Source organism: Archocentrus centrarchus, chromosome 21 (genome assembly GCF_007364275.1).
Source record: "Archocentrus centrarchus isolate MPI-CPG fArcCen1 chromosome 21, fArcCen1, whole genome shotgun sequence".
NCBI classification, from domain to species: Eukaryota; Metazoa; Chordata; class Actinopteri; order Cichliformes; family Cichlidae; genus Archocentrus; species Archocentrus centrarchus.
The window spans coordinates 9,780,092-9,833,279 of record NC_044366.1 but is presented as its reverse complement, the minus strand read 5'-3'; the positions used below and the strand labels follow the sequence as shown (position 1 = coordinate 9,833,279).

Sequence of the window (53,188 nt, the reverse complement as noted above, 5' to 3'; positions counted from 1 at the left end):
TGTAGTATAAAACAATAGGAGCAAAGTAACCCACTTCAGAATTATGCAATCAAATATTTCTCCCCATACTTCATCCTTCTAAACTGAGATCAAGTTGTTGACACAATCAGAAACATTTAAACTGTCTTTTGTTACAAATGATGATAAATCATTTTTCATCTGTCATCTTTTGTCTTTTTCTTTTTTTTTTTTGCCAGCCTTTGAAAATTGTTGTCGTCATGCTGAGTGTGAGAGTGAGTGCTGTTGGAAATTGACTCCTGCCTACTGCTAAGAACTGGGCAACTTCTTCATGAGCCAATAATAGTGTGCCCTGCAGGGGAACAGAAGCCAGGGAAAAAGTGAAATAGAAGTCTCCAGTTTTTTTTTTCCAGAATTTCATGCTGTTCCTGAGTTGCAGCTAAAAGTTGGTTTGACAGCTGAGAGGAGGTTATGTCTTCATAAAAAAAATCAGTTTTTGTGAAATGTCTGCCCCTTCCTTTTCTGGCTGTCCAGCAGTTGTTTCCAATCATATATTAGTCCTCTGATCCCCGGTTTCAGATGAACTTGCCACATCTGTGTCTGTGAACTGTGAAACAGAAAAATATTGTTTTGATGTTTTGAGTGTCAGATAATTTCTTTCATTTTTGGGCTGTTTCTGATTGCCACCCACAACATTTCATTCATTCCAAATGATGTCTAAAGCATCAGAGTGCATTATAACTCCTGTCATATTTTAATATGGTGCAAACCAGGATTTGTTCTGACTATTCAAAAAGACATGTCTGTACTACCAGTGAACAATACACGGCCTCATGTATTGGTCTTGTGTGGGTAGTCTGTCACAACAACAGACATTAGGTTTTTGGTGCAGCAAAGCCCTGAATGTATCCTAGGCCCCTCTTTTATCTCTAGCCCTATAGCATTGGGATTACTCTCCCAAAGGAGAATGGACTGAAAACTGCCAGCCACAGCACTGTCTTTGTCGTAGTGCACTCCAGCCCAGATTCTTTGCCAGCCCTAAATATTATATTGCAACAAACAAACAGTATGGGGGGGGGATCTATAGTGTAGTTTACTCTTTCTATAGGACTTGTAAGAAACCCTGAAACCGAAGCAGACACCCAAGTCAAGGGTAAAGTTCCTTAGTTATGTAAGTTTCTATGGGACATTCTTGCCATGGGGGGAAAAAGACTGAATAGCCAATCAAAGGCCGTGCTCCGCCTCTGGAGGCAAACTCTTGCTTTACACACACGTGTACCCCTGCCCCTAGTTTGTTTACATTGGCTAAGTTTAGGACTGTTTGTTTTCTAATCAGAGGATGCCTCTTAAGAGTTTGCTAGAAACCTCATACATAATGGACAAGAAGACAAAATAAGGGTCTAATAGATGTAATGGAGATGCAATGCTAAAGTGCATTGTAACCCAGTGTTTGTTACCAAAATGCCTTTTATGTATCCTTAAGTGCATTTTCTTACATATAAAACATGCAGTTCTGGTTTTTACACAGTACTATACTACAATACAAAGAATGGAGTTGCTGTGCTTCATGCACAGTATAAACAGCACAGGGGACCACTGTGACTACTCCATAGGCTTACCTTTTTTCTAAATTCGAAAGTGTGTAACATATGTGTTTGCTTTCTTATATCTGTGCAGGGGGGGACAACTGCAGCCAAGATGGAGGTGAAGACGTCACTTCTAGACAATATGATTGGGGTTGGTGACATGGTCCTCCTAGAGCCCCTCTCTGAAGACTCCTTTCTTGACAATCTAAAGAAGCGCTTTGACCACAGTGAGATCTATGTAAGTCTGCTGATTTTTATTCAGTGCATTAACAAAGCTTAATGATGGCTTTAGATAACTTAAAGATAAAGGCAACCTCAGTAGCAGAGTAACAATACTGCATTGTGTTTCACTCTTCTGTTTAACACTGCCTCCAAAGACTACAGAAGGCAGAAGGCGTCTCTTAGGAAATGCACAGATACTTTCATAACTCTATTGTTCCTCCTATCCCTCACTTATTTCAGTATTTCAGTCTTGGCCATAGAAGTAGTACAGAAACAGAGACCACAGTAAGAAACCAATCAATAAATCAAATCACGGAGGAATGTAGTTGGTGCCCTGAAATGAGGCATGAAATCCAGAGCTTAGAAGGAAAGAAGGACTGGCAGTTTAGCTGGCTACTTATCTCTAGAAGAAGGGGATGGCTGAAGTATCCTCCCTGTATCACACAATTGGTTCTGGGCCTTATGCTGTGCCACTGATTCTCCTGCTTTGTTGGATGCTCTATTAAATGTAGGTATTCTCAGTTTTTTTTTTTTTTTTTTTGGGGGGGGGGGGGGGGGGGGGGGGGTGTATGTTTATTTCGCTCAGTAATGAATATTTGGAAGGGGCGTGAATCCTTGAATTTTTTTCCACATTCTTTCCCCTACTTGGAGTTTGAATTAAAAAAAACAACAACAACAAAAAAACACTATTACTTAACACAGAACTGTGACAATTTCCTGGGAAAATACATTGTACTACTTCACTTGGGTATTTCAATTCAATTTATTTGTATAGCACCAAATCGCAACAAACTGTCACCTGTGCTTTGTATTGTAGGTAAAGACCCTACAATAATACAGAGAAACCCAACAGTCCAGCAGAACCAGGCTCAGGGAGGGGCAGTCATCTGCTGTGACCAGTTGAGGCTGAGGGGAGAGAGACAGGACAAAAGACATGCTGTGGAAGAGAGCCAGAGATTAATAATAACTAATGATTAAATGCAGAGTGGGGTATAAAGAGAGTGAAAAGAGGTAAATGAAAAGAAACACTCAGTGCATCATGGGAACTCCCTAGCAGCCTAGGCCTATTGCAGGATAACTAAGGGATGGTTCAGGGTCACCTGATCCAGCACTAACTATAAGCTTTATCATAAAGGAGAGTTTTAAGCCTAATCTTAAAAATAGAGATGGTGTCTGTCTCCCGAATTCAAATTGGGAGCTGGTTCGACAGAAGAGGGGAACCACAAGTAAGCCAGAATTTTGAGAGCAAAGTGCTCTATTGGGGTGGTATGGTACTATAAGTTTTTTAAGGTAAGATGGGGCCTGTTTATTCAAGACCTTGTATGTGAGGAGAAGGATTTTAAATTCTATTCTAGATTTAATGGGGAGCGAATGAAGAGAAGCCAATATGGGAGAAATCTGCTCTCTCTTTCTAGTCCCTGTCAGTACTCTAGCTGCAGCATTTTGGATCAGCTGAAGGCTTTTCAGGGAGCTTTTAGGACAGCCTGATAATAATGAATTACAATAGTCCAGCCTAGAAGTAATAAATGCATGAATTTGCTTTTCAGCATCACTCCGAGAAAGAAACTGCAAAAAAGCGGTCCTACATATTTGTTTAATATGTGCATTGAAGGACATATCCTGGTCAAAAATGACTTCAGGATTTCTCACAGTGTTACTGTAGGCCAAGGTAATGCCATCCAGAGTAAGATAAGATAAGATAGTGTTTATTTGTCACGTGTGCAGTTATACACAGTACAATGCACAGTGAAATGTATTTTGTACCTGCAACCATATATACACACACATATAAATAAGAAGAATACAAATAAAAGTAAGTATCTGGTTTGACACCATGTTTCTAAGATTTGTGGGGCTGAGCACAAGAACTTGAGTTTTATCTGAGTTTAGAAGCAGGAAATTAGAGGTCATCCAGGTCTTTAAGACATTCCTGCAGTTTAACTAATTGATGTGTGTCATCTGGCTTCATGGATAGATAAAGTGAGATTGGTTCAGCTGTGACACCATGAGTGCAGTTGGTTGACTGGTTGATGGTGAGCCCTCTGTTAACACAGATGTGTGTGTGCATGTGCACGCTGATCTTTCACTCATTGTCAAATTAAAGAGCTTTAAAGAACCTCAAACTGAGATAAATGAGGACATTCATGAGGAAAGTAATGACTGGCCATCCTATTTAAGCATCAGCAGCCCACATCTTACTGAAGAATGGAAACTATTTTTTTTCTATGTGGTGCTTACCTAAGTGGTGTGGATATAGTAGTTAAACCCACATTATATGTGCAATATTAGCATAGATTGGAAATAAAAAATAGTCTGTTTCATGGAAAGGTAAATCACATAGCTCTAAATCTGCTAAAGCTGCACCTCAAGAGTGATGACCAGGAAAAGCACTAAAACCTATACTTATCCAATAAATCTGCGGTGTACAATCCTTGCTTGCGAATGTATTTTCCCTCATGTGGCATCATTCCTTACAAATGGGCCCATCCCCCATACCAAACTATCATATGACAGCTCACAGCCAAAGAAACATGGCTTTGTCTTCCAGAGGGACAGCGCATCATGTATCCAGTAACACTGCAGAAAATCAAAGAAACCAAAATCACCCTGTTAAACTTTGACTTGCTTCTTGTGTGTGGCTTAGAGGGACCATTAAGAATGTCATTGTTTGTCTAGTTTCAAATATAACCACTAACTCTACATCATGAGTTTACTGGATATAATATTTTCATTTTCTTGCCCATGGATTTATTGATATACAAATTCATACAGTGTCTTCTCTTGTGCACAAATCACATACTTTTTCATTTCTTTCCTGTAGTTGCTCTTGCTATGTGTCATCCAAGCTCCTGTGATTTTTAGTGGCTGAGCAGATGGAGTTTTATAACAACCAGCATTTCATCTTATGAAGAACAGAAAACAAAGTCTGTATATAAAAAAATAAAATAAAATAATGCAGGACCAAAAAAAGAATATCAATGCAAAAAGAAAAGTAGAAACCTTGTGATCATTAAAAGAAAATTGAGTACACCTGCCATTTCAAATTTGCCTAATGGCTCGAATGTGGTTACAAAATGACCTGTGAACACCAGGCCTGTGTCGTTCTGCATTTCTACATCATAGCTCTGCTTTGAAAGAGTTGCCAGAGACTTCAAAAGGCTGAAAAGCATACAGGACCAACTAAAAATCATTATGGGCTCAGGTATGGCAGCAATCAAGACGTATAGAAACAAACCATAGTCTTGTTAATCAGAGCTGCATTTTTCATCCTTCTGAAATGGCGTTACAGATGGTGAGCTACCCACGCAATCTAGCTCTGAAAAATAGACAAGCCAGTGCCTCAGACTTGTCACAGGCGTTATCAAAGGAAATCAGCTTCTATGACAGCTCAGACAGTGTGAAGGACATTACGTAACGTAAGAGTCAAACCTTGCTTGATCTTGGCACAAAAATGCAAGATAAAACTCTACCAAAAGAATAACATTTAAAGAAGCCTGATGAATATTGGCTGTGCAGTGGTTTATCAGATGAGACGAAGATCTAGGTCCAGCATGTTTTCCAACCTAACCAGGAGGCCAATACTCCCACCTCTAGCCACGTTGGGAGTACTGTGATAAGAGGCTGTATGAGTGCAGAGGTTGTTGGGGACATGGCATAAAAGGCACCATGAGTGCCAGTAGATATACCAAAATACTGGCTGACAAGATGACAACCAGTCTCCAGAAGACTGACAAAAAAAAGAGTATTTCAGTATCATGATGCATGAAGCAAACTGCCAAGATGTTATTGCTTGACTTTTTTTTTGTTGCCTGAAAGGTAAAGGAACACACCATCTCAAGCAAAAAAGCAAGTGAGGAGGAGAAAAAAGAAGTTGATTTTGGCAAATGGCAGAACATCTCACCAGAAATCTGAAAAATATCCTTCATGGTGAGGACTGAGTCTGTCATCCAAAATTAAAGTGGATGAACAAAATACTGAAAAAGTTAAAAAAAAAAAAAAAATTGAACTGTTTATAATGAAACATGCACTCCTGTTCAGCCTAGGAGAAAGAAAATCAGTGCGGGGTGATCTTATTCATAGCTGTTTCACAACTAGACAAATCTTGTGATCTGTGAGCTGAACTATGAATAATTGTGAAGTCGCTTTCAAGTTGCGATTTATTTAATGACTTGAATAGGCTGAGTTGAAAGAGAAAAATTTCTTATTTTTAATGCTTCCTTTTTTGCGCTTTCTACTTTTGGTCAAAACACGTGACATTTTGTTTACATCTGCACACACTCTGTGCCTGTGTACCCATCCTCTGCACTTGAAAAGACCTCATTCTGCCTCTGGTGTGTTATTGAACGAGAGGCTGTGGGAGGTTGTGGTGTTGCCACAGGGAAGGCCATGCTCCACTCTTGTCAGAGTGGCTTATGCAACAGCCATTACCATCGAGAGCAAAGAAAATGTTTCAGGTTGATGCTTGAAAGGGCTATCTGGGTTCTGTTTTCCATGTAGGAGGATGATGAAGATGATAGCTGGTTACATTCACTTTGAGAAATATCTGACAAGTGTGATTTGTTGGACAGAACTTGTTTGAATGTTACATAAATTTGTTCCAATTTATATAATGCAGTGATAGTCTAGTCATTTTTTAATAAATAAAAGAAACATTCTTGCATTTTAATTTCATATTATGTAACTCGCTGGATTTTTTTTTTTTTTTTTTAATGGGAAATTCCTAAACTGAGTGGACAGTTTAATTCTTATCTTGCGTTTTATTTTTATGTCACAAGCAGTTGTTAATATTAAACCTTTCCTTCAGCACTGTGATTCATTTGTGAAATGTTTCTGCTCAGCCCCACAGTTCCATAAACTTGTCCTTGTTTTTACATGTCTTCAGTTTTACTTCAGACATTGCATGGCTCCATTAGGAATACCCGTCTGGGAAAAGCTGACAGTCGCTGAATTCCTGCCACTTTAATTCACTGAACGTCCAAATGGACAGAGGTGTTAAATGGTGTAAAACCAAGAAAATAACCAGTGGATTGATACTAATGGTTTGCATTTCTTCTTCTCCCTTCAGACGTACATTGGCAGTGTGGTGATCTCCATGAACCCTTACAGGTCCCTGCCCATCTACACACCAGACAAAGTAGAGGAATATCGCAACAGGAACTTCTATGAACTAAGTCCACACATGTGAGTCCACCTCTAAGGTCCTCTTCAAAACCAAGTAGTGTATATATAGAAATTAATTATTCGCTCAAGCAGTTTGACAGTGAAGATAAATTGTTTTTTTTTTTTTTATTTGCTATGACAAAGAACCACAGAGGATGCCATTTCACAATGTTTGGGGGGCTTTGTTAGTCTTAATATGATGAGAGGAAACTGTCATCTGTCTGTTGAAGATAGTGTATTGTAAACCTTTCTATGGATTATCAGTTTGGACCCAATGACTAATGCAGTGGGATGGACGGAGGCGGTGGGGAGGCTAAGATCAGAGGGACACTAAGTAGTGTATGGAGAGTCAGCCTGGTGCTCGTGTTGGCCATTCAGTACCGTGGCATGCCATCTGTCCATTGGCAACATTAAGTCAGCATTGCTGCAAGTCTGCCAAGACAAAACAAAGCCCAGCACTCGTCAATTAGCCTGCTGCGTCTCTAGGCTGCAGCAAAACCCCTCAGAGACACAGACTGGAAGAGCGAGAGTGCTCTCGTCCCAGAACAGACATACTCCCTGCAGACAAAAGCAAACTCTTTGGCTTTACTTTACAGCCAGAGCTGACATGACACAGTTTCAAGCTGTTTTGTGCTTTTTTTTTTTTTCTTTCCCTCTTCTATTTGTTGATCAGTGCCTGCTACTTCTTTCTCTTCTCACCACACAGAAAGATGCTAAAGAAATCCTGCCTTTAACATTTCCTTCATGGAATTCCAGTTCGAGTGCCCACAAACCCTTTTGTTTGCCACATTGCTAAACTTCCCTCTGTATTTCCTAATAACTCATTTTGGTGCTCCATTTTGAATTATGATGTTTAAAGATACAAATAATAATGCAGACCTGTAAGGATTCACAGTCAAGCTAAGAAAACAGCCAAAAAATGTAAAGGGCTAGAAAGATGACCACAGGATGGAAAGTATTAGGGCATAAAAAAACAAACCATTACTTTTTGGCAGTAGACGAGTATTTTTTGAAAATGGTCTCTGCTCTTAACTGCATTTCCACTAGATAATTTATGTAGTCACATAAGGCTAAAGGTTAAATGGCAGACCATTTGTGAAAGCCTTGTCAAGATAATTTTTTTTTTACCATGCTGATAAATTGAGGTTTTATTGCCTTCAAAGCCAGCCATGCAAAGTGTTGGGAAAGAAAAATGGTTGAAATGCATTGACAAAGAAACTACGTGTATGTTTTAGGAAAATAGGTTTGTGTCATTTGCATGAGAATCCTGTGTGGTTTCAAATGATCTATCAGAAACTTTGAAAACTGGGGGCAACAGCTGTAAGCCTGTGACTCCAGACAGCTGATATTTAGCAGGCAGTGGGGCCAGGTGGATAAGTGTAGGTCTGCAACATGCTTTTCTGCTTGTACTCTGCTCAAAAACATCAACGTTTGCATCTCCAGAGATGGATGAAGAATAAGACAATGTATCGACTAAAATGTACATGCGCTAAACATAACCTCACCACTAGTTTTTGCATCAAGATCATGCCCTGTTTAATAGGACAGACTCTTGTAGAAGAGCCCAAATGCCAGTCAAAGGCAGATTCTGTCAACATGCTTCATAAATGATGTTAATCCTCAGGTCAGACCATCTGGGCTAAGCTTTGTAGCAAAGCATTGATCATCCTCCAGTAATATTAAACCCTTAGTGTGGTCAAATGCATCAGCCCAGATATTTTCAAGTCATAGTTTTTTGTTGTTGTTGTCGCTATTAAGTGATTTTATTCATTTACTTACTGTTGAAGAACATCTAATATTTAAAAAAAATGTATGCAAATTTACTAATACCTGCGGAGGTTAATTTAATCCCTTGGTCATGTGACATGTGTAGCATCATTTACTCCAATCTCATTGTACATCCTGTATAATGACAATAAAGGCATTCTATTCTATTCTATTCTTTTTAACCCTTTCAGAAACAAAAAATAACTACATGCAGCTGGATAGCTGTGGTTTAGAAAGACATTTAAATGTTATTTGAATGCATTTGACTTGACTGGTATTCAAAGCAGAGCAGTGTTTCACAAACACAAAGCAAATCATTTTAGAGAGTCAGAGCAGGCAGTTTTTGTTTTTAAAGAGTTGATGTGATTAAGCCTCGATATACTTATATGCTCTGAATACTTAGCATTACCAGAGCAACAAAAGATTAAACAAATATGAATGTGCATCAAGATGTGATTTTTAGCTTTTGTTTAGTTTTAGTCTTCTTGAATGTAAATAGGAACCACTAAAAATGTATCAACACAATGTTTATAAACTCTCTGAAGAATCTAGTGTCCAGTTAATATTTTTAGATTAAAGATGACTCTCAGTTCTCCACAGTGTTTCCAATTTTAAAACAGAAGTTCCTGTTTTTCATAACTGTTATTTTTGCATGGTTGAGCCTCAACTGGATGGGGGGAAATATTACCACAGTGACCAGTCAGCTCTGAAGAAGATCAGTATTAAGCTTTAATTAAGGTAACAACAGGGGGTTCTATAATCTTCCTCTTCTCATTTCTGATCCTCATTAGACACTTGAAACAGTATAAAATTGGAAGCTCAGAACAAGTTGCAGCAGACAAGGTCATAGTACTTTGGAGCCACTTAAGATCCAGGGACATGACTTGCATCATGGAAAATTTTAAACCTTCTCTTGTGCTCAAATGGCAGAAAATGGATGGTGTCATCATTCACCAAAGCATATGTTTTGTGATGCAGTTTTATGATAATTAAAAGGTAGAACTTTTTTATGGAAAAAAAAATATTTGACGTTTTATTGACAAGTAACTGATAATGGCTCAGCCCTTTAGCCCTCCTTCCCACCACCACAGACCCTCCCACAGTGTTAATAACACTAGTGTGTTGATCAACAGCATTCATGTGGAGTTTAGATTTTAAGATCTGTATGTGAATAACACAATTTCACAAACCTGTTTTTCCAACCTCCTGGAGGAATATTCACAACTATTCTATGATTTTTAAAAACCCTTTTAAATTGTAGTAAAACGTGATGGGTGGGTACTGAATCAGACAGCTATAGCCTCGGCATCCCTTCACCAAACTGGACTTCGCAACCATGTTTGTGGTGTTGGTGCTGATTGATTCTGATTATCTGACAAATTTCTTCTCCTTTTGTGGTAACATGGCCTGAATGCTAAAGATGAGGTTTCACAAACTAACAGTTGACGTCAGAGTGGCTGTGTCAGTCTTTAATATGCAGTCTGAATCAGCTCTTCCCAAAGCAGCTGCTGCTGCTGTTCTTGCCCTCACATGTGAATTTACTGCCCAGCTTGATGCTTTCTCCAGTGGTGAATAGTGTGTTTGGATAAGATGAAAGATTGTGACTTCATATTATTCGGGACATAATAATAGTGGATTTATTTTGTAAAGCATGTTGCTTTTGGTTAATGCTGTTTTGCTGTGTTATGTTGTGTTACCTCATTCTGTGTAAATGAGGTGTAAGTGTGCCAGCACTTTGTGTGTTTGCTATGAGAATAGGTTGCATTGATTGTGTGCAGGTGGAAAAACATTTCACACCTGCTCCTTTTGGTCCCCAGACAAATTGTGATGTGTGTGCATCAGCTGGAGGGAGAACTGCAGCTGGTCCCCTGTCTGTAAAGTTGTAAGTAGGCTAATTGACTGTTGAGCTTCCATCTTAATTATAATTATTACGAATAAAGAGTGGCTGATGCCAGGCCTGAGACCCGTGCAGTACATATTGATATCTGATTCATGACTTGCATATTGCTCTGGAAGAGCTTACAATATCCAGAGATAGTTTTGACTATATATGCCAGTACATTTTACCCATAATGGATCATAACATACTGAAAATTTTTAAAAGACTAATCTATTTTTTTTTTTTGCTTCTATCACTGTTCATAAAAGTACCTGAATGTAAACTCAGATGGAGAGAACATTCATGGTTCTATAGAACTGCACTGCCACACCCAACTGCATTAATCTGTCCACTGTTCTGTCTACCATCCAGTTTGGTAAAATGCCAAATTGCCCAGATGAGGCACCTAATAATTAACTGGCAGGTGTTTTCCTTGTTTCAAAACATAGGCAGACCATTAGAGATGAACTAATCAGTGGCCTTTCTTCATGCACAGCAGCATGCAGATGGCCATTTTTGTATGTCCCTTGCCACCCAACCAGACACAGATTGAGGTGTGCGTGCATGTGTGTGTGTGCATATGCATGCATATTTTTGCTACCTCTATGGAAATGCTAAACAAACTCTGACCTTGTCACGGCCAGAAATATACATGTGAGCACCAAGGCCCAGGTCTAATGAGGTGAAACCTTCTGGATAGGGTTAGTCAATTAGTAGTTTTGTTTAAGGTTAGTCAAGTTTATTTCTATAACACATTTAAAAAAAGCTGTTGACCAAAGTGCTGTACGTCTAAGATAATTAAATAATAAAACATAAAATAAAAATGACAGTTAAGAAAGGAAACATAAAAATAAGAAAACCTGAGTTAAAAAAAAAAAAACAAAACACAAATAACAGACTCAGAACTCAGTCTAATTTAAAAGCTAGAGAATAGAAGTGGGTTTTCAAACTGGTTTTAAAAGTGTCTAATGTTGGAGAAGTCCTGAAGGGGCAGTTTGTTCCATAGTTTCGGAGGAACAACTGCAAAAGCCCCATCTTCTCTGTGTTTGAATCTGGACCTCAGGACAGCTAGGAGCGTTTGCTCAGCAGACCTCAGTGATCTAGTGGGAATGTGCAAACTTAAAAGATCAGAGAGATAAGAAGGCACTAACCCATGCAATGCCTTAAAAACAAATGATAAAACCTTGAAGTCAATTTGAAAACTGACTGGCAGCCAGTGTAAGGAAGCTAATATTGGGGATATGTGGTCTTGTTTATGAGTACAGGTTAATAACCATGCTGCAATATTTTTGACAAGTTGACAGACACCTGAATAAAGACTAATTACAGTAGTCAGGTTGAGATGAAATGAAGGCATGAATGGCCCTCTCAAAGTCTCTGAAACAGAGGAATGGCTTCACTTTTACTATCAAAGATCACTCCCAAGTTCCTTGCAAAGGGTTTTTTAAAGGGCTGAGATTGTAGTGGTCAGGAGCACCAAACACAATAACCTCTGTTTTCGGTTCATTTAAGTTAAGAAAATTTGAAGCCATCCATATCTTAACATCTTCCAAACAGTCCAATAAAGTCTTACATTTCAGTGGTAGGTAAATCTGCGAGTCACCTGTGTAACAATGAAACGAGCCTTTGTTTGGTTTTTTAAATTGAGCCCAAGAGAAGCATATAAATTGAAAAAAGAACTTGGCCAAGAGTGGACCCCTGGGGGACCCCACATGAGAGCTGGCATTTTGAGGAAGAGCACTGAGGCAGCACTGAGGTCTAATAGTACTAAAATTGCAGAATCTCCAGTAATTAAGTGGCCATTTAAAACTTTTAAAGAGCAGTTTCAGTACTGTGATGTGCTTTTAAATCCAGACTGAATTACTTCAGTAATACCATTTTGATCTAAAAAGGTCTGAAGGACAACTTTCTCCAAGACTTTAGAAAGAAACCACAATATAGAAATTGGTCTGAAGTTGGACAAGACTGTTGGATCATGGTTTTTGTTTTTGTAAGAACAGGCTCCACGACAGCATATTTAAAATCAGCAGGGACACACCCAGAATTAAGACTGCTATTAATAGACGGCACACTCATTCCCACAGTGTGAAAAACATCCTTCAGTAGGTGAGAAGGGATAATATCCAGAGGACATTTCGTGGGTTTCAAGTGACCTACTACTTCATTCAGCAGTGAAAACACATGGGCTCAAAGTGGTCAAAAGCAACAAAGGTTTATGTGTGAGAAGATGGGTCAGTGACCAGAGGGATGAGACCTGATATTAGCAATCTTATGAACAAACAATTTCACTGAGTTCTCACACATTGCTTTAGATGCTACAAGAGGATGGGCACTAGGAGGATTAAGAACAGAGTTTATGATGCTGAATAAAATATGAGGTCTGTGACAGCTGTTAGACACAATGTCAGAAAAATACTTTGTTTTAGCTGTTCTTACAGCCTTCTGATAATTTAACAGAGATTATTTAAATACATCAAAAGACACCTGAAGTTGATCCTTTTTCCATTTTTGTTCAGCTCTTCTGCACACCTGTCTGAGTTCTTTGAATCTTGGTTGAATAGTGCCACCAGTTTTAGGGTTTAGACTCCTAGTTGTGAGAGGAGCAATGGAGTCAAAGCTTTCTGAGCAGGTGGAATTAAACAGAGAAAGTAAGTGTTCAAATAGATGGATCTGTCAAAAAGTAACATGATTACTGTTTTGATACTAACAAGTAAAGTTACTCTGCAGTAACTGAGGTAACCAGGCGAGATGCAGGCACATCAGGTTTGACAGACTGTGATGAAAGAGGAATCTCAAATGTTACAGGCATGTGATCTGAAACATTACCATCACAGATTTCAGTGTTGCAGAGAAGCAGGCCACTAGATTGCAGATCCAAAGTATGCCCACGTTGTGTGTTGGGCCTTTTAACCGACTGAACAAGATTAAAAGAGTAAATAAGATTTAAAAAGTCATTAGTCAGCGGCGTATTTAAGCAGCAGACGTGATTTATTAGTCTCCAACTGTCATATCTCGGCATGATTCCTGTCAAGAATTCAGAGAAGTCTTGGATAAAATCCTTGCTGTATTTTGGTGGTCAGTAAACCAGTGCGCGCAGCACTGGAGTGGACAGCTAAACATCAGCTGCTAGGGGACGAAGATTCCCGGTGATACACTCCACCTCTGCGAAGACTGGGCGAGGGATGCCGTGGCAACTGGACAGTGAGTTGGAGCCACAGGTACAATCCATTGATAGTTCCAGTGACCGCCAGGACATGGTCCACTTGAGGTCCAGGGCAAGTCCGTTCAGAAGAACGCAGGGGTCAACCATCGGAGAAGCCGCAAGGTAGTTTTTAAACTTTACTGACACACACCACCTTGTTTCCCACGTATTCAGTGGCCCTTCTTGCTGGAAGGAAAGCAAGGTGGGCCCCAGCGAAGGCGCAGAGGTGCTCCAGCACAGGCAGAATATGAAATTCCTGTTTGTTCTGGAACCAGTTGGGACTGCTCTTCAATAATTGCTTGGATATTTAGGAGGAATTGGTGAGACATTATTGACAAAAACGGATGTAAACAGAGCGACCATTAGCAAAAACAGGTGACCGCTGACAGCAAGCCACTCACCGGCACCATCTGAGTGGAAGTAAGTAGGTATTGTGCCAGTGTAAATTAACAGGAAACATTAAAGTAAATGTAATATACTCAGAAGTCATGGGTACTGTGTGTTGACAGTCAGCTAGGCCCATGACAGATCATATTTTTCTCATTTTTAATGAGATTTTGAGACCCTCAGTGCAGTCATCAGTCAGTACTTGATGGCACTAGAGCATTGGCTACAGAGGCACGTCGTGAATGGCTATTTTTTGGCTGGTCCACTTATAATAAACACGACATGGAGAAAACTGCAGCATATGTGTGTCCCCCAGTTAACAACTTGAAGCACTGGTTATGTAAAGTCATTCTGTTATTACAATTTTCATGGAAAGACCTGAGCTCTCCACATTACAGTAAAAATGTGACATAACACGTGTAAGCTAATTGTACTGATTGCCTGCTTGATATGAAATCACATCTGTGTTATCATATCTATGTATGTCCCTCAATGTGATACTATGTGATTTGTATGTACACTACACATTACTTGTTAATCATTTCTCAACAAGTTTAGGTTTTAAGATCTGTGTCCAACTCTGATATGGATTTGTTTCAGCATTTTCATAGACTTGAGTTTTCTTTCATTTTCCCTGGTCCTGATGTGCAAATCGATGAAGCCGAAATTCCCAGCTGCTCATTTGTGTTGGGTTTATTTTGAATATGATAAGACTTGAAAAGATGTTTACTTACAGGATGTGGACTTTGGAGTCATTTACTGCATCATGGTATCGCACCTGCATTTGCTTTTCCAGTGTTGTAGAACACTAAGCAACAGGCAATATATAGAAGTTGTAAATTTTTTTATTTTATATAAATTGTACAGTAAATATTATCTTATATTTGCACTTTTCCCCTTTTTCAGTCCTGTACAGCGCCAGTTGTTGGGTAACAAACAAGTCACATGGACTGTTTTGGTATTATAATGCTGTTTTCAAGGAGGCCTTCGCAACTTGCACCTCAGAACCTGTATGTAGGTGGATTTAAGTGGGCACTTGTTGAAATGGCATTTTGACTCAGGTGGGCAGCATGAGTCCTCTCCAGCATGTGTGTTGGCGTAATGGTGAGCTCTGTGAAACTAGAGAGACGATAGGAAAAAGTGTAAGAGTGTGTGTGTTCCTTTTTCCACCCACCTCAACCCAAGAATAAAATGCAAATGTGTTCAACTGGATAATGCGACCATTTATAATCAATTGCTACATCCGTGCATGCAGGCAGTACTCTTAACCTGCCTATTCCATTAGAAAAATACAGTACAGTGTATACACACTTATCCAGAGCCTATAGATCCCAAGCAGCTCACAGTGTTAAATTTGAAAATATAACAGATGCAGCTTAAACTATTTTTCAGATGTTATGTTGGTAATAACATCCCCTTGCCACTAAAGAGAGCTGCCCCTTACACCCTGTAGCAATGACAGTGCCTCTTGCTCAAGTTTGGCCCAAGGCTGACCATATTGCTTTTCACTGCACTTGCAAGGTGTGAGATAAAATAAATGAAATGGTGCATGTGTATATGTTATGATTGTGCTGGCTATGAATTTTGTCATTCCCACCTAATTCTATATTAGTGGTTGTCATGTTTTTTCTAAAATATAGTGTTATTTTTGATACTATGTGACTAAAAATCACTAACCCCGCTGTCAGTGTTAATGTAGAAAGCTTTGGAATTTCCTGTGTCTTCAAAGACAATGCATTTACCTGCCAATAGTTTAACACAATACAGATTAAACATTGCCTGGGATGGTATTATTGCTTCTGTGAGCATTTTTTTTTTTTTTATGGATTTCCTTTGTGTGTCACTGTCCAGAATCCATTGTAAACTCTGTCTATTCATAGTCAGAACAATGGGAACTGAGCTTTTATCTGTGTACACAGCTTGCATAACAAAATGTGTGAGGCATACCAAATGAAGGCAAACAGATAAAGACTCATATGAGCTGTGTAGAATATTGTTCCACTGGGGAACCTTATATCTCTGACAATAATAAGATTTATTTAGATTTATTTGTGTTGAGAGAAACACAATGGAACAAACATGAACGCTTTAATTAATTTTTTTCAGGTGCTCAGCAAGTATAATCTGCTCAAGCAACACACACGCACACACAAAAGTAAAACAAACACACACACACACACACACACACACACACTGCTGTCTTATTAATTGCCAAACATAATACTCTTGCTAAAATAGAGAAGATGATATTAAACTATTTTATCTGTTACGTTGGAGCAGATAATGCATTTTATTGGCATTTTAACATCCATGCGTATTTTTTTGTGTGTGCACGTGTAAAGCAATCAATTGTAAAAGTGATGGAGTGCAGCTGTTGTGTGACTATAATACTGTATCTAGCGTACAGCAATATAAGGCAATTATGCATTGGTAATTTACTGGCCAAACAAAGTATCGTGTAAATTTGGAAACGATTTGTAGTTTGTGACGCTGGCAGCACCTGAGCCCTCAGAATAAATAAAGGTGATGGAACACAGTCATTTGGTGATGATGGTATTACCTCAGCCTATATATTGTACATCGATGGACGATTTATCATTGTATATCAATAGTACTTCACCCTTTACCACTGGAGCTCTGAGCAGGTGTCCCCAGTATGGAGCTGGTGTGTGACCAACAGGCTGTTGGCCAGACTCGCAGTAGTAACTGTGTTGGTTGGCTCAGTGGGTCACATGGTCACCTTGAAGCATGAGGCTGTCATGCCAATTGATGTTCTTAATTGGACACGACAGTTTATTTCTACGCTGCATTTGTATGTAAGTGTATGCAAGAGGAGAAGGAACTTCTGGTTTGCTGCCAGCTCACAGTGGAGCATCCGAGATGGCGTGGTATTAGTGACTTGCACATATACTGAATTATAAACACGTTTTGCATATGCTGCCATCCAGATAATGTTGCTTTCTGAGCAACTTTGCTTATCTTAGCATCTTTGTGCTAAACTTGGCAACCCGCAGTCCTAGTTTGTCACCCACTGAAACAAGAATGGGGGGGGGGGAATAAACGAACAACTTTAATGTGGTACGCGTCGGTCGGTGCACGTTTATCTCAATACCAGCAGCCGTGTGTACTTCAGTACTGAGATATGTTTTGCATTTCAAGGCCTCTTTGAGCCTGAAGTGAAGAGAGGAAGTCCTCAAACCTGACTGGACTGGTGCTTTCTGAGTTATAAAAAGATGTCTTACTAGTCTGTTTCCATCATCCTGTCTGTGGCTGTGCACATGTGGCCATATTTTTTTTTCTTCAAGTTTGCTTTTTTTTTTTATATATATATATATATATCTTTTACACAAATTTTGCTTTCAAGGTTCGATTCCTCACCTTTATTTATCATTGAATGAATTTTCATGACTCAGGCTATTGGTCAAATCATTTTGCCATTTCAACCAACATTTTATTATATATTTTTATATGTGTGTATATAAATGTGAATTTAAAGCACACAAATTCACAAAAGAGGTTCATAAAATTCTTCACTTTGAATACTGCTTTGAGGATGTTTTGCTACCTTGCGCAGCGTGCTGATTTCCTGCTTTTTCAGTGATCACACAAACAGCTCAGGCTGGTGTTTTCTCCTGCTGTGGAACATTAAATTGCTGTGTAGTAAAGTAAATTAAGGAGGTAGACCCCCTCAAAGTTTGATGTATGGGTGGATGGTATCAATGAGTAATTTAGTCAAGGTCTTAGACAACCTAGTATTGGATAAATTAGAGAGCTGTGGCAGCTGTATTTAGCTATGAACTTTCAATTTAGTAAGTTATAGGTATTTTCTTATTGCACCTTGGAGACTGCACATTTAGAATCCTCTTTTGATTATAAGACGGTAATCATAATCTTGTGACTTTATTTGTTAGAGCCTTGTCCTGTGTGCTGATCTGTTCTTTACCACCTGTTTTACAGAACAGCATTGTTTCACTTAGTGTGCAGATGGTGCACATCTGTTAGGATCAGGATCTTTTGTGTGCATGTGTGTATCCGCTCTCTTGCCCACCCACACCAGAAGGTTAAACTCAGAATGTGAATTTGTGTGTGCAGTGTTTTTCTTAAACAGTCACCCACTCTTCCACCTGGTCGTGCAGCATCAGGAAAGAGTTGTTTCCTTGGCTTCTTCTTAGAGCCTGGCGGATTTCCTGAGTCCTGTAGAGGAGCCAGGTCACACTGAGATCACAGACTACTGTATTGCCCCCTCCCATGCATGGAAACGAGTAACACAACAGAATCTACAGTAGGGCAAGAGATATAACTTTTTGAAAAAGTGACTTTGCAAATGTACAATATGTCAGCAAGATGACATAGCCAAGAGCCTCTGAGAAAATAATCATTAATTGCAGACAGCCTTTTATCTTTCAGTAGCTGGGTGGGCTGAACTCCAGCCCATACATTATAGCTTCATAACCATCTACAAATCCTGACATTAAAGTACGTTCAATCTTTCCTTAAAGTACTCCACCCTTTAAAATTCAGGTCACAAACTGCAGGCCCATCATCTCTTCTTGTGCCCCACTTACCAGAGGTTGGTGGTAAAAGAACTGACTACACTATTTTCTACTACTTACCTCATGCCAGTGTGGCTTTGTGTTCACCACTGCCACGTGCATGTCCAAATTACAGCCTGCAGGCAGATGCCTAGGGGAGGTGCCAAGCAGCACTTATGGTCCAAGGCCTTATCCCAGCCTAACCCCCATCTCTACACACTGATCATGGAGGCTTCTGGGGTTTTTATACTTTACTCTGTGCCTTTCTCTCTTTCATGGTGGGCTTGGTGCTTCATCACGTCACTGCTCGAGTTGTTGTTTAGACTAATTTCATGGCTTTATGTTGCTCTGTTTTTTTTTGTTGTTTTTTTTTCTCTAAATCAGCATTGTTTTACCTGTTTCATTGTCCACCTAATAATATTGATTAGTTCATTGTCACAATCTATTAGATGAGACAAGTCACTGCTGGTTTAACTTTTATTTTATTTTTTTAATTTTAATGTCTTTGGAAGTTTTGGGTGTGGCTTATTTCTAATGACCTCTATTCATATTATAATTATCTGATTGCTATTCTTATTCATATGACGAGCTTAGTGTGAATGTGTGTGTGCATTTGTGTGTGTCACTGGGACAAGTTTGTGGCAAAAGACCTCCCACTCTCCTATTTTACTCCCCCTGCCCTCTCCTGGTACACTCACCCCTTCCCCCTGGCCCACAGGCATCCTCCGGGGACGAGATAATTGTGTGATGGTTTGCTCATTGTCAGGATCAGGTCAGGCAACAGGAGTGTTTTCACAAAGCAGACATCTGCTGTGCTGTGCTGCCGTTTTCAGCAGTGACGAAATGTCCTGTGGCAAGTCTCATCCATACAAAACTGGTGGATTGGTGTACAGGAGAGGGTTGGGGTTGGGCTGTGATCAGAGGTTGTGGGGGTGGGGATTGAATTAGAGGCTTATACTTGTCTGTGCAGAAAAACACATTTGTCGCTATTGGGGGCACACAAAAAAAAAAAATTAATGCTTCCAGCTGGGATTGAGCATGACAATGATTTCAGTTCCCTGTAAAAACTTATACTGACAATTAATTTTTAGTTTAGTGTATCTGATCTTGAGGACCCAATAAATCCATGGAAAGACAAAGGCATAATGTTCAAATATGACATGGCCTGGATACCTATAGCAGTGAGCTAACACAAAGATGGTTTTGAGTACTTTGAGAGTTCTGGGCTTCAGTTTTCTGACTATTATTAGTCAAATTTACAGGAATGTGTTATGTGAATGAGGTTCCAACAAACGTCGTTCACATAACAAGGGCTTTGGAATGACAATGCACATAACAAGTTTTCTAAGCATGTTATAAAATATGTGTGTGTGTTTGTTTTCTCATGTATGGGAGTCACTATAGTATACTATTTAATAAAAGACTATACTGTAGTGCCTCACAAAGGGTTGAAAACCCCATGGGTTTCTTAATATTATTTCGCAATTATATTTACTAGCCACACCAACCTGTCAATAGGAGAAATGCTGCGTTAGGAATACCCCATTACCTTATGGATTGTTTGTTGGCCAGCACTGGGAGCTCTTAAAGGAGAAGACTGGCAGCAGGGCTGAATGAGGTCTGATCCAAATCAATGTGTGATGGTGCAGAACCTTAAGCTCCATTAGCCCGCCTGAGCTTTAACTTCATATTGTGGTCTGGAATGCATTCACTAGGCTGTCCAACTCTGGCACTCTCTCTGTCATGGTTTGCTACTAGCAATCAACTTCTTTACAAATCAGGGGTCAGTGTTAGTTCAGTGTCTGATTGCATGCTTTAAAGTTCTGGTCCATGCAGCCCTGGCTTCACTAATGCATTCATTGCTTTACCCAAAATTAGATTTAGGCATGAGTTTCATTTTCCATGTCTTGGTGTATTTCTGAAGTTGGAGTAGAAATTACAGAATGATGCTGGACAGTCCTTACACAAACTCGAATGATGACACTTCCTTTAGAAATCACTTTGAACCTCATTTAACCAGTTTTAAAGCCAGATGGTTGGGGCTCATTTTGATGTGCAGAGTACTTGAATCTGACAACAGCTTTGCCCCTACAAATACATGTAACCTCAGCAACCGTCGGAGTTCACATTTCAGACCCAGTGCCCAATGTTAGTGCTGCATGTCAGCATCCGCGAATGTCACATTCCTTCCTGCATTCATGTCTAATTCACTTTGTGCATATAAATTCTTGATTTGTGATATTACTGAGACCTGGGAGTTTTTGAGTGCTCCCACCCTCCAGGCAAGGAGTAAGACCAAATTAGACACTAGGGAGAGACTGTTTTTGAAGCATTCCTCCAAATTACTTTGAGCTATGTTTACCCTTTACTTAATGTGAAATGTAAGACTAAAGATCTTTTCTTGATATTTGAAAAGCTGAGAGATTAAGTCTTCGATGCTTTCAATGTTACCAGGAACGAGTCAGTCTGAATGCCTGTGTAGAGGTCTTAGGAACTCAGTCTTTTTCAGGGAACATGAGCAGGGAGGTTTTTTTTTTTTTCTTTCAAAATGAGCTTAAAACAAAATTTGGCCAGATGTGTTATCTCAGTTTGCCATCTTTCCAGTGACACCCCACAATACATCTGGACGTAAGAGACTTTCCTTAATCCTGGCAGAGCTCATAATGGAGGTCTTAGATGATCTGTTATTGCAAATCCACTGTATCTTGTCTGGGGTTAAGTCACACAATTTTGAAAATGTACCCTGTGATAAAGCAAAGCAGGGGGGATTCTGCATGCAGCATTTTTCCCCCACAAAATCACAGGTATTGCTTTGGACCAAATACCTGAGTGATAAAAGCCAAAGGATGGTGAGGAACAGCTAATTTGCAGCCTTGCGCCCTGTTGGAGGAGAACATAGTTCTTGACACACTGTAAACAACTGTTAGTTTGCCAAATGGAAGCTGTAAAAAGTTACTGTTGCAGCCTTATCCTTTGGTGCTCCTTTTTTGAATGCATAACACGTCAAAATTACAGACTAATTTGCCACGCGAGATAAAAAGTTGTCATTGTAATATGGCCCTCATACCATCCACACCCTTCTCTCAGACAATCATAAGGACCCTGCCTGCATAAAGAGAACAAGTAATATATTGTTCTGGATTTCAGTGGGTGTGAAACTGCAAGAGTCATTTTTCACTTCTCCTTTTGTGTCATTGTCCTAGAATGTAAAGCAATAGATTTTATTTCATAATGAAATCTTATCTTTGCATCATTAACTTATCTCCTAGGTTTATTTCATGTTGACAACTTTCATTATTCGAGCACCTTCCAGGATATTGTTAAAGCAGGCAAATTCCTAATGATCCATTTTATGTAACAGTTTCAATATGTATATAAATATATAACACAAATCAGTGCCTCAGTGACATTAGTTCAGTAATTATGTTTCTGAAAAGAGGCTGGGAATGGTTCATTGTCAAAGCCAAATCCCAAGGACAAATCAACCAGAGTTGCTAAATAAAGCTTCAGCTCACTCCAGTTCTTTGGAAATCCAAGATGTCCAGATCCAACCTAGTTTCCAATGTTGTCACATGCTATTGATTAGGGTAGATGCCATGTGGGCTGGCACGTAAGCGTACAGTGTCTCTGAACTACCTCGACTCCCAAAGGACAAAATGTCCTAGAACATACATGAATAAACATAAGTTAGCTATGTGGGGCCTGTAATTGTAATGTGAAGGTTTACAAGTTTGTGCTCTTTGTCTTCCAGCTATGCTTTGGCAGATGAGGCCTACCGCTCACTGAGAGACCAGGACAAGGACCAGTGCATTCTCATCACAGGGGAGAGTGGCGCTGGGAAAACTGGTAAGTGCTCATTTTTAACCCCTCAGACCTAAAAGGCTGATGGGGTAGTGTTGCCGTCAAGCCGGGCCGAGCAGGCGGACAGGTTTCAACATTGTGAATGTGATAACTCAAGAATGATGTAACTGAGGATTTTCAAATTCACATCATAAATGCATTTACTAAAAATCTCAGACAGAGTTGAATCTCGGTTAGACGCCAACATGACATCTGGAGAAAGATGTCACCTAGGATTTTCAAATTGCTGCCATAGATGCATCTACTAGAAATCTCAAACGAGTTAGTTCTTTCTTAGTTCTTACTGAGACCTGGTAATTATATGTTCTAGAACTTGTGCTTCCAGTAGGGTTTGTGCCACCTAAATATTTTACTGCCAGGTGGCTGAGGTGGAGCACTGGCAGCTGACAGTATTTTTTATTTATTTATTTTTTAACTTGTCTGATTTGCAGGGGAAGTTTTTATCATAACATCAGCCCACTTGAACAATTCAGCATCACCATGCTTTTCACACACAGCATACATGTACATATACCTGGGATCTGTTTGGGATCAGCCTATATATAAAATCTGCAGATGATGATAATGCATCTGTTTTAAGACTAAACAAGACAGTTTCTTAATTGATCAAAGGTAACACTTAAATACATTTAATCAATAATAGAAAACAGAACATTTTTACAAGTCTAACAGAATATCTAACCTTTTGTATTCTCAGTAGTGTTTTGTTTCGAATGTAGTCAAAACGTATTTATAAAGAGGACGATAAGGGCTGTGGTTTATAATGCCCCCATAAAAGGTAGCTTGATGTCAGTTTTGTTTTGAGAACATCATGTTAGTACATGAAAGTGATAATAACACTGTTCCCGTAAAATCATAAAGGTAGACATATTAAAGTAGACCAGCAGCAAACAGATGGTTTAGTCACATTGTCTACATAAGGTATATTCAATCAGCAATATTTACACTGTAAGAATTGTTAAAGGTTGGACTTTCCATCAGACTGGAAATACTAAATGGAGCCTTTGATGACACCGCCCCCTCCCCCCCCCAATATTCTTGCACCTTAGTTTTTATTTCTGTTTTTTATGATGGTGTATCCATGTTCTGAAACAGTTTCACATACCATACAGAAACAGAAGAGGAATGGTATTTCCTGTGTAGTGCTGTGTCATAGGTAACGGCAATATGTAGTTGGCTGTGCGTAGACTTTGGGAATGCTGCTGCAGTCTGCTCATAAAATCTGTTCCTGTACAGTGCAGCTACAGACGTTCATTCATTCATAGAATTCAGAACTTGACCCTTTCACTCTTGAAATGTGAAGCTGTGTGTTTTATGCCAAGAAAAGCATCGAGTCAAGTCACTTTTATTTGTACAAACGCCGAAGGTTGTCCTAATTTTTTTAAATTATCAGAAGGTTCAATAAACACTCCACTTTTAAGCCTTACTGTATTTCTCAGAACTGATCCACAATGTCTAAACTGATGAATTTTAGATTTCAAACAACATTTAACTACAATATCATTCAAGCCAAGAAGTGCCAACCTATATTATCTTTGTCAGATGCATTTGTGTAGCCCACCCCGTACTGATAATATGACTTACTGTTTTCCAAATGGTTTCAACTCCAAGAAGTTGTTGCTGCAGCCAAGTCAAATAAATTTGGATTTCAGTAATCTCATCAGCCCTGAAGCTCTGTAGTGAAATGAGGCCATCAAAACTGACCCTGTCGATATGGGTCATTGACATTAAAGTCTGGATGGATTCCCCCCCCCCCTCATGTTCTGTCTTACTGTGGCTTGTATAAAAGCAAGGAGATGTGACAAAAATGATTATCAGATGCCATCACAGTGTGCAGGAGACATAACAGTTTTATTGTCTGCAAGACTGAGTAACCTGAGAGATAACAATATGAGGATTAAACTCTACAGCTTGTAACTCCAAAAGAAAAAAAAAAAGAAAACATTTGCCTACCTTTTGTCTACTTTTAGATAAAAGTATGAGCATGTACTGAGTTATTTTTTTTGCCAGACTAATCAGCAGTCTGTGCTGACAACTAGTGTGAAGGTCTTTTCTGTCTTTCCCTGACGCATCACACACCATCAGTTCTGGGTCACTGTCCTCTCTGGTCAGGAGAGATGATCCTGATGCCGGCAGTCATCCTACAAGGCTTGTCACTTGTTCAGACAAGACAAGCAGCTTTTTGAGACTGTCACGTTCCTCATGCAGAAAATTATTTTGTGGCTTACTTACAGTACACTCTGCTGGAGCATTTTTAAATCATTGTAAGCTGCCTCTCCCCATCTTTTTTCTTCACCTTCTCCCTCCCAGTGCTTTGTTGGCCTCCAATGTAATCAGCAGTTTGAATGATGATAATATGATGCAACCCTGGTCATCATCTAATTTAACAAAGCAAGTCTTTATAATGGGACCTCTTCCTCTGCTCTGAACCCTTAGACTAATAAATGATCCACACCCTCCTCTGATGGCTGTCAGGGGAGATGATGTAAGGGGGATTTTTATAGGGAATGGTGAAATTGGGTAGGCATTTCTGCACTTGTCCCTCAGTCATGTCTGGCAAATGCTTTGCACCCGAAGTTCACATTATATTTATCTGTGTGTGCACGCGCGTGTCTGTGTGTTTTTTAATTTTGTTTCAGAGGCCAGTAAGCTGGTAATGTCGTATGTGGCAGCGGTGTGTGGGAAGGGCCATGAGGTGAATAAGGTCAAGGAACAGCTGCTGCAGTCCAATCCCGTGCTGGAGGGTGAGTGAAGATGCCCAAGCTGCGTCCCAATTCAGGAGCTGGGTTGTCTGAAGTTCACATTTGGAGAGTGAATCTATGTTAAGGCGCTGCCAGGGCTGCTCTAATTCAGGAGATCTTCGAAGTGCAGCTGAGAAAAGCAGCTTTCTTTAGCCAGCATTTACAAAACAAAAGCAACAAGCAGCATATTTGCAGACTGACTGCAAATACACTGCAAACTGCTGTGCACTCTGTGAGAGAGAGTTACTGTATAGTGTTTTATGGTGGTCTCTGATATGTTGGCTTGGTTTCTAAATACATAATACAGCGAGATAAAATTAATATATTTTATAAATGCAAAGCTCCTGGTGTTTAGCTGTCCGACACACGTAAGTCACACAACCTACAAAATGTTTCTTTTAGCAGTAATCCATAAACACAGATTATATAACCATGGAAAATGTAATCACAGACAAGTTTACTCATCTGCAAAATAACTTTAGGGATCTTATAAATACTGTATAGCACACTTTTAGTTTCTTAGCTAAACAGAGCGCTACACACACATGCATACACACACACACTCATTCCCACAGCTCAGTTCTGGCACATAAACAGCTGTATTTTAATTGGGGGCAGTGGACAGGAAATGCCCATGAATGATGAAGCTGTATGCCCGGGTTGCTTCAGAAAACCCCGCACATCTGCAAGAGTTTAGCTCACGTCAATCTAATTGCCCTAACACTAAAAAGGGGGAAAGGGGAACACACTTGCTCTCCATGACACTCTGTCTCTTTCAAAATATGTATAGATTTCATTCTTTGTCACCCTCGGTTTCTTTTTAATTTCTTGGCTCTGATTTCTCTCCTTTATTGCTCTTTATCTTCCTCCAGCCCTCTTAGTCCCTGTTCTCCTCTCCCTCTGGCTTCTATTTTACCAGAGTTGTAGCCCACACATTCACACTTACCATTGACTTAAACACACATTCATCAGCTGTTACCAGCAATTAAGCAGTTATGCTAATAGGACTTTAATGCATGGCACATTAATGGCGTTTTAATGTAGAAATGTGGTGTGAAGCAAATGGAAAGGTCCTCGTAGCAGAAAAGACTGCTCTGAAAGGCTTGGTTATGCACAAAGCACAAGGTTGTAGTATATGCATGTGCGTTTATGTCATACACAAAAATTAATATTTAATGAACCCTTTACAACTTGTTAGTTATGTTTATTTACAAGCAGGGGCACATATTGAAGCACTTTGGCTTGAATGTGGCGTGACATCAAGGTTCAGCCCATCCTAAGCCTGGAAAGCCCTGGTGCTTTGCTTAATCCACTCAGAATTATGGGGCTTCATCACTACAAATGGCTTTGACATCCAGGCCATATATGATTGACAGCTAGCTGGACTGAGGCATAATGTTAAGGATCATTACAAAGGTTTTGAATGTTCTTAATGGCCGGTCTCTAATGTACTGGCAATAACTTCATTCTCACATTATTTGCACAGGTTTTGCATTATTTATAATGTTTCTATATTTTGATTTTTCTCTTTTTTTTTCTCCTTTTCAGCTTTTGGAAATGCTAAAACAGTAAGAAATGACAACTCTTCAAGATTTGTAAGTATCCAGAATTAGCTTCTGTTGTTTGAAAAGATGATCTCTTTACTAATGAGACTATTTGCTGAATATCACACACACACACTCACATTCAGTCTTGTGCCTTAAGTAATTTTTTTTAATCTTTCCCAGAAAGCTTTTTTGTTCTTGTATACTGTGTGAATTTCTCATGCATCAGTCTTCCCTGTAATAAATTCCACTTTGCAAGATGTGCACTGGTATGGTAGCACAAGCACACAAATCCTGTCTTCTATATCTCTGACATTATTTGCAAAACCTTAACAGTTTTAAAAAAAATGCCTGAAGGGTTTTTTTTTTTTTATGTGAGCTGGTTTGAAATTCACAACATGTCAAGTCTATCATGCACGTACACATCCTGGAAAAGCTATGATTTGAAAAAGAAAGAAATACAGGTAATAATTTTTGTGTCAGGAGCCGCTGGTATCCTAGGTGAGGTTTTCTTGCATATGTTCCCATGTAATTTGAGACATTTATTGGACCTTTCCAGTAGACCAGCCCACACACTCTCTGTCAGAGCAGGGCTTGCACATTTGATACAGTGCACGTGCACATGTTAAATGGCCCCAGGAAATAACATAAAGTGTGCAGGACGAGGCCTTTCACCTACACTGCACTGCTCATTTCTCTGTAGCTTGTATATCTCTGAATCTGGTTGTTACCGAATGAGAAAGCATGAGAAATGTAATGCTTATCTCCAACATAGATATGGCTTCATCAGGGTGACTCAGTAGCTGCTTTGGTCTTTGTACAGTCAGACAGATATCCAGAAATCACGTTAAATCCAGGTAGTGTAAAAAGAGATGCCTAAACTCCTTGGCTCAGTATGTTTAGGGACGTCTGATGTTGTAGGAGTGCCTGTGATTTTTATTCCTGTTCATTTCAAAATATTTCTAACATGAATGTTTAGTTAGCTGCAGTTTCTTCAAAAAGAAAAGTCATTTCATCTTAAGAGATGGCGGGTACATCCAAAAAGTCTATTTCAGTAACACCCCCCCCCCCCCCCCCCCCCAAAAAAAAAAAAAAACCCCAAAGGAAGTTTATTCTTTTTCCTTTCTTTTTATTCCAGCTTGTGCCAACTCGTAGGCTAACACCACCGCCACTGCCAATGTACCTTCCTGTCCCAGTTTTAGTGTCACTTTGTACATGGTCTTTAATCATCTACCTACATTGGTAGATGGCAGCATCATGCCAGCGCATGGGCATGCAGTTGTAACAGGGAGCATTATAACGGATTATTCCCCTGATCTGTTTATATTTAGACAACAGTCTCAGGCCTGCTCAGCAGATATCAGTTCATCAGAGCACCATCAGTTGATCAGAAAACTCTAAATCAAGCTGTCTCTTCATTTTGCTGAGTGCAGCAGGCTTATTGAGTTTGGCTAAACCCACTTACCAGCAGAGCTTGGCCTGTTCAGGGGTGCTGTCTGCTATTAATACATCAGAGGAGAGGGGGGAAAAATTAAACACACAAGACTCTCTGTCTCAGCTTCCATTTTTCAAAGAGAGCGAAAAGAAGCCCAAAATGTCACTTTTAGTTCTTCAGGAAAAAAAAAAACAGTTATTTCTTCCAGTTATCTTTACTAGTTGCTGTTAAGATTGGCAGCTGTACTCATAACACTTTTTTTTTTAACCTGATATAAACTCATGAGCAGGGTTTGAAACTCATCTTGTTGTAACATGACAACATGACGTTTTAAAAACGTAGACAATCACAATAAAAGACAGCATAAATAAAAGTTTTCTGTAAGTTTCAAGCTAACTGCTGCTCTCTGACCCTCAGGGAAAGTATATGGATATTGAGTTTGACTTCAAAGGAGATCCCCTGGGCGGAGTCATCAGCAACTGTGAGTAATAAAATGGAAAGAAAATGTCTTTCCTGGTTGATATTTTAAATATTTGTAAAATGTTAAATACAAAGGGATCATTCCAGCTACTGACTTTCTTCTCTCGGCTCTTTTGCTGTGTTTTGGTTTGATCTCGCCTTGGTTCACATTGTTTTGTCTGCTCTGGTTTCCCCACCAGAGGTCACAGAAACAAAGACAGAAGCTGATGGCTGAGACACAAATGAACCTCTGTCTGCTTGCCTGAGTCAGTCAAACACAAGGGATTGTCTGTGAAAAGTAGCCACTGACATGTGACTTCTTCAGACAGAGCTGGCTAGCTCAACTGATGCTCTTACAGGGCAGGCCTGGATGAATTTCTTTTTGCGTCTCTGCTCATTATTTTCTAGACATACATCCTTGAAGCCTTCACTGCTTCCTACAACTGAGAATAGATGGCTATAATTTATGAGAAGGCAGTTCTCAGTAGCTTTGGTAATGATAGTGGTAAGACATTTTTGGCATGCTTTTAGTCACAACATAACATAATATTGTCCCCACACTGACGCTTTAATGTGTGTCTGCTTATCTTAGTCTGAGGGAACATGTTGTGAACAGAAAATTAAATAAATGCCGTTCAGGATGCTTTACAGCGGAAACTGTAAACCTTGCTGCTTTTAAAAGTAAATGCAAGCTGACTAAGGAGTTTGGCTGGACTTGGCTGTTTTAAGGTCACTTAAGATGGGAATAAAAAGATGCTATTCGTTGCCCTCCTACTTGTCTTTTTCCCAGAGGGGTATCAAAAAGCTGTCTACATTAGGGTAAAAAAAAAAAAAAACCTGACTAAGATAAAGGAACTGCTTCTTCAGTGGAGTTTTGTCTTGTTCTCTCTGTGTCTTTAATCACAGCTTTATATTGCTGCTGACAGCCTCAGTCATGGATGTTGTATTATTGATGGTGCTAGCTCTTATGGAGCCCCTTAAGTGATTCATGGCCAGTGGGTGTCACAAATTCACATTTGGCCTGATCCACTGCTAACCCTAACAACCCGGGGTCTGTAAAGGGCTCTCTAGTTCGGTGCTTGCAGTGTATCTACAGCCATCGTATGAAATAATAAATACCTCAGTCCTCTCTTCGCCCACTGATTTGTGAGTCAGTGTTTAAATAGTCCTAAATAGCAGGAGAAAATTGCCAGGAGCAGTTTTTATTTCTTTCTGTCATGACTAGATATTTGGTCACAATTACTATGGTAGTTCATGTGGACATTTTTTTCCCCCAAAATGTTCATTTGAGTAGAATATAAACTCTTTAAGTTTCCTAAAATAAGATCTTTTTAAATAGACAATTTGAATGCTTATTCAGGCTGACTGGCAGTCCTGTGATGTTGCTGAGCAGTGCAGTTGGGCTTTAATTAGATCATACTCCTCCTAATGTGGTGAGAGGATCATGGGTCCCTCTTTAATCAGGTAGTTACCATTGGTTGGTAGCCAAGGAGAAAGGGCTGACGTTTGATATTGTGGCGTTTTCTTTTTTTTTTTCCTTGCATACTTCCTGTGGTGTTTACACACAGAGATAATTACCAACATTGGTTTGGTCACCTTGGCAACAAAAAAAAAAATATTGGACAAGGAACTCAATTGAGCTCTATAAATACAGACTGGACGTGGGATCAGCTCAATATTTACTACTCGGGGACACCTCTGAGAGTCAGAGCAGACAGATTTCCTGCGAAGGCTTCTGTTTTGTCTTTGCGTGTCATTGTTTCCTTTTGTTCTCCTACACTCATTTTAGATCTGCTCGAGAAGTCACGTGTGGTGAAACAGCCAAGAGGAGAGAGGAACTTCCACGTCTTTTATCAGCTTTTGTCTGGAGCCTCAGACGACACACTCAGTGAGTAAAATTGCTGGAAAAGGCAGCTGAATGGTGGAGTAAACAGGACCAAACTAAAAGAACAGAGAGCTCTCGGGATCTTGGACCTGAGATAAATGCCACTTTGAATACTTAAAAAGGCTTCGGAACATGCGCATCTCTGGATACTGGCAGTAGGAATTAAAAAAAAAAAAAAGACCTGCCATTGTTGGATGTTCTGCTTCCTCTTTTGTTTTAGGTGTCACACACCAAATTGGAAAGATTAACATGAGCGTGAAATTTGTGTACTTTTTCTGTAGTCACCAATGTGCCATTCTTTATGTTAAATATTGATGTTAAGCCCCTTTTCTGTCAGAACTGCAGCTGCATGAACACATGGATAATACATTAATAACTCAACCTTCCTTCCTAATAAACACCACAGAGAACAAAGCCTGGCAGTGAAACCTGTTAACGCTGTTTGCTTTTCTGCTGCGAGCGGGTATTGTTTAATGTTCTTAACAAAGGAGAACAATATAATGGTCATTCACTGTAGAGCGCACACATCAGTGAGGTTTGATTTAGCTATTGTTAATGCAACTACGAATGAAATCTGACACATGCACCTACAAGAGGAATAGATTTCTTTTCTACATGATACAGGGATTTTTAAGAGGGCAATTTGATCTTCCAGGATAATGTTCACAGCAATAACTCAGTGTTTGAATACACTGTGTAAAAGTAAAAGGATGGCAATACCCTGGGGGTTAAACACATTTTTCTAAAGTTTCTAAGGCAACATCATCAATTGTTTTGGGAGGTTTTTTTTGTCTTTTTTAGATGGTTATTTGATTCATCATCTTTATCAACCACCTTTACAAAACTGTGGGAGCGTAAGTGTGTTGCATGAAATCAGGGCTTAAATAAATGTACTTTAAATCACAACCACTTGATTTGTGTGTCAAAGGGAAGCTAAAGCTGGACCGGGACTTCAGCAAGTACAACTACCTGAGCCTGGACTCTGCTGTGGTCAATGGGTTGGATGATGCGGCCAACTTCAGGACAGTCAGAGTGAGTAGTGTGTATATGTATATACATTTGGATATATGACTTCTAGAGACCTCATACTGAGAGGTCTCTAAACCTCAGACTGCATGCTGGCTCTTAAAAAGCAAACAAACAAGGGTCCATTCAAGGAGAACAGACTCCAGCGACATTTAGCACCGACGAACCTTTATACAGGATTTATGTTAACCTGGCGTGATGCAACAGAGCGTGGAGGCAGTCTAATTTGTCCTTTTATCTCCAGCACACAACAAACGAACAAACGCGTGTTATCGTCAGTATTCTTGGTTGTGTAAACACTTCACACCAGTGTCCCTCTACCTGTTGCAAAATCAGGTGAACTTTGATCTTGAAGGTGGATTAAAGACTGGTTTGTATTGATTAAACAGGGAAAACCTGCATTTAAAATTCAGCACTGGTTTACATTATAACAGCACGGTGCAACGGCAGTTCTAATGGGGAAACCACAGGAAAAAAAGATAACTGTTTCCTCTTATTTAAGTTGTGCACAATATGCACTATTTTGTCTTTGCAATGCCTCGTGTTCTCATCCTTACTGATGGTAACAAATAGGATGTTGTGTCTATAAGGAACTCTGTCTGCTGTCCTGTATCATCAGGCCTGTTTCAGCGTGCCTTTTTCAGCTACTGTATAAGCCCTCACAGTCTGTCACAGTCTACTGTACTCATTTTCCCGCACTTCACATCCTGCTTCTCATCAACTCCCACAGAATTTTTAACACTGCTCCTGCCGCAGCTGCGTTTCGCCGCAGGAAACACAAGAGGACATTCCCTCTAAACAATGAGTCCCACCACATGCTACTTTCTGTTGCAGTTAAAGCCACACTTTCTTTTCTTAAATGTTTATTTTGATGTTTGACTAAATGTTTTCCATTCATAAATTCATTAGCTGTGTGTTTTTTGTGATCCAGGAAATGAGAAGAAGTAGCAGTGGACTGGGATTCTGTTAAAGACATTTAAATATTCAAATCTATCATTTCAGGTGTTATGATAGATTGATCTGATATGTTTTATAGGATTTTGCTTGTGTATTTCCCCATGTATAAAGTTTGAATGGTAATGGGACTGGGAGAATCCTTTCTTATAGAAGACTTCAGTGCTGAATGTGTAGCATTTTGAGAAACTAATCTTGAGAGCACTACTCACAGTGCTGACAGAGCAGTGATATATAACAAAAGAGTAATGTTGTAGATTGACCTTACATTTTTAGGTGTTCCCCTTTGCAACTGTTCTCCTTTTTCCCCACCAGGATTCAGTAATATCAGTTTGCCCCCCCCCCCCCCCCCCCCCCCCTTTTTTTTCCTCTCCGGTTTTATCCCCAACACCAGAACGCCATGCAGATCGTGGGCTTCATGGAGGATGAGGTGCAGTCAGTGCTGGAGCTGGTGGCAGCCGTGCTGAAGCTCGGCAACATAGAGTTCAAGCCAGAGTCGCGCTGCAATGGCACCGATGAGAGCCGTGTCAAAGACAAAATGGTGGGCTTGATGCTTTTATGGCTTAAGTTTATTTATTTATTTATTTATTTTATTCAGAGGACTTATTGTAAACATTTTTCCATATAACCCTTTTGACCCATATGCCCAGTTGGCCTGATCTAGAGTCATCTATCTAGAGTCACTGCCCCCTGTTGGCTTCTTTGCACTCTCAAACATAATATTTGTGTGTGTTATGATTTGCATGACTTACACATCTGTTATTTTTAGGCAAATAATTCATTTACATATGTCCCTCTGTGACTGTTGCACATCCATCCCACTTGCATGCTTTCCACGAATCAAAGACTACATTGTTAATATTCAGCTGCAACATTATTCAGATGAGCCTTGTGTTTTTGCTTTTTTCCTTAATTCCACCGGTGGCAACGTTGCATCGTCTGGGATTAAACAAAAAAAGTGTTGAGACTTAAAAAGGTGGTTTCCATCTAGCCCTTATCACAGCTTACTCACAATGGTACACTTTGATGTTTTGTGTAAAATGCAGAATATGAACAATAACAAGGTGAGATTTATATCTTTTTCTTGATGTCTGCAGAAGCATTTTGTTTGTTTGGAGTTTCTTTCTTTTCTTTAATAATTTGTTTCCTTTGTCTGCCTTGAAGATTTAAAGGAGATGTGTGAACTGCTGGGGATCGAACAGTCAGTGCTGGAGAGGGCGTTCAGCTACCGAACAGTAGAGGCTAAAATGGAGAAAGTCTCCACTACCCTGAATGTGGCTCAGGTCAGAGATGAACATCTGTCTTGCACTACTTTTAACTGCTCACTTCTGTCCCACTTGTTTTGACCTTAACACACACACACACACACACAAGCACAATGCGTCGAAAGATAAAGGGACATTTCTCCCCCTTGACTTGCCTTACTGGCTGCCGATTCTGATCCATGTCAATTCTACATGAGGACCTCTCCATTATAGATGAGCAGTATTCCTCCTGGAAATTGAAATGTAGGTCATATTTTAGAGGTTAGCGAGTTCATTCAGAGTGTTCATATAACATTAATGCTGCAAACATGGGCCATGTGTGTCCACAAACAGAAGAGGAAATGGTTTAACCTGACTTTATAATACTCATATTTCCATTAATATATGCCCTCTGTTGGTAGTTTACTTTTAATATATGTAATCACAATTTTGGTTAGTTTAAAGTTTGAGTCGTTTTTTTTTTCTTCCCAAGGAGCAAGGATAGTTTAAGTCTGCAGAGACATAATGAAATGAGTCTTTGCTTCTCTGCTAGTTGCTTTATTGTCACTTCATCACTGAAAATGTCTTCATTTACAGGCCTACTATGCTCGAGATGCCCTTGCCAAAAATCTCTACAGTCGCTTGTTTAGCTGGCTAGTTACCAGAATCAATGAAAGCATAAAAGTAAGTGATGTCAGGCATATTTTTTTTTTATTTCATTAAACTGACAGTACTGCATTGTTGTATGTTATTCCTAATGCTAACAATATTGTCTCCCTGCAGGCACAAACTAAAGCTCGCCACAAGGTCATGGGTGTGCTGGACATCTATGGCTTTGAAATATTTGAGGTAAGAGAAATGGCAGATCAAACCAGCTCTTTTTTGTTCTGACAAGCCACAAGGACAGAATCAGACCACCCAAACATTTTTATTACAAGGAAAAGAATTTTGCCCTTGGCTATTTGCGTGCATGTTTTGGTACCTGTGTGGAGCTTATCAGCAAGAACGGAGAACTGGTAAAACCACACTGAGATCAGATTAGTTCAGCTTTTTTAGCTCCTAGGGTTGAAATGACTTTTTATGGAAAAGGGATTTTAATGCTACAAAAATCAGCATTTCACATTAGAAAAATCAGAATACCGCTCAATACACACTTCCTCAACTCATACATACTATTGATGTACTGTCAAAGGTGTTTTTGATACACAGCATCATCACATAGTACAGCAAGATATAGAATAGAAAGCTCCATTATGCTAATTGCCCAGGAACTAATATACCATAGCCATATGGATAGCAATTTGCATGTAAATATTTGCATGCAAACACATGAGGCAGTTTGAGCGCACTGTAAACGGAAATGATGACACAAAATGTTTGGTTTTTGTTTTTTGTTTTGCTCTGATGCTTGATGCCTTCAGTCCCTGCCCCCACATGTTCATGTCTTTTTCATATCCCTGCTTGTTCACCCCACTCACTCTCAAGTCCTTCCTCTCCTCTGACTGTTGTGTTGTGTCTGGGTCACCAGAATGGAGTAAGTAACACCTGCACCGGCCTGTTTGCTGTGGCAGCGTGCATGCTGTGACTTAATTCACCTCCCCGTTAAAGACAATTCAGGGTTCCTGGTGTGCAGTGTAGCCACATGGCTGAAAAATGCTAAAGAAACCTGTGCATAAACTAAAATCATATACTCAACTGTCATCAGTATACCAAGTTAACACTAATGCACTCTAATACAACAGGCCTACAATAACTCCTACATGTATAAGGATACTGTGCAATGTTAAGCTTCTGACTGCTTGTTGTTGGTTTGGAGGTCCATGTGATTTGTTTGTTTATTGCACTGAGAGGTGTTCTAATGTTTTTACACTATTCATATGAATGAAGTGTTGATTTTAATGATCTTTTAGAAAGATTTTTTTTTTTTTTTTTTTTTTATGACTGAATGCATTGTCTGGATTTGGCTTCTGCTTTTACACAGTATAACATTAAGCTATTATCTGAATGAAATGATTTATTATCATTCTGATATTGGAGGTATAACATCAAGCAAGAAGTTGCCAGCAAATCAGTGGCGACCTTAGCCCTTACCTTGGTCAAAAAGTAGCTCAGCAGTACAGATGGAGCAAAAGTTAAGAGAAATGTTGTATATTACCCCTAGCCACTTTATTTTTTTTCCTCTGGTTGATTTTTAATTTTGTAATACATTAACACATAAAGTAAAATGTGAGGACTCTTCCTTCTTCTACCTTGAAGAAAGTCAGCCAATGTGAAGGCATTTTTTTAAGGTGGTTATTTCCTTGGATGAATATTAACCACCTGTCATAAAACATCAGTAGATAAAATAGTTTGGGTTTCTCTGACATATTTCAGCCAGGCATCTGCTGCTACTTTGGAACAGACGTGTGTGTGTGTGTGTGTGTGTGTGTGTGTGTGTGTGTGTGTGTGTGTGTGTGTGTGTGTGTGTGTGTGTGTGTGTGTGTGTGTGTGTGTGTGTGTGTGTTTAGTTTTTCAGTAAAAGGAAATGGAGTTTTTAAAATGAAACAGATCTGCTTGTAGCTATGTAACCCATTTCCTGCTCACTGAGAAACCTTGTTTTGTCCTTTAGCTCCTGGACTAAACTGGCTTTAAAACGCTAACCATAGCTGTGTCTTCAGCAGATAAATGTTAACCTAACCCAGTGTGCTAAAAGCCAGTCTGCCAAGTAGCATGACTCACCACTAAAACACCGTCATGATTGACGACAATAATAACTGAATGTTATGGGGATTTAAAAGTGATTGAGGTTGTTGTATAGTTAACACTCAATTAATGTTTAATGAATTCTATGACAATTTACAGGAACGTGTTCTGATAAGGATTTGTCATTATCTGGTACTACCGCAGCACTTCCTGGTATCTGTCGTTCAACGTCCAGATTGATTAGATCTTTGCTCAGTTGTAGTTGTCAAAGTAATGAGTTGGCAAATCCTCAAATCGAAGGAATGAGCTGCAGGATTACAGTCTGTTCAAACTGATTAGCACTGTGTCATATTAGAGCTTCAAAATCAAGGAAATGCTAGGATTAAAAATGTCAATGTGTGCAGTGAGATGTGATCGAACACTAATTGTAAAGTAATGCTAGGCTAAGTCTATTTTATGGTCAGATTTGACTTTTCAGATTGTGAAAATGTTTTCTAAGACCAGTCTCACTGTTGAGGTTTGGAATTCACTTCCAGGATGGTACAGCCATCCTTTTTAATAAAACACAACAGGAAATTAGTTTGAAAAAGTGAATTGAACAAGCAAATCCAGTGGAAATGAATATGAGAGATGAGTTTCAGTTAGCTAAAAGGTTTTAGAAACTGAAGCAGATTTGACAGAGATAAGCATTTAATATACTTCCCAATAAGATAGCAAAGCATCTTTTAAACATTGATTCCTGAAGTACGATGCTTAAAAAAGACGAGGGGGTGGGGACAAGCCTTCTAAAATGTCCAGATGTGTAGATGTTCCATTCTACCTTCTTCCAACCCAACAATTCAGACTTTACAGACCCTTAGTGGTAGGAATTCTCTGAAATACATATGGATGACATGTTAGCAGTAGCTGGACCTAACTATTTTTATCCTCCTGGTGCTACACCCACAGGACAACAGCTTCGAGCAGTTCATCATCAACTACTGCAATGAGAAACTGCAGCAGATCTTCATTGAACTGACCCTACGGGAGGAGCAGGAAGAGTATGTCAGAGAGGTAAGTATGTAAATTCACACAACACAATTTCTTATTTGTCTACTCATGAACTTTGTGTGTGCATGATAAAGGAATGAACTCTAAAATGATTTCTCTCTCAAGCACAGCCTGTGTCTCTGGTAATGGTCTTTCACCTGCAACTGTGCATCTGCATCATTCAACGTGTCAGCACTCGATACATTTGTTGTGTTGACAACTTATCGCACCATGATCTCAACTTAGGCATGCCACTCATCTGTTTAAGATTAAGATTTATATAATGTAACAGAAGAGGTTAAACTCTGTCTCCTGTCTTTGTCATGAAACACCCTCTCCATTTATTCCCGCCACATCTTCTCTCTGTGGATTCTTGGGGACGGAAATGATCCCTCGCTCCGCCGAGAGTAAACACTCCCCACTGTGGGCCTTTAGGCTCTGTTTGTTTTCAGAGTTCTGTGTATGAGTGCAGCAGTAGTGACCCCCACACCACTTCCCTACTAACACCACCACCAATGATATTCCACTCCTGGCCTCTCTCCAGTATACTGCATGGGAAAATACCGCAGTGCTGGAGCAAGAAGGGAGGATTACCAATCAGGAATGTGGCCGGCCACCCATCAGTTTAAGCTATGGCTCCTGTGCATCTGCCCCCTCCCCCTTCAAAATATCTGTCCAATTGCTTACGTCAACCTATGTTACCAACCCATTAGTAGCTGTGAAGTTGATGGCTGCTAAATCGGTTTTTCAAGGGCCAGTGAATCTTTTTGAGAGGGCAGGATTGAAAGCTTTCCTTCTATCAGTCTCCAAAGAGACTTGGGCTTCGGCCTTAGACGCGAGAAAGACAGAAGAGAAGAGAAGGCCTGTAGGACATAACATCAAAGCGGCAAGAACAATTATGGCTTTAGAACTGATGGAACCACATTTAGACTGATTAAATAATTTTCAACAAATGCACTCAAGTTCATGATGAAAGAAACAAGATGTGTAACTAACTTTTTCTCTCTTCCTGGAACATTTGTTCCCATCGGACCCATGTAAATATTAAGTGCTACAGTATGTGCCTTGGTCTAAATTCCGCACATAATTTAAAAGTTATAGATCAGAGTGAGGTGCACACTGAAAATGTGATGTGCTGAGCTGTCCCACATGCAGTGTATATCAGTTCCTGTTTCTAAAATGTGCAGGAATGTCTGTCTACTGTGAAGCCTGCAATTCTTATGGAGTTAAAAACCTGTGTGTGTTTGTGTGTTTTTAAAAACAGGGCATCGAGTGGACCAACATTGAATATTTCAACAATGCTATTATCTGTGACCTAATTGAGAACGTAAGTCAGTTTGTCACTGCTAAATACAGGAATCTGTGTTTTTGTTTGTGTGTTTATGTCTATTTTTGACCTTTCTTGGCAACCATGCATCTGATATTCTTCACACAGTTTTTTTTTTTTTTTTTTTAAGGAATGGTTGGTTGGTTAACTAGTGCAACAAATAACACAATTCACCTTTGCTGCATTTGTCCATGTCAAGTAGACATTGCACTGTTGCAAACCAGTTCAGCACGAAAGCAAATTTTAAGTCTGACATTGTATTAAAAAAAATTGCCTTGAACGAAGGAACTTAAACCACCTTTCTTTGTAACCATCTTGCTATGCCAGAACCAAATGGCATCTTGGCCATGTTGGATGAGGAGTGTCTGAGGCCTGGGACGGTCACTGATGAGACCTTCTTGGACAAACTGAACACCATCTGTGCTGAACACCAGCACTTTGAGAGTCGCCTAAACAAGAACTCAAAGTTTCTCAATGACCACAGCCTGCCACACAACTGCTTCCGCATCCAGCACTACGCCGGCAAGGTACTGGAGGCAGAACGTAACAGAGCAAAATTCAAAATATGTGTTGATGAATATGAAAAAAATAATGTATTATAAATTTATATAGAGATTAATATAGGCAAATTATGTAATGCAGTACAATTCTGTAGGACACTATTACAACTAAAATAAAAAAAAAAAAAAAAAGAAGTAATCATTAGTTTGTGTTTCTCTTATACCTGAAAAAGAAATTTTTTAAATTGCTGTTTCTCACTATTGCAATTAGGTGCTGTATCGTGTTGAGGGCTTTGTGGATAAGAACAATGACTTGCTATACCGGGACCTGTCACAGGCCATGTACAAAGCCAACCACAGCCTCATCAAACAGCTGTTCCCTGAAGGCAACCCAGCCAAAGTCAATTTGAAGAGACCCCCAACTGCTGGGTTCCAGTTCAGAGCTTCAGTGGGCACACTGATGAGGAACCTGCAGACAAAGAACCCAAACTATATCCGGTAAATGTGAACATATTGATTATACAGAACGAGCATGTGCTGTTTGTGATTTAGACTTGGAGTCTGAATTTAAATTCTTTGTAAAATACTGCCTCAAAATGAATAGTCTACATGGAAAATTCAGTTGTATTCAATTTTATTTATATAGTGCCAAATCACAACAAGACAGATAAAACAAGGTGCATTATATTGTAAGGTAAAGACCCTACAATAATTAGAGAGAAAACCCAACAGTCAAAACGACCCCCTATGAGGAAGCACTTGGCGACATTTGGAAGGAAAAACTTCCTTTTAGCGGGAAGAAACCTCCAGCAGAACCAGGCTCAAGGAGGGGCAGTCATCTGTTACGACGGGTTGGGGCTGAGGGGAGAGAGACAGGACAACATACATGCTGTGGAAGAGAGCCAGAGATTAATAATAACTAGGGGTGGGACTTTAACTCGTTAAGGACCCGTCCTACGTAGACCGGGTCCTTCGCAGCCCACAAAGACCGGAAGTGAGCAGCTGTGAAATTGGACAGTCTAGCCTTCAAATCAGCATCACCTGCCCTCACCTCTGCATAGCTCATGTTGCCTAGCAACCATGACAGTGCAAAGCACAGCTGTGGAAAAGCAGCTGGTTAAACGGAGAACGAACTTTTGCTCCTTTTTGTGGTTTAATTTTAAATCTTTAAATTCAAAATAAGATGTTAAAACAAGCATAACACATTTCAACATCAAGGAATACAGTTGAGCGAATGATTAATTTCCAACTATATTAAGTGAGACATTAATGTTGAATAAAACTATCCAGTTATGATTCTTAACTTTAATTTCAGGAGTTTGGCTTATCACAGGAGCACTTCCACCCTTCATTGGTCTGTGTAGTAGACTGGTGGGAAAATAAACAACATTTTGAAGTTTAAGCTTATGTATATTGATTCATTCATCAACCACTTAAATCACACTTAAATTAATATTTCTCATGTTAAATATTGATATGTGATTAAAATGCGATTAATTTCGATTAATTAATTACAAAGCTTCTAATTAATTAGATTAATTTTTTAAATCAAATCCCACCTCAATAATAACTAATGATTAAATGCAAAGTGATGTATAAGCAGAGTGAAACGAGGTGAATTCAAAAACGACCAAAGTTACTAAATAGTAACTTCCACTGTCTAGACAAGTTTTTATATTTACTACCATAGCATTATTAATCTCAAACACACAATTTAAGAACTGTTGCTATTACTGCAATTTGATTATGTATCTCTGTGGTAAAAGCTCTACACATCAGCCTCATATCTGCAAACTGTTTTCTTGCTTTCCAGCTGTATCAAGCCCAATGATAAGAAGGCATCCCACATCTTCACTGAGTCTCTGGTCTGCATCAGGTGCGCTACCTGGGCCTGATGGAGAACGTCCGCGTGAGAAGAGCAGGCTATGCCTTCCGCCAAACCTACGAGCCCTGCCTGGAACGCTACAAAATGCTCTGCAAAAGGACCTGGCCACACTGGAGGGGGCCTGCAAGGTTATTGTTGTTTATACCCTGAAGCGGGGTGACATTAGGGAATAGTTGATTAGAGTAAAAAACAAAAAAAGAGGTCTTGGCACTGGAAGGTTGCCAGAGCAAATCCCTTCAAGTTTTTAGTTTGAAAATGTGAGTGTGGAAAATAAGAAATGCTCCCAGGTGTCTTTAGCCAAGGCACTAAACTTCAGTCTGCTCCCAGTGGAGTGTGTGTGTGACCAGCACTAATAGACTGTGGCTAGAGCGGTCCACTCCCAGGTGTGACTGTGTGGCTGTGTGAATGTGAAACAGCAATTGCTAGAAAAGTACTTGGATATTCCCTAGACAAGAAAGAGCCAAAAGGGAAAAGATTAGGTGAACGTGACAGCAGTTTTGTTATTTAAAAAAAAAAAAAAATATATATATATATATATATATATATATATATATATATATATGCATTGCATAAACGGCACACAAAAACTTGTCTTAAAGGTCATCTCCTCCAGTTGAAAAACTAATCTGTTCATCAAGTTTCAAATTTGAAAGTCTTGTTTCCTATGAAAATAATCCCTTACTGGATTTAAAAATCATAAATCTAAGCAACAGCTTTACGTCAGTTTAGTATGTTTGAATCTAAGAATATGGAAATTGGTTTCACAGCCACTTCCGTGCATTCCCACCAATACTCTCTGCATATGCATGGATTCAATTGCACGTTATCTTACTAGATGGAGGGAGACACAGTGAGTGTTAACATTGTTGGCACTGACTTGGCACTTAACACGTCAACAGTATTGACTTGTTAACAAAGTTGTTTGCTTGTTTTATCAATTTAATTGTACTATTAATAGTTCTCTAATAAACTAGCAGCAGTCTTGTCACATCAGTTGTCCTTTGCTTGGAAGAAATGAATCATTATTTTCTGAACCACAACGTGTTCAGACATTTCATCCTTATCTGTCTCCGTCACTCAGACAGACTTGTGTGTTTCATCTGCTCTGCTGGTGAAATCAGTGATTTCAATCTACTCTCTCACACATTGGTCCCTTGGTCTTTGTCAGATAGTCTATCCTGCTAAATATTTTCATGTTTTCTCTAACTCTCTAGCTCATTGTTTCCATCTATTTCTTAAAGCACATCCTCAGCGCTCCCTTCTGTTCTTCATTTGCATCCAAATCTCTTTGGATGCAGTGGGGGGGAGGGGGGGCAGTAGCTTGTAGAACCACCTTTAGCAGCAACAACTTGGAGTAATTGTTTTCTGTGTGACTTTATCAGTCTCTCACATTGTTGTCGAGGAATTTTGACCCATTTATTGTAATGTTGCTCCATTTCATTGAAGTTTGCAGGTATTTGTTTCTGCACAGCTGTCTAAAGGTCCCACCACAGCCATTAAATCAGGTTGAGGTCTGGACTTTTACTGGACAAGCAGCACCTTGATTCATTTCTTTTTCAGCTACTGTGTTGTAGATATGGTGTGCATGTGATCATTGTCCTGTTGCATGACCCGGTTTTAGCTCTCAGACGGAGCCTCACATTTGACTCTAGAATGGTTTGTTATACAGAGTTCATTGTTGACTCAGTGACTGCAAGGGGCCGAGGTCTTGGTGTTGGCAAAACAAGCCCAAATCATCACCCCTCCACCACCATGCTTGACAGTTGCTATGAGCTATTTGCTCAGATTTGCTGTTTGTGGTTTTTTGCCATATGTGATGATTGTGCATTATGGCCAAACATCTCCACTTCGGTCTCATCTGTCCATAGGACCTTGTTCTAAAGTCCTGTGGTTTGTTCAGATGCAACTTTGCATAGTTGAGAGAAGAGGCTTTCTCCTGGCAACCTTTCCAAACAAGCCATATTTGCTAAGTGTCTAATTGCACAGTCTTAAACTTTAATGCTTGACATGCTGAGGCCTGTAGAGTCTGAGATGTAGCTCTTGTTTTTTTTTTTTTGCTTTTTCTAAGTATTGCACTGTCTGATCTTGGGTGAATTTACTGGGAGGTCCACTCCTGGGAAGGGTGTGGCATTGTGTTAACACACACCTGAATGCTCTAGACCAGCAAACTGCCAAAAAATCTGCTTTTATAGAGGTACATCTACTGATGATCAGTTAATCAAGTGCATTTGATTTGCAGTACCTGGCTGCTACTTACGGTCTTAATTCCTACGGAAGCAGTAAGCCTGCACTTAGTTTTTCCCAGGACTGCACTCTTATACTTTCCTGCACTCCACTCCTGTGAAAACTTTCTTTTTCACATGACTGTATCTATCTGTGCTTATGTAGTGTCTGGCCACTTGCAGTGTCAAGTGGATGACCTCTCTGATTTTCCTGGCTTCCCACAGGGAAGGAGTGGAGGTGCTGATGGCTGACCTCCAGATTCCAACAGTAGAGTTCGCTTATGGTCGCTCCAAAATCTTCATCAGGAACCCAAGAACGGTAAAATATATTAATTTGTAAAATGGCAAAGCATGTCTGTATCCCTGAAAGTTGTTTATTTTTGACATCTGCTTGGTATTCCAGCAGATTAAGCTGTGTTTTAAAGTCTAATGGTTGAATCCAGTGTGCTCAGCTGCCTTGTTTTCTCACAGTAAGATGTTTGTAAAGCAGGGTGGGCTTTGCTTGGAGCCCCCACTTCAACAATTAGCATGTAACCACCACTCTGAGGACACATGGTTTCACTTAGCTATCCCATATAACATGGGAAATGGGCTTTTCACTCTGCGCTTGCAGGCTCTTCAACTGTTCAGGCCTGCAGCGTTTGAATGTATTTTCTCCCCACCAACAAAAAGGCCAAACAGAGCTTGGAATAACATGATCTCACACTGGGAGAATTTTTTCTTCTTTAATTGCTTTTTCTATCTGATCAACTTATCTCCTTTACATATCTACAGCTTCAAAATCACTAAAACATAGAGTCCAGGCACATTTATTCTGGTTGTTAATTAGTGTAGCCACACCTTTAGCTTAATTGTTACCATTTTTTTTTCTATTCAGAAAATATAAAACAATACATGACCTTACTGAACAGAGTTTTTGAATATTTAGGAATGAATAATCAAGCTCTTGGGATACATTAACAAAAGGGCTGAAAAACTAGAAACTTCCATATGTGTTGTAGCGAAACCAACAGGCCCATTCTTCCTGAAAATAAACAAATTACACTGCCTTACACAAGCACAATAAATGTTGCAGTCTCATCCTTGAAGATAAGTCAATTATCGAAAGTTCATTTTCATTGTCCTTCTGTAAGTGTGAGCAGTAAAGTGTTTTTTTTTCTTTTTTTTTTTCCATCTGCAGATAAACCAGACATTGTCTTGTCATTGAGGAATCAGTACTTGCTCAGTTTTAAAAATTGTTTGTTTTTTTTTTTTTTTTGATTCGGTTGGAGATATTTTTTTCCCCCTAAAACTTATAACCTTTTTTTCCCCTCAGGGTAAATTGGCTTTCCCTGACATTTACCTTCCTGGAGATAATTTGACGTTGATAACAGCCAACTTTTAACAACCGATATCGCACCGTTGATCAGGCGGTTGTCCTTTTGTCTTGCACTCTTAATTTTCTTCTCTTCCTGTAGCTCTTTTTCTTGGAGGAGAAGAGAAAGCAATGCCTGCAGGACCTCGCCACACTCATTCAGAAGATCTACAGAGGCTGGAAGTGCCGCAGCCAGTTCCTGTTGATGAAAAAGAGCCAGATAGTGGTGTCAGCTTGGTACCGCCGATATGCTGTGAGACCCTTTAATTGCACCCAAATACAAAGCAAATTAAAACCGATAATCACGGATGCATAATGAAATATTTTGCTTTTTTATCTCACAGCAACAAAGAAGTACCAGAATATCAAGAGTGCTACCACTGTGGTTCAGTCTTACACAAGAGGGTGGCAGGTGGGCATCTGTCTTTGAATTCACTGTTTTCAGGAAAACAAAATGTAGCAGGAGCTGTCAAGACAGGAACAAAATTAAAATGTCTGCTTGTTTCCACCAGGCCCGCAAACTTCTGAGAGAGCTGAAATATCAGAAGAGATGTGAAGAGGCAGTGACCACCATCGCAGCGTTCTGGCACGGCACCCAGGTACTGATGCATTAAAGTGCAGAGTTATATCAAAGTGTGAGGTGTTTACCTTGATGGCACACCAGCCTGGCTTCTGCTGAAAAAGCCTGCTCTTGAACACTTGACAGTATTGCTTCAGTCCTTTGTTGTTGTTGTTGTTGTTGTAGTACGTTGTGTTCTAGCCTAAAGGCACCACAGTATTGCAAAACGTCTGTCCTTAACAAACCTATCCTTTATATTATTGCTGCTGTTCTCCTTTAATCCTGCTTCTTGTGCTGATCACACAGCTCCCTCTTATCTTTTTTCCCTTACTCCTTTTCAACTTTCCTGTCTCTTTATTTTTTTCCCCTTTTCTTTTCACATCTTTAACTTGTCTTACCTAACACCCACCACATCCACCAGGCACGGATGGAGCTGAGACGTCTAAACAAGAAGTGCGGAATAAACACGCTGTGACTGTAATTTGGGCATACTGGCAGGGAACCAAGGTATTTCCACCCAGCGATAGTGTGTTGCTGTCCCAGCTTCCTTGTCATCCCTGTTCATCACGTCTTGTCCCATCCCATGCTATTCTCACCATGAAACTGCCTAATAGAGTAGCACCCCTGCTGAATGAACCTTGGTCAGGCAACTGGCCAGATTAACGAACCTGACTGTTGATTTTTCTTCCCCCCTCCCCCCTGTTTTGTGTTCTGTAGCTGTTAAATGTAGGATTATCTTGAGACTTCCCCCAACTAACATTCTTAAGCTAATATAGTTAGCTGTGTTGATCCCGACTGAGATGCGTGGCTCAGATGTTTTACACGTGTGTCTGAGGTTGGGTTTCTGTTGAATGTGATGTTCTAAATGTGTCCCATCTCTTCTATAATGGAATCTAAAATGACTTCCAGCATATGTTGCAAACATATGCTGGAAGTAAGCAATGTATATGTTGCCGCACATATATAATCCCTGTGGTTATTGCTCTGGCTAAAGTCAAGAAGGTTCTTATTAATCTACTGATATGCTAAAGCAAAGCACCAGGAAGCTCTTAAAAACTCAATACAATGGTGCAAATGTAGCTCAACTTTTCTAATGGCATAAAATATACTGTTATCTTGTCAGAATTTTATAACAGCATTCTCATTTCACATGTTCTTAGTTGATGTTGTTGTTAATTATATTCAAGGTCCTGCAGCTTGAATCTAAACTTTCTGGCTCTTTTTAAATTTGCAAATATGAAGATGACATTAGCACCTCTGAAACTAGATTTCTTTGCAGTATTGTAATATTTCATTCACTTTCATATTCAGTTGTTCTGTTAAACTTTAAACTTAGAATACATGAGCACCACTCATGTTGAGAATGTCCCCTCGTTGATATATTTTCCTGTTGTCCGTGTTTCCACGCAATGCCTTTTTGCACCTACTCTGTCCCCTCTTCTCGGACAATTATGTTTTGATTGTCACTGAAATTAACTTCACCCACAACTGCCACCGCTTTTCATTAGGCCCGGAGAGAGCTGCGTCAGCTGAAGGAGGAGGCGAGGAATAAACATGCCGTATCGGTCATTTGGGCCGGCTGGCAGGGCACCAAGGTATTTGGGAAGCCTGTTGACTTGATTTGCCGTGACTCTGACTTGCCGCCTCCATCAATCCCACTCCCACCTCGTCCATAACGTATCCATCAGTCTGCTCGACTCTTTCCAAACACTTAAGTTATATGGAAGACAGCTTATTATAGACTCTATCAGATGCAGACTACTGGCTGCTGAAGCAAAGAGAGGAGTCTTACCTGTGTAACCAAAATTATTATTTTCATCTAAACCTGCATTTACAGCGGTGTCCACTAAATGATATGTCATTTTTCCAGTGTAAGTACTAGTCGTTGACCCAAGGTAGGCAAACAAACTCCATGGAAGGTGCAGTCACACATGCGCATACATCAGGAACAGATATATCCTATCCTGGAATTGTTTTCAGCTTCTTCCTCCAGGGTCCATGCTTCATCACTGCATGCTGTTTGCTCCCTCTGCATGACGTCTTGTGTAGCTAGTGCATGTTTAGTTTTTGCATTGCTATACTGTTTGACTTTTTTAGAAGGATGTGTTTTTGGATCCTTTGAGGTGACCTCTGGTGCCTGAGATGTCACTTTTGCTGTGATTGCTCCTTTTGCACTCCAAATTCTCAAAGCACCAACTCTGTTTCCCTTCCAGAAGTTCTCCTGATAACTGCTCTATGGCCCACAGTTCCATATTGGGTTCTGGAGGCTGGAGCAGTAGAGCTGTAATTTTACAGTCTGTCAGTGATCACACGGGGCTTGTGTGCAGTGTGTGTGTGCGCGCGCATTTGATGTTGCTGACCTCAGGCAAAACGGTGTCTACCTCTTCTCCCTCTCATCTTCTCCTGCTTCATTTGTTCCTACTCTCCGTCTCTTCCCACCCACCCCTTGAACAGGCTCGCAGGGAGCTCAGGAGACTGAAGGAAGAGGCCAGGCGTAAGCACGCTGTCGCTGTGATTTGGGCCTACTGGCAGGGACTCAAGGTACCTACCAGCCCCACGGCGCAGCTATTGCCAAGTCTGCCACCTACCTGACACCCCTGACTTTCCATATCCTCGTCAGCCATCTTCTCCACTGTCCCCAGGAAGCTAGTCTCTGTCCTCATGACACTTTTTGTAGATTTTGTAGTATTTTTGTAGTATGGCTTTAGACATAAATGGCTCACAGACATAAATAGTTATGTAGTTACTGATTGATGTATTAAGTTCATTTATGTTGAACACTATCAAGAAAACATGAAATCGTGTATAATAAATATATATAACCAAGTTTAAACTTCATCATGTAATTCCATACTTTGTTACTCTTTGGACGATTGTTAAGGAACAGATGCCTCTTTCCTCCTTGGAGGCTTTTAATGTTGAATATCTGAAGCACTGGTGTCTGGCTGTCTCATATTTCCTTCTCTTAATTTCTATTTCTGTCTACATCTGTTCAACTAACCCATAAACAAGCACTTTTTTTTTGTTTTTGTTTATCCAGCTCTATTCGCTTTACCTGTTATTTCTTTCTCTTTAGGTGTGTCCTCGTTTTTGGTTGTATCTGGTGGTTGTTCAGTTGTCCATACACTGCAGTTTATCACAGTCCTAATCTTTTTCCATCATGTTGACTGACCCTTTCAACTCAATTGTGGAATTGAGGTCAGAATGACGCTTGTCATAACCATCATTGCCTTTTCAGTAATTAATTTACACAATCGTTGTGATTAATTCCAACAGTCTGGAGTTCCAGTTTTCATTTCATTGTTTGTGACTACAACCAAATGTCCGATGTTATTTCAATGTGCCTGTTTGTGTTACGCTGTGATCCTCCTGTCACTGTCCTTCCTCATCTTTCCAAATGCATAAAAAGTCAATGATGAGCCAAGAATTGATTGACAGTTCATTTATTTCATTTTATCTTTTTGTGCTGTAACAGGTCCGCAGAGAGTACAGAAAGTTCTTCAGGGCAAATGCTGGCAAAAAAGATTTAGGAACTTTACCATCCAGCGAATTGTAAGTTGGACTTTTTTTTTTTTTTTCGCTCCTAATCCTTTTTTTTTTTCTTCATGTTAAAGTTCAACATAATGTTAAGAAATCAAGAAAACAATTCCTTGTCTGTGTGTATCAGATACAAAAATACTTCCTGGGTCTGAAGAGCAACATGCCTTCCATGTCACCCATAGACAGGAACTGGCCGGCCAGGCCTTACATCTTCCTGGACGGAGTCCATACAGAGCTCCGGAAAATCTTTCATCTCTGGAGGGTTGGTCATGAAAAAAGAATCATACCATCATACAATCAATCAACCCGGATTTAATTTTGCTGTGTTGTCTCCTGCCACCTGGCGAGTGGGTGGTACAATGAAGAAAGCATTTATCTTACTTTACTTTTAGGACAATATTTTTGCTGTCATTTCTTGATATAATGCACTATATATATATTACAATATAATTAAAATCTGACAGTAGAAATGATCTAGATAAATATATGAGGTTTATGGAAGATAGTCACTTATCTTAATTTCTCTTGTTCAGTGCAAGAAATAACAGGGACCAGTTCACAGAGGAAAGAAGGCTGTGTATGAGGAAAAGCTAGAGGCAAGTGAGATCTTCAAGGACAAAAAAGGCTCTCTTACCCAAGCAGGTACCTGAAAGTCACTGTTTCAAGTGCTCTTATTTCATTTTATAGTTATATAAAAGCAATACTATGGGTATTTTCACTTTTTAAGAAGCAGTTCACATTGTCAGTGTAAAGTACAGTCTTGTATTGTACTTGCATTTACTTTACTCCGTCGTGTGTCACAAGCGTGAGTCAGCCTTTCAAAGGAGATTACCTGGAGATCAGCAAGAACCCCAAATATCAGAAACTAAACAGCGCTGTGGATGAAAAGGTTCTGCTGGCTGATGTGGTCAACAAGATTAACAGGCGAATGGCAAGGTCAGAAAGATCACACTCTACAGTATTACTGTCCCTTTAGTTTGTATACAAGCTGTAAAATCTAAAATGTGAACTGTGATTACATAGTGACCTTGTGTTTAGAGATTTTTTCTTCAATTTTCCACATGGGCGCAGTGGACAGAGGATCCACTAAGTTGTTTTGATGTATATTTCAACACCTTGCACAGCGATCTGATGTTTTTGACATCTTAACAACTGACAATATTTTCTTCCAGCAGATAGCAGACATTTCTGGACAGGTCTATTATGTTGTACTTTTAACCCTGTCCCAGTCTGAAGCTCAAAGACACATTTGAAAAGGCACCTAAAAAAAAAACAAAAACAAAACAATTTTAGTCTGTGCTCTTGCGTTTGCGTAGGAAAAATGGGGAATGACAGCAAGGCAACATGTTGTTTCTTTGTGTTTACAGGGAACCGCACGGATCTTCCTGCTGACAAGAAGAATTTTGTCCTGGCTGACCAGAAAACCGGCCAGGTGAAGGTCAGCGTTCCTCTGCCAGATGTCACTAGTTGTGTCAGTGAGCACGCAGAATGATGGCTTCTTTGCTCTCTCAAAACTCAAAGAGGTGAGAAGAGTGATTGTGTAGTATAGTATAATTATGAGCCAGTTCTAGTCAGGCTTGTTGAAGCCAAGTTATTCAATAGGTCTTCTCATTTACCTCAGCAGAAAGCAAATAAAAACGTCTCCAAAATGACAGACTGTTCCCGTGAAGCCTGAAGAGACACTAAAGTTATTAAAAGATCGTAATACAGGAATTCATTCTTATTTCTCCTTCAGGGTTCAGCTTCAGCTGTCAAAGGAGATTTCTTACTCAGCAGTGAGCACCTTATTGAAATCATCACCAAGCTCCATCGCATTGGGGTGACCGCTGCAGACCGGGAGCGACTCAACATCGACATCATCAGATGAGTAAGAGCGTTCGTGGTTAAATCGGTTTATACTGGTCGAGGTGATATTTCTTCTGCCTGGACGCTGTTTTATGACATGGCTAATGTTTTCTGTGTGGCAGTTTCTGGTGCAGTTCAAGCAGGACAAAGTATGCCGTGAAATTCATCCAGAGCAGCCCCAAGAACGGTAACACTGTGTCCTGCAAGCGCAAGAACAACCGCCTGCTGGAGGTGTCGGTACCCACATCGCCATAGTGAAGTCTCCTCTTTACTTCCGCTGCTGTTATTGAAGGCTCTGTCTGGCGGTGACTAAACATCAAGCCACCAACACCCCCCACCCCCACCACCACCACCACCACCCCCACTCCAAAACTCTGGACTCAAGAGCCTTCACATTAGTGCCCACTCTGAGCCCAAAAATGTGCAGTTATTGGCTTTCTGTTATTTTCCTCTAGTTTCTTATCAAATTTACTAAGGCACCATATAGCTGTAACCACGCGCCGCTTTCTCCTTTTTTCTGGCAAAGAAAGCCTAATCTGGGTTGCATGCCACAGAAAATTAGTAAAACCTTTTACTGGTGTTTTGTAAAGCTGGCGGAGAGTTTGAAGACGGTGCAAATCTTGTTAGTGCACAAGAGACTTCTGTATACCAATGGTGATGTTGACAATGATTGTTTTGCCTGTATGGTAAATGTAGTCTTCAGAGAAAATGTCATAAGATGTTCGTGACAAGCTCCCAGCCTCCACAGATCTTGACTCATCTCTGCTTTGAGCAGCTCTAGCTTTAACAAGGATGGCTTAAAATTTGAGATGAACTGGAGGCTGTTGGGGATGACCTGTTGGATTTTGTTCTCTGATGAACGTGAATACTGCACTTGCTTTCAACCTCTGCATAACAAAAAGAGGATGATCTGACAAATGTATTTGATTGTATGTTGTATTATTTTCTATATATTTTTTTTCTCAGAAAAAAAGGTGGACAGCTGCAAAGCCGGATTTTGTAAAACCCCATTTGTATCCATTCTATGTGCCATTGAAAGGTCCCATGACTTGTCACGTGTCAGTGTACAAACACAGCATACAGATCCACACGGGTGATTAATTCCCATTCATAGTGCTATTGATAATCTAAATGGTAAAAATAAAGCTTATGAATAGGGATTATGTCAACCTGTAGTGGCACTTGTGTTTTGATAAAGCTGCACATGTGAAAAATTGCCATTTTCTCAACACATTGCAGTGTGTATTCATTCTCAACTCCAACTGAACTCATTTCACAGATTGCCATATGTAAATTAAAAGAAGACCCTGAGCATTTTGTGGGGCTGACGAAAACCAAAAGATCCCAACCAATGACTCTAACCTACATAAATTCCACGAAGTCTTTACCTGTTTCAAAGCTTTCTGTGGTGCAAAGTGAAACCCTTGAAAGTAATAGTTTTCGTGCAATAAGTAAAACGTTTTGTCTCAATTATTCTCTTTCTGCCAACAAAGTAGTAAGAACCACAGCATTTACCCTTCCTGTGCCATGAGCTGTACATAGGCTTTAAAGGCTACAGCCCAGACGTGGACAAATGGCTGTTTAGTATCCTTATTTTAATTGCTGTGTTTGTGAAATTGCTGTTTTTGCCACTGCAGTTTGAGTAAGTGTTGTGCTCATCCCACTCTCACCTAATGTTTATTTTTCAATGGGAAAGACCAAATATTAAGTGACTACAGATTCTTGATATATCAGAAGGCATGGGCAAGTTTTGGCTTTTACAACTTTATAGAAGTCCCTTATCATTTCGACATGGGCCACATTTGAATATCAAAGAAGCAAGAGGCAATATTTTCAGGCATGTTGACTATTTTTCTGTATTTGGATATACCGGTAGAACGTTTTGTACTTTTGGTGAATGTGTGAGGGAATAACACAAACTTGCTCTTAATCATATTTTGCAATCCAGGGTATTATGGTCTGTAAATTGATTTTGTCTTTTTTTTTTTTTTTTAAATGTAACACATGACACAGGGACTTGATAAATCAGTTGTTGTCCTTCACATGGAAACGATTGAGTTGAATTCCAGTTTTGATGTATTTTCTTCTCTGGCTGCACTGCTTCAGTACAGCAGTTTTGCTACAGTAAGACACCCCCCCCCCCCCCCCCCACACCCCCCCCCCCCCAATCGCTCTTCTCTGTTTTGTATTTAAACAGTGGCTAGAAATGCAAAATGATGTCTGCATTATTGTGTGCCTAATGTTAACTTGTGCTAAGAGACAGAACATGGAAATGTTTCAGTAGAACTCAATGTAACATTTACAAGTAACCTTTTTTTAAATTAAATAAAAATCAGTAATTAATAATGTTATTCTGGGATTCTGTGACATTCATTGCATTATTTTTGTGTCCAGTTATTTTTA

At 39.8% G+C, this 53,188-nt stretch overlaps 1 protein-coding gene across 1 annotated transcript; it reads left to right on the top strand.

Annotated features, from left to right (window-relative positions):
- Nucleotides 1–1,639: 1,639 nt before the first annotated feature.
- Nucleotides 1,640–52,945, top strand: myo1b (myosin IB). The gene is given in 36 exon segments (XM_030757627.1): nucleotides 1,640–1,782; nucleotides 6,832–6,947; nucleotides 22,445–22,539; nucleotides 25,194–25,298; nucleotides 26,844–26,890; nucleotides 28,692–28,755; nucleotides 30,523–30,621; nucleotides 31,547–31,650; nucleotides 32,993–33,143; nucleotides 33,763–33,881; nucleotides 34,440–34,526; nucleotides 34,626–34,691; nucleotides 37,473–37,577; nucleotides 38,818–38,884; nucleotides 39,208–39,407; nucleotides 39,652–39,878; nucleotides 41,194–41,249; nucleotides 41,252–41,393; nucleotides 43,713–43,806; nucleotides 44,945–45,094; nucleotides 45,194–45,253; nucleotides 45,354–45,440; nucleotides 46,909–46,995; nucleotides 47,855–47,941; nucleotides 48,876–48,923; nucleotides 48,926–48,952; nucleotides 49,068–49,202; nucleotides 49,474–49,564; nucleotides 49,699–49,863; nucleotides 49,866–49,876; nucleotides 50,308–50,329; nucleotides 50,332–50,408; nucleotides 50,410–50,463; nucleotides 50,676–50,807; nucleotides 50,908–50,940; nucleotides 50,942–52,945. Coding segments are annotated over 36 exon segments (3,435 nt in total). The 5' UTR covers nucleotides 1,640–1,656; the 3' UTR covers nucleotides 51,041–52,945.
- Nucleotides 52,946–53,188: the final 243 nt, after the last annotated feature.